This window comes from Cyprinus carpio, unplaced genomic scaffold, assembly GCF_018340385.1.
Source record: "Cyprinus carpio isolate SPL01 unplaced genomic scaffold, ASM1834038v1 S000006762, whole genome shotgun sequence".
Lineage (NCBI taxonomy): Eukaryota > Metazoa > Chordata > Actinopteri > Cypriniformes > Cyprinidae > Cyprinus > Cyprinus carpio.
In genome coordinates, this window is record NW_024879359.1 from 257,747 (window position 1) to 329,835 (window position 72,089).

The following is a 72,089-nucleotide window of genomic DNA, read 5'->3' on the forward strand; positions in this document are numbered from 1 at the left end:
TTTTTTTTTTTTTATGTTATTATGTATTTTGGCCAGAAGCGGCGTTTTAAGTTAAAACACCTTAATGATGGATTTGTTTATTTCAAACACAAAGCTTTTCACTTCACAAGAAGTTATCTGATGGATTGAAGTCATGTTGTGGATTATTGTGATGTTTTTACCAGCTGTTTGAACTCTCATTCTGTCACCAACCAACCACATAAGATCAACCATTAAACAACATATGAACTAATAATGAATAACTCCAAAAAATCTTTTATGAAGAAAAAAAAAACTCATTTCATATATATAAAAACAATATATATATATATTTATCTGTAAATTAATTAAAAGCTTTTTTGTTTTTATTGAGTAAATTAACAAAATATGCAAAAGAACATAAGGGTTAAATGAAACAGGCGCACTTTAAAAACTGGCATAAAATCACAAACAAATTTGAACACTAGCAGGCAGACACGTCGTCAGTATAGAGACTGACAAAATGTTAACAGCATATCATTACTTATCTAAATGTTAGAGCAGTCACTATCTAAACCTCTCTAAGCCACATCACTGAAAACCAATCCTGCTCTCTACCCACCGTCGCCCCTCTCGCAACGGAGCGCCCCAGAGGAATGGAGGGCTGGATCACGTGATTGCCGGTGAACTTGCCACTCCAGCCTCTGAAAGAAAAGTGTAATTTGAAGAAAAGAGAACAAAGAAATCAGAGAGTATAAAATCCCTCGGCTAGTCTGTACTTGGTCAGTGTAAAGCTCGACAGACAGGGGCGCGCTCTCTCCCCGCCTTCCCTCGCGCTCGTATAGTAAAGTGGCCCGCGCGCAGGTGGTGCGTACCGCTCTGAATCCGATCAGGATGATGCGATCTGCACAGCTTCTCGCTGCAGTCTTGTACTGCTTCGTGTGCATTCATTCTCTACCGGTACCAGACGGAAACAGCCACAAGTACAAACCTGAAGCGGTAAGTGAATTTAAAAATATTTTAAGCAAGTAGAAAATAACAAAAGTTACTATAACTTGAAATAAAGATTTTAAATATATTAGACTCGTTTTGTTAAGCAAATGCATACACAAATAATGTATACTAATTTTAAAAAACACAATTTCAATATGAATTATATGCAAGCAAATACTATATAAGACTCCACAGAAGGACTATAAAATATAAAAACATTAGAAGGTGATGAATTTCAAATTTGCATGCAACTTGCATGATTTAGTGCTACCAATTCTTTGCCATTCACCTGTTACTAGAATAAACAAAACTTATGTATATGAAGAAGGCAATACCTGCAGAGGGCTCATTTACATATTTGCATCAGTGAAATGTGTGGCACAGATTTATAACACAGACATCATATTATCTAAAATATTTGCTTTGAAAGAACAAAAATGCTTCATGTTCAATATGTTTGCAGTTGTTTAAGGGGTGGGACCCACTGTAGAAAGTTGGATTTTTTTTTTTTTTTTTTTTTTTTCAGGTATGTGTTTGGGTCAGTGAGTCATTAGCGGTCTCTGAAAAGGCATGTTGCGTTGTTGCCTAGTAAGTGAATGGCAGCATTTTGTGTATGATGGTGTCGAAACTGTTTCAAACAGGCTTGCAAAAATATAGTAACATACTTTCTAATGGTCTAAAACAAACTCTATAGTCAACTTTAGTGATGACCAAGCAAATGTTAATGCATATTTTTGTATAAAAAATGGAATAACAGTTGAGAAAAAATATAGAACATTAAAATTGAAATGTATAAATTATCTTTCTCATAATTGAATCTCCAACACAGCTCTTTATGTTGAATTGGTTTCAGAAAAAATTGTGATGTAGTCTTTATGGTTTAAACTTACTGCTGATCTTCGAAGAACTAAAATCTGACTGTAAGAACTTTGTTCTGCACAAAGAAAGAGAGGGCTTGTAAGGCTAAGTTAGAGGAAGTGGACAAAGAAGAACTACAGATGGCTGTTGTAACCCAGTTGGCAAAGATCCATACAGAGATTTTGCCAGGGAAAATATCAGGCTAAAAACACATATCTGTGAATAAAAGAGCTGAAATGAGTAGTTGTAACAGGGTAGAGAACAATTGAACACTGTCTTTGTCTACCCTTTAGAATGCTGAATAGCCACAGGCACACAAAAGCATTACCAGAAAATGACAATAAAACATTGCATGCCGTCAAAGCGTCTGGCTATAAAGAGCAGCCTAATTTTATTGCATGTTTGCCTTGACCCACTTTGCCAATCAAACAGGAATGGCACCTGAAATCAAGCAGTTACAGACCTTTAAAAGACAAACTGTGTACATGTTTGAATGTAGAGAGGCAGCTCTTATGCAGTGTTTTTGCTGTCAATTTGTCCTTGAATGTTGACAAAGCCAGAGCAGGAGATTATGCAGGCAGGGGCAAGTCATCTGGCACTCTGAGCAGAATAACAAACCCTGTGTTTGCTGACATTGGGGAAAATGGAAGGATCCAGATTATTACCACTGCATTTGTTGACCCCCCCTGAGAAAAGAAAAGCTGATGTCCTTCTTTAAGGCATTGCTCATGCATCATAAGCTCCATGAAGACTTGCCAAAACATTATACAACTCAGTCAACACCAACTAAATATGACTAATGTGCAATCCACAGGGTTGGGCAAAATTTTTAAAATCTACGTATCTATCAATCTATCTATCTATCTATCTATCTATCTATATATCCATCCACCTATCTATCTATCTATCTATCTATCTATCTATCTATCTATCTATCTATCTATCTATCTGTCTGTCTGTCTGTCTGCCTGTCTGTGTGTCTGTCTGTCTGTCTGTCTGGCTATATGTATTACCATATGCGTCTATCTTTCATCCATTTTCTTACCCATTTTAGTCATCCTTGTTGATCAGAACAAATTATTCAGTTTGGGTTATCCTTATGACCCAATCTCAACATATGAAAGAAAGGTCATACAAGCTTAGAGTGGAGAGTATAGGTCAAGGTCAGTTGCGACACACATGTGGAGCCATTTGGTTTAGGTTTCTTGCCCATAGGCACAATCAAGAGCATGACTGAGACCAGAAACCCTGACGTACCTGGTTCTGATCCAAACCATCGTTTTCCAGTCACCTGACCTTTAGATATAGAACCTCTCGATAGCTGTTTCCTATCTCTACAGAAATTACAATACAAGAGAACTTTGAAATGCTCTTGAAATACCTTTATTTGAAGTTCATTGTTGTTCCTGGCAATGCATCAAATGTTACAGTGCAGTTGACTTTCACATTGATATTAGCTTGTTGTCATCTCTTTCCCTTTCTGGCGGAACAAATAGGAACTATTAAAAGATTCAAAAGCAGTATTTTGCCTCCCTAGACTTAGATCTAGACACTAATGGTCTACCTTGGATGCACTACACTTTTGTCTACGTGAATATCTTCCATCAACATAATTTTCCACTAAACAAATTTCTTTTCAGTGTAATAACTTGTGTATACAACCACAAAGCATGCAGATCTTTGGAGGTTTTTGCGGGTAAATATTTACACTAGTCCGGTTTTCTCTGGCATGTTCATTCATTATCTCTAGTTGTGGCCTACTTTAATGTGCCAGAAAATGTCCTTGTAACAGATTGGAATTTCTTGTTGGTAATTGCTTCAGAGAGACATTGAGACCCATTCAGCCAAGATGTTTGGATTGTAGTTGCACTGGAAATAAAAAGCCAAGCCAGAAAAGCAGGATGGTAGGAAGTGCTCTCGGCTGTATTTCTATAGAGATATAGTAGAAACAGTCATCCAAATGTGGAAAGTCATTTTGGTGTATTTTGGAAACGCATGATACTTCGCTCTTGATGCCAGCTGTGCTGATTAATGTAAGGGATCTGACATCATCCGGATGCCCCAGAGAGAAAGATTTGGCTTGGAACAAAGAGGTTATCCTCAGAAACCCTATGGAGATGGCATGATGCCAGGTAACTCTCTCTCCAAACCATCTTCTTGCACTGACATGTCAGCTCTTTTCTTTTGGATTTCCCCCAAAGGCTTCTCGCTGGCTCAGGGTCACTGTGTTTTTTTTTCCTGATTAACATACTGTATCATGTTTTTACCCACTGACCTATTGACCTACAGATACACATGCTGTGAAAATAGTATGTTTTTTGTTTATGGTGTTTCTTCCATTCGCATTTCTTCCTTTTATATTCCCAAATGTTGGATATTCGATATTATAAATGTAGACGTTAAAACTAATAGTTCGTCTGTATTGTTTAGAACATGGCAGATCTTCCCACAAGCACAAATGCCTGATGTTTGAATGCATGAGACTTCTGCCTAAGGTAAAATAATTCCCTTTTTTTTTTGTTTCTCAGCTGATGAGAGGCAGATATCTGTCAGGAAGTTATCATAAAAATGTCAAAAATTTGCACAACGTGATGAGGTTTGGAAAGAGACACCTGTATTTTATATGGAACACGTGTGGCTACAGAGGTAATCCTGAAGACGTTCCAATGGGTCTCTGAATGGACTTCCATTTTCACATGTTTCACTACATGCAGGTGGATGCTGTTAAATACGCCAAGGCATGAGGAATGTCTGGTTAAGAAAAGGTTCTTTGATTTGGCCTTTTGTTAAAATGAGATGCGTGTGTGGATGTATTACACGCAAAGATTTCTTAGCACAGTCCTTCAATAGTGCAGTCACATTTGATCTTTTTTTTGAATTGGTCTTAAAGGAACAGTTCACCCAATATTTTTCCCCCATCAAAACTCTTCTTATGTGTCTTCTTAAATCAGCAGCCTGTGCCGTCTTGTTTGTACTTAGCACCTCCGCCTCTTATAAAATACTGACTGCATATGGTTACAAAAGTGGGTCATGAGTTCATAGTATTTCTATGATTTTCTTTTTTTATGTACAATTTGTCAAAATTTTGGGGTCAGTAAGTTTTTTTAAAGGACACATTAAATGTATTAAAAGTGACAGAAAAGATGTCTATAATGCTAATGAGCTTTCTATTCATCAAAGAATCCTGAAAAAAGAATCACTGTTTCCACAAAAATATTAAGCAGTTCATCTGTTTTCTCAACTTTAATAATAATAAGGAATGTTTCTTGAGCACCAAATTAACATATTATAATGATTTCTGAAAGATCACGTGACACTGAAGACTGGAGTAATGATGCTCAAAATTCAGCCATCACATTAAAATATTAAAAAAGAGTAATATAATATTTCAGAATATTCCTGTTTTTACTGTGTTTTTGATTAAATAAATGTAGCCTTCGTGAGCATAAGAGACTTCTTTCAAAAACGTAAAAAAATTAAACAAACCCAAGACTTTAGATTGATTTGTGAAGGATTTGTTTGTTGGTTATACAGAATTGATCTATTAAATGTTTTTAGAAGGGGAAAAAACAAAGGCTGTCTGCTGAGTTTTGGTATGAAATTGGGATATGTGTGTGTTTACTTTGGCCCAAGGGGTCTGTTTTGTTGATTTAGGCTTTAACCTTTCACCCTTGACTCCTGTTGAACCTGAGACACCCGGGTGTTTTTCTTCCACCTCCGTCACCCCCTAAGTACACTCAAAGTCAGTTTGTCATCACTAAGAGGTTCCACTGCTCTACAATAAACAATCTTGACTGTTGTTCAAAAACTTGCCTGTCTCCAGGTTGAGACTGCTTAAATTACATGCTTTCAACATGTATGACCATTTAATGATGGTCCAGCCCATGGAAAGTCCATGCACAATCAGCAAATTTTGAGAAACAAACTGAGAACAGATAAAGCACAGTGAATTCTTCACTTCTATCTGTGGAATTTGTGCGGTTCTTCATTGCCGGGGGTGTGGGGTCATGTTTTAGCAATGCTATCAAATTCACATGTCAGTGGATTTTTACTAAGGTTCTATGTTTCAACTTGCCCACAAATATTTGGTTGTTTTTCCATTTATTTGTTAGAATTTGTCTTGAGTTGTACTGTCTTCTAACCAGATGCTATGCAACAAATTTCCAGCAATAAGCAATCTGTTTGTCTGCACTGAATGTGAAACTGTTTGTTTGAAGCCCGTCAGATGATGTTTGATGCGTTATAGAGTGCTGCAGGGATGACATATTTTCGTAAGCCAAAACCTGGAAACAAGTTAGCATTTAAGCACTTAGCCTACATTTAGCTTTTTACTTCTGGCAACTGTATTTATCATGATATGCAAAACATATAAGAATCATATACTTTTGTTGGTCACAGAGTTTATTTCAGCAGTAATCCAAAAGCCACTGGAAAAATCGTATTGGGTTTTTGTCAAGGGAACCAGGGTGATGCTAACTTCCAGGTAAGCCTACAAAAAACATCATCACTGCAGCACTATATTTGGAGCTTGATTTTGAACCAATGAGATTTTAAAGTGGAGAGATTGACAAAATGTCATGTCACTCATCCTTTGTTGTGGTCACAAGAATTGCTATTTGTCTAAAAAAAAGTCCAAAACCTCAAGAAAATGGCCACTCATTTTTAATCACTCTAAAGCCACTTGCTTTATTCTGTTATACATCTTCATCATAGTTGGTCCTACCTGCTTTCAATGATAATGTAAAACTTAAACAAGTGACTTTTTCTTTTCAGACTTCCTGCTTTATATTTCTAAGAGTTTTATGGTTGTCTAAATATAGCGTGTGCTTCAATGACAGCTTTTAAAAGACTCCCAATGGATACGAGTGGCGGAAGGATTTTTAAAAGCATTTAAAAGAAATAGTTCACCCCATACCACCCCTGGCCTCTTAACCAAGCACAAATTAGAGAGAAAGAAGGGGGTATAAGGAAGGAAAGAGAGCGAGAAAGAGGTTTCTAAACCTGCACAGCTGGAGTACAGAATTGGTTTGGGGAAGGAGAGAAATTGGGACAGACTGACTTTTCTCTCCAGGCAGCCAACCTCTCAGCCCATTAACAGAACAATTTCCTTGAAATTTGGGTGAGGAAATTGACCAAAGACCAACTGTTGCACAACTATAATTTCACAAATTTTGCTCCCAGCAAGGCCTTATTTGCATCTTCACCTTACTCTTTGTCCAGCCAGAACACCCTAGCAACCACCTAGCATTGCCCTAGAAACCATATAGAATCCAGTGTTATTTAAGCATTAGTTATATACTTTTATATCATTTATTAATATTTCAAATGAGCTTTTATTGTTTATATTTTAAATTTTTAGTTTATACTTTTTAAGTTTGTATTTAGTTACATTTTCATTTAAGTTTACGATTTTTAATTTTGTTTAATTCTTATATTTTTGTAATATTTCTGTTTAACTTTCATTAATGTTTAATCCAGTTTTTTTAGTACTTTAACCTAAACGTATTTTATATCTTTTAGTTGCCAGGCAACATTTCTAATTTTCATTTAAATTTATGTTTTCATATAAATTTTATATTTTATATCAATAAATGAAACAATTTTTGTAATAATTTTTGTAATAGAATTTGTAATAGTTTTAGTTAACAATAAAAAAACACTGCTAGCATTGCATTATAAACCCTAGCACCCTGTGTTATTTTAATATTATTTATATACTATTTTAGCATTTATTAATTTTGAATTAGCTATTATTTTTGTATTTTAGTTCAAGTTTATATTTTTCCGTTTACATTTTAATTTTTTAGTTTATATTTTAGTAAAATTTTCATTTTAGTTTAAGTTTTAGTAATTGTGTTTTGTAATTTTGACATTTAATTTGTTTTTTAGATTTCTATTTAGCTTTTATTTTATTTTATGATTTTTTGTAATTTACTTTAAGTTTATTTCACTAAGTTTAGTTGCAGTTAGTTGCCAAGGCAACGTTCCAAATTTTTGTTTGTTTATAAAAAAATGTTTTTCATCTATTTACATTTTATTATATATTTAATTTTATTCTATATAACATTCATATGTTCATTTTGATATTTAATTACATTTTATTTTAAATAGTTTTGGTTTTAATAAACAATAACAACACTGCTATCATTACCTTAGAAACCACCCAGAACATCTTAGCAATGACCTAGCAACACCCTGGGAAACAGCCAGAATACCCTTGCAACAAAATAACAATACACTGAAACACATCAACACCTTAGCCACCAAACAAACCCATTTTAATGTGTAGCATCTATAAATGAAGGTCAAATATACATTTGATTGACAGCTTATGTGTGTGTTGACAGGACTGGCCTCAAAAGACCCATCACCATGGGCTGAAGAAGAGAGGCCGATTTCATCATGTTCAGGATACACTGAGTGAAGACTCTGGCAATAAAAGAGTGCATCCACACTCAACACTTCCCAAGAATGATACAGAGTTCTGGAACAGACCTCGCTGTGGAGTCCCAGACTACCCCTCACAGAAGGAAGGGAGCATCCTTAATTACTTAACCCACAAAGGAGGCTTACTTGGGGGCCGTAATCGCCAAAAACGCTTTGATTTGTTTGGAGGACGCTGGGACAAAACAGACCTCACATACAAGTAAGACTTGCATAGATAGCGGTTGCGGTTGTATCTGGTTGCTGTGTTTCGGAATGACAGACATAAAATTAATTAAACATAAAAGTGTAAATGGGAGAAAATGACTTTGATGTATTGCCAAGGTAATATTTTGAGCCTTACACACACAAAAAAAGGCCACACTAAGTCAATGATATAGCTTATTTTTGGTATCCTAGCTCCTAGTCAACACACATTTGACTAAATCTATACATTAAGGTTTTTTTTTTTTATTAAAGACTGTGCCTAAATGAAATATGTGCAGTTCCTCTTCCTCCTTTTACCTCTGAAATACACTATTCCCCAGACCACACAGGAAATACTAGTTTCTAATGTTAAATTCTTTATCTTCTCAAATTTCTTAAAGCTGTTATCGGTTCTAAGGAAGACCACCCACTCTTTCCGCTATTACACCCACTTAATTAGAAGCAGTAAACTGTCTCAGACCCGGGACTACAGGGCTCCAAAACACAGACAAAAATATGTATCAAACCCCCTTTGATTTAAAACAGTAAATCATTTTCTTGAACACACACAGTCGCTACTTCAAGTCAACCTGAATTTCATTGGTTTGTAAAGGGATAGTTCACCCAAAATGAAATTATGCCTTAATATACCTACCCCTGTCGTATTAGGCAGAAAAGAACATATTTTGAAAATGTCGCAGGGTTTGTTTTTTTAAACACACAATGAATATCAGTTGACTTCTTTCAATTGACCTCAATTACTTTTTCCAAAAAAAGGTGAAAGTGAGTAAATGATGACAGAATTTTCTTTTTTGGATGAAATATCCTTTTAAGAAGCCTTTTGCTTGACATTTTGGCCTTACTATTGTTGTTGTCTGGTCACCACTTCATGTTTTGACTGATTTGCCTCATGCATCTTTGTCAAAGACAGTTCCCACCGGACATAGGACTCTCTGTAATCTGAAGTCAGTGAGGTCACGACCCGACCAGGAGATGTCACATTTCAGAGCGCTCATGTGTGTTATGGGCGCGGAACCCAAATGGTTCTAGTTTTCTCTTCAGTGCTCAGCAGGGGGTGAGATGAGGATACAGACAAAGAAAACCAGCCGTACAACCACTGATTAAAACTATGCCTTAATTTATGGCCCTTCCCATAAAATATCACAGCCTATAAATCTCCCATGGTTCTCCAAGCCACATTGCTTCCCATCATGGGAAGTTTAAGGGGATCCGAACCCTTTATATCCCCATAAAATATTATTTTTATATATAAATGATATATCGTCCCCTTGGAAGTATAAGGTTCTATCTGACATTTTTGTCAAAATTGAGTTATTCACATATTCTTATTCTGTGACAAATTATTTACATTATGTGATAGATTTTTTTAATGTTGTGTACATTTTGGGACTTTGGTACTGTAAATTTACGAATAACAAAAATTTATAGCAAGACTTTTTTTAGTCTCAGGTGACGACAGGTAACTGTACAAACCTCATCAGGTTGCACCCTGAAAATTACCATTATGATTCCTTTAAAAAATTCACCCTTGTGAGATCATTGTACAATTTGTATACTAAGTGCTACCTCATCAGAATCTGATGTCAAGACAGCAACACATGCACATACTTTATCCCCAGCAAACCACAGTCAGCAGCATTCTAATGCTGTGCCACTGTGAGCTGTCATGACTCATGTCTCTGAAGGATATAGCAGCTCGCTGTCCTCTGTAATTTGTCCCCTCACTTAATGATAATGACTGTACATGTGCAAAATGAACTCAAAAACCCCCATCCTACCCCTACTGTACTGTCAATTTAGTTACTTGAGTAAATCTATCCAGAGTGTGTTTTTTGTCACATGTTTGCAGTGGATTGAGGTCTGAAGTCATTTTGCATTCTTAAAGTCAAGTGTGAGCGCATCTTCAGTGAAACATGATGAATGGCACTCAAGTTCATCCATTAAAACTCACCGCTGGACCAGATAGTTAAAAGTTACTGCTGAAAAACAAAAACAACAACAACAACAAAAAACATTTAAATAAAAGAAGCCACTTGCTAGGACCCCCAAGTATATTTACATTTTTAATTTCAAAAGTTTGTGGTTGTAAAGGTTTTTGATTGTTTGAAAGAGGCCTCTCATGCTCACCAAGGCTGCATTTAATTAATCAAAAATACAGTAAAAACAGCAATACTGTGAAATAATAAAATTAGTTAGTTGTAATTTAAAATAACTGTTTCCAATTTGAATATTTATTCCTGTGTCGGCAAAGCTGATTTTTTAGCCATTACTGCAGTCTTCCATGTCACATGATCCTTCAGAAATAATTTCTTAAATTCTGATTTGGTGCTTAATATTTTTGTGGAAATGGTGATCCATTTTTTTCATGATTCTTTGAGAAACAAAGTTCAAAATGACAGTATTTGAAATAGTCTTTTATAACATTACAAATGTCTTTACTGTCACTTTTGATCAATTTGATGCATTCTTGCTAAACAAAAGTATTAATTTCTTTAAAAAAAACACACATTTGTATTGGGTGCAAACCTTTAAACTGTAGTGTATATTATCATGTATAAAGGCTTTTAGTGTTTTAAGAAAAAGTGTGATACTGTAAAGATATGTTGTTTGCGAAATTAAATAAATAGCAAATTATTAGATGATTTTATTTTTGCCATTTTTAAAGCATTTTAAATAATGTTTTTTTTTTTTTTTTTTTTTTTAATTCTAATTTTTCCACAAACCCCAAATATGCCTCTTGTGGTCCCCTGGGAGTCCCTAGAGCCTAGTTTGGAAACCCCTGACCTATAAGTGTCTAAAACCGTTTTGGGGCTGCTGTATTAGAACTTTAAAAGGCACTTACCTAAACCTGGTTTACGTTTGATCTATTCTTTTGTGGTAGTAGCCATAGTCCTAGATCAGCAAATAGGGAGGAATTCTCTAATTGGAGCAGCGAATAAGGACAGTGTTTAAAGACACAGACTACCACACTGGGCTATCCTGCTGTCATAGCTCCTGTCTGGGCTTGCAGACTGCAGAGGCCCCACAATCTCAGATGGTTTGTGGCTCCAACATTCAGCCCCAAAGCAATCCCCATCCCACAGAGCCAATAATGACCAAAGCATGAAGGTGTTCAAGCATGAAAACAACACAGATGTACCAGTCACTACAGCTGCATGTTGGGAGCTTTAAGTGCTTTACATTTTATTAGTATTTTTTTTTTTTCGTGGAACATGATACAGATTTGTGGTCCACCGGTTTAAATGTGCTTGGTGGGGATTCTGCTTGTGAAAATAAGCATGCATGCCTTCATCACTCAGCAAGCTTTATAATGTAGCTCATCTTTCATCTGAGAAAAGTTAAAACCTGTGGCCTCATTCAATGAGTAGCATTTTAATTTATAAACAGCATTCAAAATGGATAAACAGCTGATGTAGAATAGAAAGAGCAGTTGGAGTTTCCTTATGGTTAGTTTTTGGGAGGAATCAAAGGTGGTGTGACCAGAAAAGATCTAATTCAAGAAACATTCAACCTAAGAAGAATGCCATCAAATGGATAGTCCACCTAAAAATAATTTACTCAAAGGAGGATATTTTGAATAAGAGTTCATACAATGGAATAATAGTTGATACAATACAATTCAATGGAAACAAAAACTTTCAAAATATTTTCTTTTGTGTTTCATGGAAGAATGAAAGTCATACAGATTTGAAATGACATGATGGCAGAGCTTTCATTTTTGGATGGACTATCCCTTTAAGCTTCTAAAATGGTCACTACTGCAGTGTATTTTGAATTGTTTTGGATTAAGATCATGCTAAATGACAAGTAACAAAAGAGTCTTGAAATATGATGCTATGCATTTCTATAAGGCTTATATGCACTTAAAGGAACCCAGATAGGGGTGCCATCACTGTCACAATATCAAGTATCACATGTTCAGTTATTATAGTCAGAAAGCATAGCAGTGTTGAGTACCGTACCTAATCCACAATTAGGCAAACATTCAGACTTTGCTTGTCTTTTCACAACAGTCAGATTCTGATCCAATCCCTTGGTTCACCACCAAGAAGGGTAACAGACATGTTCAAATAAAGGGGATTATTGGGGTAGTGCACTAGAGATCAAATGAAAATCACATGGGTGGTCTGTAATGAGTGTTTTATGAGTGTTTGTGCTTGTGTTACAGGATCTTGCGGAGCCCTTGGCAGATGAATTTAGAGAAAGTCAGACATGTGCTGAAAGAGGCACTGCAGGTCTGGAGCGACGTCACCCCTCTCACCTTTACTGAGGTCACCAGTGGCCGGGCGGATATCATGATTGACTTTAACAGGTAAAAAGATATTTTCACTGTTTGCTGTGTCAGAATCCATGATGACCTTTCAGTGTTTATGTCTGAAAGGGGTCATAACATACATTTTATAATTCAATCATGACCATTTATCACCCCATTTGATGATTTTTCTATTGAACCTTTAGGACAATATAAATGTACTCTGTGACATCATAAACACAACGATTTATGAATGAGCTGGGGATTGGCTAACATCTTTGTAATGACTTTTGCAGATCTTATACATAAACACAACGATTTATGAATGAGCTGTATTTGCAAATTAATTTCAATAATAGTCTTAGCCTATATGATCTTTTTTGACTTGGAAGAAAACAGTTCTAAAAGTTACAGTATGTTTTATAGGTTTTTGACTGGTCTTTTATATTCTGTTTATTATCGATGAAATACTTTTTTCTCTTCTCTCATTTGACTGAGTTTGTAACACCATATTGTCAGTTGAGAGATGTGTGTTCATTGACACAAAGAGGAAAAGTTTCCACTTCACTAGTCAAATACAGATGCTTTTCAGAAGCTGGAGATTAGAGAGGGTGTCAGTTAAGGATTATAGGTCGAAAATTTACACTGCACGTCCATTCATGCACGTGTGTTACTTCTTAAATTCCCATAGTAACAAAAGTCATAACTCAGAACACTTGAGTGGTTTAGGACATATGGACATGCAACACTGCAGCTCAAAATCCCTTTCTTTTTGAAAAACAAAAATCTTAATGTTGAAAAGCATGACTTTTATCGTAGCACATTATTATACAGCATTTAGCAGACACTTTTATCCAAAGCGACTTACAGTGCATTCAGGCTAAAATTTTTTACCTAACATGTGTTTCCTGGGAATTGAACCCACAACCTTTTGCACTGTTAACACAATGCTCTACCACTGAGCCACAGGAACACTTTATTACTACCAGCCATTGTCTGAGTTTTTTTCTGCCACTAAACATGTGACGCGCTCTATCATTTTGCATTATTGTTTGTGGAGGAAAAATATTTAAAATGTTTTAAAATGTTTAGAGGCTGTTTTCTCAAAAACTGATGAAGCAGGTCCTCTAAATGTCTTCATGGAGAAAAGTGCATGATATACAGTACGTGTCACACTAGACCCGGTCTCTTTCAACAGAAAATTTTGCTCAAACCAGTGTTTTTTTCCTCTTGATTTTCTGTTTGAAAATGTAAGGCCTTCTGAAAACTTGGCTTCCTGTTAAAGCGCTAATGTACAGTTACTGTGTTTTTGAGATATGCATGTAGCTCTAATGAGGGATACGCTTTTCTTCAAAGCAGAGGGAAATATCTAGATCCATCTGGCATAAAAGGAAACATCTGGGGGTCAGTTCAGTGAAGTGTGGGGCTCTAGGCATGTCAATTTCATTTATTCTGACTCAGTCCGAGATTCCATCAATGGGATAGCAGTGGAACAGACATTTATGGGTTTGATTTAGCCAGAATAGTGGCCGCCTTTGACCCTCAGGTCTGCCAGGCTTAAAGATCTATAATCCTTAGGGCTTTGTGTGTAATTTAACCTCTCAACATTTCACAATGGAAAATTTGGGGTTCAGTTTATTCAGTGCCATTCAGCCAGGCTGGAGTTTGGCATTCCATTAAAGACAAGAGAATCAGGAAAGTTACTGAGGTGTGACAGTTACAGTAGGCAATAATGCTTTACGGTTGCAGTAACAGTAATGTCTCTGTTTAGATCATTATTCTCACCCTCGTTTAATCATTCTGTGTAATGAAGTGTGCTTATGAAAATCTTTCCATGATCAGCTCATCAGGCATGTTGATGAAATAAGAGAATGGGAATCATTGGTTTTGTGCTGTCGTCTGAAAGACTGTTTCACATACAGGTACTGGCATGGAGACAATCTTCCTTTTGACGGCCCTGGAGGAATTCTGGCTCATGCCTTCTTTCCCCGAACTTACCGGGAGGGAGACATTCACTTTGACTACGATGAATCTTGGACAGTGGGCAACAGTATGGGTGAGTGAGGACCTGGTTCATTTAGTGTGACTTTTTTAGGTACCATTTAGATTTTTTTTTTTTTTTTTTCACAATTGCAAGTTTATATCTCACAGTTTTTCTCAGAATTACAAGTTTATATCCTGCAGTTGCAAGTAACTGTGAGTTTACATCTCACAATTCTGACTTTTTTTTCTCAAGAAATCTCATGATTTGATGAGTTTATCATACCTCACAGTTGCAAGAAAAAGCGATATAATAATAGATATAAGCAATATAAATTGCTACTAAAATAGTTGGTCAAAATTTAGTTAAACTAGTACTTATAAATAAGCAATATCACACAAACGCTGTTGTTCAGATTATGTTTATATTCACACACATCTGCAAGTAATATACAGCATTGCTATATACGAGTGTTCAACAAAAGGAAGGCCGAATAACTTTAGCTTTTTAAATATTATTATTTCGCATTTTAATTATCGTCAGTTACTTTGTCCATTTTTGCTGTGCCAACTAAAATACTTACAAATGAAGTTAAAGCAAAATCAGCATTTGTAAATCTCCAAGCAACATACAACAGTGGTCTTTTGTCCCTGAATGGATCTTTTTTTTAATGAATTGTTTGTTTGAATTATTCAAAACTCAAACATAAAGCCAGTCCCTTGTTTTGTACCTGAATGAATCCGTGTTTTAATGAATTGGTTGAGAGAATGGTTGGTGTAAATTTGCAACTTACAGAACGTTTTTTTGTTGTTGTTGTTGTTTATTGTTTTATTATGTACAAATGGATTTCCAAATAAATATACGATGCATGGACTGCATACCACACTATTAGGTTTTATATTTAATTTTAAAACCCCTTTGTTTAATTCTCTTGCTTTCTACTAGGTACTGACCTCCTCCAGGTGGCAGCTCATGAGATCGGTCATGTTTTAGGATTGCAGCACTCCATGGCAACAGGCGCAGTGATGTCGCCTTTCTACACTTTCTCCTACCCGCTCAAACTGAGTGAAGATGACAAGCGAGGCATACAGTCTTTGTATGGCTCCAAACACACTGATGATAAAGTAAAGACGGAGGAGAGAACTCCCAAAATCCCAGAAACCAATGAGATAGAAACCACAGTGGTGAGATACATGGCTGATGCTATCTGATCTTGTGAATCTGATTCTTCTTTATCCGTCTTATTCTCTTTTTTTCTGCTTATTTCCCATCTTTCCAGCCTGATGCTTGCCGAACTGACTTTGATGCTGTATCTATGATCCGAGGTGAGCTGTTTTTCTTTAAGTCGGGTTATGTGTGGCGGATCCGTGATGGTAAACTCCAGACTGGATATCCTGCATTGGCATCCAGGCATTGGAGAGGAATCCCAGGAGACATTGATGCTGCGTTTGAGGACAAATCTGGAAATATCTGGTTCTTCCAAGGTAAACTGTCCCAAAATAATTAAGACATACACTACTGTTCAAATGATTTGGGTCTGCAAGATTTGTACTATTTTAACTGTTTTTCACAGTATATGTCTTTATTGTCGTTTTTTGATAAAATGAATGTCCTTGCTGTATAAGACTATAAGAGTATTCTTTATAATATATATATATATATATATAGTATTATATATATATATATATTATATATATAAATAAAACACACACACATACACACACACACACACACACACACACACACAAATATATACAGGTCCTTCTCAAAAAATTAGCATATTGTGATAAAAGTTCATTATTTTCCATAATGTAATGATAAAAATTAAACTTTCATATATTTTAGATACATTGCACACCAAACTGAAATATTTCAGGTCTTTTATTGTTTTAATACTGATGATTTTGGCATACAGCTCATGAAAAACCCAAAATTCCTATCTCAAAAAATTAGCATATTTCATCCGACCAATAAAAGAAAAGTGGTTTTTAATATACAAAAAAGTCAACCTTCAAATAATTATGTTCAGTTATGCACTCAATACTTGGTCGGGAAATCCTTTTGCAGAAATGACTGCTTCAATGCGGCATGGCATGGAGGCAATCAGCCTGTGGCACTGCTGAGGTGTTATGGAGGCCCAGGATGCTTCGATAGCGGCCTTAAGCTCATCCAGAGTGTTGGTTCTTGCGTCTCTCAACTTTCTCTTCAACAATATCCCACAGATTCTCTATGGGGTTCAGTCAGGAGAGTTGGCAGGCCAATTGAGCACAGTAATACCATGGTCAGTAAACCATTTACCAGTGGTTTTGGGCACTGTGAGCAGGTGCCAGGTCGTGCTGAAAAACGGAATCTTCATCTCCATAAAGCTTTTCAGCAGATGGAAGCATGAAGTGCTCCAAAATCTCCTGATAGCTAGCTGCATTGACCCTGCCCTTGATAAAACACAGTGGACCAACACCAGCAGCTGACATGGGCACCCCAGACCATCACTGACTGTGGGTACTTGACACTGGACTTCAGGCATTTTGGCATTTTATTCTCCCCAGTCTTCCTCCAGACTCTGGCACCTTGATTTTCCGAATGACATGCAAAAATTTGCTTTCATCCGAAAAAAGTATTTGGACAACTGAGCAAACAGTCCAGTGCTGCTTCCTCTGTAGCCCAGGTCAGGCGCTTCTGCCGCTGTTTTCTGGTTCAAAAGCACACGCCTGTGCACGGTGGCTCTGGATGTTACTACTCCAGACTCAGTCCACTGCTTCCGCAGGTCCCCCAAGGTCTGGAATCTGTCCTTCTCCACAATCTCCTCAGGGTCCGGTCACCTCTTCTCGTTGTGCAGCGTTTTTTGCCCACACTTTTTCCTTCCCACAGACTTCCCACTGAGGTGCCTTTATACAGCACTCTGGGAACAGCCTATTCGTTCAGAAATTTCTTTCTGTGTCTACCCTCCCCGCTTGAGGGTGTCAATGATGGCCTTCTGGACAGCAGTCAGGTCGGCAGTCTTACCCATGATTGCGGTTTTGAGTAATGAACCCAGGCTGGGAGTTTTTAAAAGCCTCAGAAATCTTTTGCAGGTGTTTAGAGTTAATTAGTTGATTCAGATGATTAGGTTAATAGCTCGTTTAGAGAACCTTTTCATGATATGCTAATTTTTTCGAGAATTTTGGGTTTTCATGAGCTGTATGCCAAAATCATCAGTATTAAAACAATAAAACACCTGAAATATTTCAGTTGGTCTGCAATGAATCTAAATATATGAAAGTTTAATTTTTTTTTCATTACATTATGGAAAATAATGAACTTTTATCACAATATGCAAATTTTTTGAGAAGGACCTGTACACATACATACTTATTTTTTACATTATTATAGCTTATTTGTTATATCATAGATGCTGTCATGTACCCATAACATTTCTTTAATGTTCCTTAAATATCCTAAATATAGAAATCCTGCAATTCCAAAAGCACATTTCAACTATCATTAGAAAGTGTATATATTTAGAATCCAGATGTCTCTTGGTGGCCTAATTATCCAGTAAACTGAATAACCCTAGACTAGTAAACTAAAACAGGAGTTCATGATGAATGGCAAATTCATAAACCGTGATCTAATAGTACCTCTCACCCACCATAGGCCAGAGTTACTGGGTTTTTGATGCAGAGCGGCAGATCACAGGGCCAGACTCTGTACAGCGACTGGGTCTAACAGTGAATGACATTCAGGCAGCCCTCATGTGGGGAGAAGACAAGGCCCAGAAGATCTACTTCTTCAAAAAAGGAAGCTACTGGCAATTTAACCTGAAGGAAAACCGCGTAGACTCAGTCCATCCTCGGAACATGAGGGACTGGAGGGGCATACCGGATGACATTGACGCTGCTTTCCTGGACCAATTCGGTACAGTTGTCACTGAGACATTATTTCTTGCATGTTTTTGAAACTACAAAGGTTATTCTTGATGGAGTTTACAAGGTCATTGAATGTTTCTTTCTATCTTTCTTTATTTCTATACAGGCTTCGCTCATTTCTTGAGAGGGAAGCAGTACTGGAAGTTCGACCCAGTGGAAGTGAGGGTGCTGGAGGGATACCCACGATATATTGGCATGGATTTCTTTGATTGTTCTGCAGCCCTGTATCGATGAGTCATGGGTACAACTAGACGTAATTTTTTCCAAATGTATTGCTGATCTTTGTCCCACACCTAGTGCAACTAGTAGTCCCACAGGCAGTTTCCACATGTTTAACTCTGAACCAGTCTAGTTCTAGTATTTTTGTTTATATCAGGTAAAGTGTCAGATGTACAGTCTCTGTAGGTTTCAAGTAGATACTGTTTATCTACTCAGTGACTCAAGATGCTACATCTGTGCCACTTAACCATATAATGAATAACTGTTGCTGGATCTTCTCATCCGCAAAACAATGACTCTCATTTTCTCAGGAAAAGCAGGAAATTCTGGCCTTAAAATATTTTGTGTATTTGATTATTTATTATTTGTATATTTTTTTGGCAGTATTGATAGTGTTAGGAAAACATAACAGCCATTCTTTTTGAGAAACACCATATTAGGCTATGCTGTTGAATACCACAGAAGATCATTTTGTCCTTAAACACACGCAAAAATTGCATTAACCATAATGCACTTACAGTGGAAGTCTATGAGGCAAGTAATTAAAAGCAAAATTTTTTTTTTTTTTTTTGAAGATCACATTAATACAATAGTAATTCTTCCATAAAAATGTGCTATGTGAGTCGTAAAGTTTGTTCTTTTAGAAGTGTGAATACTGTTCTAGCTGAAAGAACTGGTATTTGACAGTGTTCCCAAAAATATTGAAAGCCTATATTTCAAAATAAAAGTGCTCAAATCTACTTACATGAGCAGTTCTAGTTCAGAGGCAATTTTGGTACAAATATAGATGACAAAAACTTGAGGTATACATTTAGATCAAATATTAAAGCATCTTAGAAACAAACAACAATTCGTTCTCAGAGCAAGATTAACTTACCTATTTTTTACTGAACTTTGTAGCGATAGCTGAACATTTTTAATTTTGTTTGAAGCTTTAAAGGGCCTGAACTATAAAGTGTAGAACCATGATGCTGTACTTTCAGCATTTAGGGCTGTTCACACTGACTTTGATTCATTGTAAATAAGAAATCGCAATTTGACTCGACACAATTGACCTTTGGCAATGGTTGTCGGTGTGAACATCCACTTAGGCTTAACTTAAGTCTGTAAAGGACTTATAAAGACCTGTTTTTCAATAGTGATAATGTATATTTTACAGTGCAGGTCACTGATGCTGTTCACGTGCTGTCTAATTAAACTTTTTTCATATTGTGGCTACTTTGGAATATAATCCTCATAGCATGATAATCATGACTTTTAATAAGAGGAAACGGTACACTTTTCATTCACTGTTATTATTATGTTTGTCATGTAATCAATTCTTTCTCTTGTTATTGTTTTTAATGATCAATTTACCATGTAAATATTTTGTAAAAAGAATTGTATTATATTTTCATCTCCAATAAAAGCCTTTGTTTATTGTGTTCTGTCTAATTATCTAATTATCTATCTAAAGTACTACAGCTGGTTGGTAGTATTTGTTTGTGTGTTTCTTTAACTTCAGCCACTTTTATGTCTGAAAAGGTGATTTTTATGAAAACTAATAAGACTTTATTTTTATTTTTATTTCTTTCTCTCTCTTTTTTTATATGAGGATCACAATAAAGCTGTAATGGATATTATTTACCATGGCTCCATAAGGATTTTTTTTTTTTTTATCTTTGTCCTTATTTAAATAACATTTAATTGGAAAATTATATTTCATTTTTTTTTTTTCAAAAAAAAAAATATATATATATATTACACAAATTATGACTCCCACAGTTAGTATACTTGCTCACCAAGGACACAACAATATCAGTGAAGAACCTGAGATGAAATAAACAAAAAAATCAAGATAAATATCATTGTGTGTGTGTGTGTGTGTGTGTTCACTGCTGTGTGTGTGCACTTTGGATGGGTTAAAAGCAGAGCACGAATTCCGAGTATGGGTTACCATACTTGGCTGTATGTCACGTCACTCACTTACTTAATTACGAATAATTCCAAATAAAACTCTAATTTCTTTTTTAAATATGGAAAAGTGTGGAAATATGATTTATTTCTGTGTATTTAAGATTGACACAATGCTAGTTATGAAATTAGCCTTAGTGAGACAGTGCACTCCATGGAGTTGGTCATTTTATTAAAAAAACATATTTTAGATGTCATTTCCACCCCAGAATGTTATTATGAGATGTGATGGAAATGACATTAGTTGAAGAAATACTCTCATACGAGAGAGGTGTGCACAGCCCATCCTTAACCAGTCTGGTTCTAATATGTTCTATCAAAGGTTTCGGGGTGGGAATGCAAGACAGGCCCCCCTGCCGAGACAATTCCAGAGTCCTGCTGTCTTGGCTTGTTTACAGACTGTAATTCCCCTCTTCTTCCCCGCTTCTATCACATGGAGCAAATTTGTAACACAATGACATTGTAACATGATGTCATCATCATTTCAGTTCCATTTTATGTGAAGCATCTGTTGGCACCATCCTTCGCCAACACATTTTGTAGGGTTTCGCTTTAGTAACTACAGATGTCGAGCTGCTTTGGAAGAAGCACAAACTCCGATCCTTTTGTCATCAGGATTCGAAACAGAAACATAATCACCTGCTTACTGAATAGGTTTACCAGGGATATAAGAGCTTTGTGTGTGTGTTTGCAACTGTAGAAAGCAACTTCTTTGACCTTTTACAGAACGTTTTACTCTAAAACTGATTAGCAGGCTCTCTGAGAGTCAAAACATTTCTAAACATCTCAGTAGCATTTTTGTGGTTTTCAAGGTTTTCTAAGTTTACAAAGTTTGGAACTGAATTGCAGGTCCTTACTTTTCCTGTTACAAATGTCCTTAAATAATGGAGCAGATGTAATCACATAACAACCACCCAAAATACTCCAGAAACCGCTTAGCAATACCCTAGCAACCACATAGCAATCTCAACCAAATTGGCAACCACCTAGATAGAATACTCAGAAAGCTCAGAAATACCAAACAAAACACCTTAAAAACCACACAGAATACACTGGCAACTGCTTAGCAACCCCTTACAATACCTTAGTAACCACATTTGCTGAGTTATTGATTTTTGCACAGGCCAACACCACTCACATTTTCACATTTGTCAAGTTTTCTTGTTCGGTAGCCACTGATGGCAGATGCTCTATCAGACGTCTTAAAGTGCTGTTGTTACGCATACACGTGTACCACTTCTAAAAGTATGTTGTAAAACACATGTCTATATTTCGAACTTGAAGAAGGACATTTGCCTTCAGGGTAATGCAAGTCTGCACTGGTTTAACCACAAGCATGCGCACACAGCTGACCCCATCGACCCCCCACAATATTTCTCTCATTAAATTATAAAGCAGATTGTTTGTGTGTGTTGACATATTTCCTATAAATCACAGAGAACTGTACAACTAAAAACATATGGCTTCTAACGGTTGAGCAGAATAAAACCTGTCATTCTTCAAAATCATGACTGATCCTGATCAGTTTGAATCATGATATGATTACCGGTAAAAGTCATGTAAGGGAGTCAGACTTCCAGTTTGTTATTCAAGCACTGACAGTAACGTCCCTTAGGCTGATAGCTGATCTTCATAAGACTGGAATGTTCAAATTGTTTGTCCAAGCAGTGGTAAACAAACGATTAAAAAGATCGGACACTATAATTTCATGTTTCTTTGAAAAACTATTAAAAGGTAAATCAGATTTCATATGTCAAACATCATTTGGGCCCTGACGAAAGTGCTTCAGCTGTGGTAGAAGAGTTTGTTTTTCCCTTGTACAAAGCCATACATACATTTGCAGTGCTGCAGATTTAAAACTAGATCACAGGTATGTTCAAAAGCTAGATTTCTGACACTTTCTGGGCAAATTCCATTTGAAGTGAACACCACTGTGCCCTACTCACTTCGAAGTGCACTTGACGTGAAGTGTGCAGTGAATTACTGTCTCACATGTGTTTAATATGAATCTTATCTTAATGACGTAACAGCAGAAACATACATAACACACAAAAAAAAAATCAGCTGTTAAGATATAAGAAAATATAAAAATCAAGCCAATTAGAGATTCTTTTTGTCATGTGGTAATATGTAAATGATATTGCATGGTCAGATTGTATTATATTCACATTAAGATACTAGGTAACTCCTCAGAATAATTACCTCAGGGTTTTACGATTTTTATTAGTTTGTTTACTGACAGAACTTTCAGTGAACTGTCATTAAGTGTGACTAATGCAGAAATGCTGAGTAATCCTTTTCATTGTGGTTTCCACTAGTAAGTTACTTCAGCATCATATTACAATAATGTTTCCTTTAAATACTTTAAGCACACATAAAATTCTGTCAGAAGGATTCTTGTACTTTGGTTTTAGTGGTCAAGAACAAGAAAAGGTAGACAAAGAAAACTTACCTTAGCATTCTATTCAATATATGTTTGAAATGTATTGGAGTCCCCGGATGTCCTTTTAGCGAACAATTGAATGTCAGTACATCAAACGTCAAGGGGGTTGGAACTCTACTGTATTTCCATTACTTTTTATAGAACCACCAATTGCATGTGCTGTGATAGATTGGCACAGGATTATGAAAACACAAAATATAACACACACACCACCAATGAGGGCTGCTTTCTAGGTTTTGACTGAACTCCTTCCAGTTTCCATACACATTAAAGACACATCATCTAAAATTTCAAAAGAATGCTTTGGAAACTGAAGCAAGTGGTCCACTGTGCATGACGTATGTGGTTAGAAGAACAGATTTTAGGCAGCAGCTGATGCTCTCTAAGCACAGAACGAGACCACAAAATGCAGACATAAATGACTTATGAAACATATTAAAAACATTGTTATTTTTGTGCATACAAGTATAAACCAATTTCTATTTATAGTTCTCACAGCTTTTAAGCAAGGAACCGCCAAGACTCAAAGTGCAATATCTTCGTGCTGGGAAGAAAAAATATCAGAGAACCACAGGCATACAATTTACCATTGTCTTTATTTTAAAAAAGCAAGTCAAGTTCATAGTTCGCATTAGCACCTTTAACGAAAAACACAATACTCAATCAAACTTTCTCAACATCCTGTTCTTACAACAAGATTATAAAGATGTCTCTATAACTGGAGACCAACGGCAATGACAGGCATTCTAATAAGACGTCTGAGCAGTCCCTGTGAGCACTGTAAAGCCTGGCTGATGCCAGATAAGAGTTTAAAGGCCTGATATAAAGAAAGTGTGTAATGCTGTGTGGGTTGAGGAGGTCAAAAGGCTGGAGGAATTTTATCTAAGAGCTGTGTGGGATCTGTGCAAAGCTTCCAGCAACCCTGAGGCCCATAATGAGACTGTGAGCTTATTGAGTGGCAGCATCAACAACATCCTGTTTTTACCAGGCAGGGGCAGTGTTGGCAAGTCGTCGCATACGCCTGCGGGAAAAAAGGCGATGTTACTTATGTGTAATACTAATAGTAATACATATTATTTATAAATATTATGTATGGCAAGCAAAGGGGAATAAAATATAATATGTACCAATTGCAAAAAATAAATTAAAATAAAATATAGAATAAAAATATATCAAATCTTATAGGTGAGGCCTAATTTGAGCATCTTTCTTACCTTGTGTTTCTGTCCTGATCTCTGATTTTCTTCTCCATCTCTGCATCTGTCAGGGTCTCCAGCAGAGGGCACCACTGGTCAGCATCACCTGAGTTCCGAATTGCAATCTCCACAGTTGGTAATGGGTTCTCACTACAGGAAATGAGCCATATGGAGTCAGAAGTGGACAGCATAAATTAAACATCATGGAATCCCAATGATGCTTCACTGATAGAGGTGATGCATAGAGGTGATAAATGATTTCTAGAAATATCTTTGAAACTTTTGTTAAAAAATTTCAACAAATTCATACAATTTACTTCTAACTATCAAAAAAACCTTAAAAAAAGCCATGCTGTGGCAGCACATGCAGGGATCAAACAGAACAGTCACCAAACCACTGTCTGTTCTGATATCACTACGTTCATGCTATTTCTGTCATTTCTAGAAAAAAAAAACCCTGCATTATGCATTCGCAACATGTCCATATACAAGTGCTGCAAAGATATAAAAAATAAAAAGAGTTGAAAGTACTCAGCCTGCCAGGGAATGAAACGTGGGGGGTAAGAGGGAGAGAAAGATCAAGAAATTTTGAAGTATATTGACCTGAAATCAGACCTATTGGACAGTGGGAGAAGCAAACAATTAGGAGGAAGTGTTATAGCAAAGCAAAAACAAGAAGCAATGAAGTTAATCACAAAGAATGAAACTTGATCTTGTAACATTTTAACTGTTCTAACTAAGCCACAAAGCAAATAATGTGCCATTTTCACCTATGATCTACTGACATTGTACTGCTAACTGGTTATGCCCCACATATCCTGACCCAAAAAAGTAGGGTTGCAAGCCATGCAAGAGAAAAGCAACTGAATTACAAAAACATTATGAAAAAAAAAAAAAAAAAATCAATGTGGTCTGTACTGCAGGGAGAAAAATAACTGTACAGAGTTATTTTATAACCAACTGAGGAAGAAAGACACACATAAAACTACTTCAAGGCACAATAAAGAGAAGTCACAATGCTTGAACGGTTGTCTAATTGCTGTTGGACAAATAAATTAGATTGTAATGAACCAGTGTATGGGCCAAACCGCATTAAATATGGCCTCAATTTAGTGGCATAAACAAGACATGCTGTGTGTGTTTGTGTGTATATATGACCACATAATAAAGAGTAATGGAAATCCCACTTGATATGACCTTAGAACACATTAAATCATTCATTTAAATGGAATCAGGCCACTGACATCTCAACAGACACACAGGATATAGATACAGGACAAACAAAACAAGTACAGCACAAATAAACAGATATCAACATAATTATCACATGCATGAACACTAACATATACATATGAGACACACAACACAAAGGGTATGTATAGCGATATATATATATATATATATATATATGTATATATATATAGACAAATTAGGTATATAGTATATATCATATATATATATGTATATATATATATATATATATATATGTATATATATATATATATTCATAAGTCTCAGAAACGCAGTAAAGTCTTTCGCATGCTTAAATGTACATTAACCTAAATCTAAAATGTAACTGAAATCGATCATTATTATTATTAATAATAATAATTATTGTTACTATTATTACTGCTATTATGGGTTTTATCATAGTAGTTCCTAGCTTGACAGTGATTAAAAATCCATCCTCAATACATAACCCATAAGCATCTTTCTCACTGGTCAGAAAGTTTTTGTGGTAAGCGAAAAAAATTCAGCCTTCATTTAAAGTAGTTGGATCACTTTAACAATATTTATAGTTTTATATTGTTTTTCAGTCTGTTTACAAACTACCTACTGATTATTGGGTAAATTCCAAGGCAATATTACAGGCCAGGGAGATAATTCATTTTCTGGCTTATGACAGTGAGGTGGTGTATCAATAAATACTAAAGAACAAATCATGTTTCAACAGTAAGCCACAGAGAGACAAACCACAGCGAGTCTTCCTTCACGCCCACTGTACTGTTTACAAATGAGTCTGGAGATCAAGTCAGCAAGTATAAATCATGGCAAACAGTGCTTTCAAAAACACGCAACTGTCCTAAAATGACTCTACAGGGAATCCAGTGTTTTCGGAGGGGATTGTGCATCAAATACCAAGCAACTACCTCATTTATGGACTACCACATTAAAATAGACCATCAGCATCCTTAAAGTTAAAGCCTAAGGCACATGGATTTTCTAGCAATAGTTTTGCCTTACAGCACACACTGTGAACAAGAATAAACATTGTGTGCTTATGTATACGAGAAAGCAAAAGTGAGAAACTTGAAATTGAACTCAAAGTGATGTTTGAGCATTAACCCACTGGTTATTATTGGAAGTGCATGCATGTTGCCCACCTGAAGGCGTACGTCCTCTGATGCCAGCTGAGCTGTCCGCGGATGCTGTAGGCAATGGTGGTGACAAACTCTCCTCCGAGTCCCAGCTCAGAGCAGAGCTTCAAAGCAAACGTTTCTGGCGAGTTCTCCTTCTCTGACATATCCCATTCGAATTGGTCCACTAGAGAGATGTTCCCCACGTGAATGTTTAGCTGAAAGCACAATGCAGGTTGGCAATGGAATTAACTACATGCATTATGATTGGTCAGTGTTTAACGCAACAAGACCATTTTACAGACACACATTAATCAGGCCTTGACAGTTTAACTAATTAAGCCCAAATTATCCTCTCTTTGTATTTGGATGCCATTGTAAAGCATACCTTAATGATGACCCTCTGGTCCGTCTGCTCATCCAGAATGCTGTCGGTAGGATAGGACTCGATCTGCTGTCTAATGGCTGAGGCGATAGCAGGGACAAAGGTAAGAGGATTCAAGTCCAGGTCATCACACAGGATCTCAGCAAACATCTCTGGCGTCATAAGTTTCTCTGGAGATGCAAAAGCAGACAGAGTTAAACTTCTGTGCTTAAATGTGTTTAGCACAAATTGATCTTGTATGTCTTTGCTTTTCTTATGCATTACTGTTGAAAAGCAATGCATATCAAAAGTTAAGTAAAGCAACAAATTTTCTTTTTTTTTTCACCTTACCATTCATGTTCCAGGTGAAGGCATCTCTGAGCTTTTGCCCATCAATCTCCATGTCCAGGCGGATAGGCACCAGGACCTCTGCCTGAGAAGCATTTTCGTGAATGACTGCAGGGTCGTGGTCATCGAAACTATGCATTGAAGAAAAACAGAGACCCATAAACACACTCAATCGTTAAATAGCATCATGTGCGCAACATGTGCTGTTAAACTCCATGTTTTGAACAACAGCCTACATTTTTCCTTCATGTCCTGCCCTCTTACAAAACAAAAAACCAACAATAAACAACAGCCTACATATGTGATTAAGTGAGGGATTTAAAACGCTGGTCTTGTAAGTAATCACAGCAGAATAAAGTTGTTTTGAACACACTGGAGCAATGCTTGAAACCAACAGCTGGTTGGCTGCATTCCAGTCTGAACTGTCTCACTAAAGCAAACAAAACACATATACAAAAACCCTAAGAAGAAATCCACTTGGCACTTTTTGTTTGTCAAAAAAATGGGGACTTACTGAGCATTTGGACCATCATCAGGTTAGATGATGTAGGGTAATTGAGGACCTAAAACCATAAAAAAGCAATCTTACCATTTGTTTGTCAAAAAAATGGGGACTTACTGAGCATTTGGACCATCATCAGGTTATCTTCTCATGTGGAAGGTCAACATGTCCATAGAAAAATTTGCCTATCAAGAGTATTTGCTTTTCATAACTTAACCAGATTCTGTCAGTGATAAACAACGTACTTGGAAGAAAAAAAATCTTAGCAAAAACAAGCCAGTGTTTTGGCGTATTGCTTCATCTGCTGACCCAAAAGAACCCAGTCATGGGAAGAATGTAGTGGAAATGTGATTTTGTTCCTTAGTAAACATCCTCTAGTTTAATATTGCCCTGATAACAATCAACCATAGAAATCAACCGTGGCTAAAAGGGGTCATATGACGTTTCTTTGGTGTAATGCAATGAGTTTATGTGGTTTAAGGTTAAAAAAACACATTATTTACCACATAATGTACATTATTGTTGCTCCTCTATGCCCCGCCTTTCTGAAACGCGTAAATTTTTACAAAGCTCATCATTCTAAAAAGCAAGGTGTATGCTGATTGGCCAGCTATCCAGTGCATTGTGATTAGCCAAATACCTCAAGTGTGTGATGGAAATGTTACACCCCTTAACATACTGTGATGCTGAGTCCAGGCACGACGAGACAATACCAATGAAACATAATTACTGATTATAATGACTAATATTGTCTTTTTACGCGTTGCGTATCGTGCCACGTAAACATAAAACCATGTCTGCTACTCTACACTGCTCAAAACTCACATTTGTATCGTCAATGGCAAATTCTTTAAATATGAAAACAAACTTACAGGCTGTGAGTCAGAAGCGCCAGACTGTCCTTGCAAAGTTGGAATTGCCTTACTTTATAGAAACAACCTTTGTGCACAGCCAGGGCATTGTAGGCTACTCTCCCAGTTTTATGAAACAGTCCTCCATAAATTTTTACATTTTAAATAATACTTTTAGATTTTAATATATTTTAAAATTTTAGTTATGATTTGGTGCTCAATAAAAAAAAAAATCTCACCAGCCATTATTCCAGTATTCAGAGTCAGATGATTCTTCAGAAATCATTCTAATATGCTGATTTGGTGCTCAAGAAACATTTCTTATTACTATCAATTTTGAAAACTGTTGTGTGGCTTAATATTAATATACAGCAACACAATTTGAAATACAGATTTTGATCAATTTGATGTGGCCTCGCCTTGAATAAAAGTATAAAAATAAAAATTTCTTAAAAAAAAAAAAAAAAAAAAAAAGAAATAAAAAATAAAAACTCTTACTCACTCAAACTTTTGAATGGTAGTTTTTGTTTTTAAAGCTAATAGCCCTGGATGAAAATCCATAAAACAGAGGGAGAACTTGTCAAACTCTCATTATTTATCTCACCATAATGGAAAGGTCCTTTTCTTGTCACGTCCCATTCTGTTTCTGTTGATAGTGGTGGAACAAGGCACTGCGTCCAGGTGGTGGGAGCTGTTGGGCAGGGTGGGCACCCACTGACTGCTCCTCTTCGCTTTTTGCTCCCTAAGTTCAGACACAGAATTACAACAACATAAACTCCAAAAGAACAAATACTGGCAAATCCAAAAAGAAAAAAGAAAAAGAAAAAAAGCTAGAAAAAAATAGTCCTTGAATTAAATGAAAAAATTTAATTAACTAAAAAATATTTCAAACCAAGATATTATCTTTATCTAAATAATTTATATAGAATACATAGATCAAGAGATTATATAGAATACATCACTCAAAAATGTAGATTTAAAATTGCAATTTTCCATTCACTAAATTCCCCTGAAGTGTCCATATATGTAATAAAAACAACCCCAGTCTTGCATTTATTTTATTTTTTTTCCTTCTTCATTGTTTTGCATTTAGACCTGTATGTCACATAAACTGAGACCCCCGGTCTCCTTACCTGAGATATGCCGGAGGCTCTGTGCTGATGGACACAGCCTTGTACTTCTCATCATTCCCCTCGAAGATCTCCTCACATTCAGACGCCTTCAGCAGGGTCACACTGGTGGCTAAATTTGTGTAACCATGATCTAACACAAAAAGAACACTACACAAACTGCTGTCCAGAAGCAGGACTTGGAGACTATGAGGTAGGTGCTGCTTACAGGTGCTTTCTGGACTTAATACCATTTAAAGGGAAAGGAATCACTTACCATGTGATGATGCTACAATTTTCTTCCTCTCCTCCACGGATGCGAGACGTCTCCATAGTGATGGGTACCGCTTATACAGAGAGCCTCGGAACATACGCAGGTAGTTTCCTACCTAAAGAGCGAGATTAAGCCAAAAAAAAAAAAAAAACTTAAGGCAAGAAAAAAAAAAACTAAGGCAAGATAAACCATTTTCTTCTTCTTCTTCTTTCTCATGCATTGGACACTTTTGAGACTTTGGGCTTTTTTTTTTTTTCTCCATAACATCTTTTTGTCAGACCAGTGGAAAGAAAACATTCAAAATACACATTCAGGTTTTTATTTTATTACACTTTGTGTATTTTAATCTATCTATCTGCATCAATTTCAACATCTATCTATAAAAGAAGTTTTACAATTTGTTTACCCAGTTAACCTGTGGTGCCTTAAAAGGAAGTGACAGTGTATATTGTTTAAGTTAAAAGAGTTTTTTTTTTCTTTTTCGTGTTTTTCCAAACTAGTATGACTTTTCTTCTTTTTTTTTTTTCTGTGGAACACAAAAGGAGATGTTAGGCATAATGTTCTCGGTCACCATTCACTTTCACTGTGAAACCAGCTGTAATGAAAGTGGATGGAGACTGAAACTGTCAGTCCCCGGCATTGTTCTTTAACATCTCCTTTTGTGCTCCAATGGAGAAAAAAAAGGAAAAAATAAATAAATAAAAATAAAACAAGAATATCATAACGGTTTGGAACAACACGAGAACGGGTAAATAATGACAGAAACGTGATTTTCTGTGTGAACTGTCCATTTAACATGTTTATGGTGCATTTAAATGACAAACTGCTATATTTATAACGTTATCTGCCAACTTGTTTGGCCTAAATAAAAATCGCAAAAAAAAATAAAATAAATCTGACTTTAAAAGATCGGACAAGTGGTTCACCTTATACAGGAACGGGCATGATTGCAAGCTCTATTTATCATTTTATCATTCATCCATTACGTCGATATGGAGATAACAGCATCTTGGCCACAACCAACAAAGCAAAGTCGAAGATGATTTTTTTAGTGTTAATATCAGGTGTAAACATACGCATAATTATCTGTAACACAGACGTACCTCGGAACCTATCATGTAAAAATCCCCATCTTGCTCGAGTTGAAATTTTATCGGTTTTTGTCCGAACGTTTTACTCAACGCCATCTTTTGCGAACACAATGAGCGAGTGAGCGACAGCGCGCATGCGCATGAAGGAAGCGGCGAAGTGGGAAGGCTCCTGCACTGGGCCGCCGTGCTGCAAGCGTGCAGTAATGCCCTCTGTTGGAGGGCGTGGGCGTCTGACTTGATATGTTACAATATACGCAAGGAATCCGATTAAAAAGCAGCTGTAGAATAACTTTAGAATAACTGGTCTAGTATATTTGCTGTATCTTTTATGTACAATTTACATTTAGCTTAGTCATCATTTGTTTGCCGTTACTAGCGCCATACGCTCTAACATAATATATTTTACTCTCTCTCTCTCTCTCTCTCTCTCTCTCTCTCTCTCTATGTATCAATTTAAACTTTTATCCAGTCATGGCCTATCACTCAAGTTGTGTGACCCTTTACTATACAGCTGATCCAGTTCAATCATAATACACGTATGGACATAAATAAAAAAATAATTTTGATCCAAGATTCGGAGATGGGAGAAGTTTCTTGGAACAATAAGAACTAGCTACATTTATGTGGGAAACACGCAACAAATTTACTAAAACTTTAACTAAAATTAAAATGAAAACAGAAAATATAAAAATAAAAACTGATTCAAAATATAAATAAAAACTATAATTTCAATGATAAAACAACACTGGTCTCAGTCTAACCATGATATGTTAAACATTACCTTGATGAGTTTGAGTTCCATACACTGAGTTAGACCTTACAATGATCTTGTTACATAAGGGACACTATACTGCTATAATTGCTGTGAAGTGAAACAAGCCCCAAGTGTTATGTGACCCCATTTCATAGTCAATCTGTAAAGTCAATTAATAAAGGAAATCATAATTTTCAAGAGTGCTCCTCTTAAATAGTTTCACTTTAGAGATTTAACACATAGTGGATGATAATAGAAAAGACAGAACTAAGCCTCAGAGGAACAGAAAACCTCAATCTCATTATATGCGTTTCTTTACTCAGCCGGTCTTTGGAATTGCAAGCAATTTGCCCTGATACTGGTCTGTAATCCTAATGAAATGATGGGATAATCCCACAGATCTAAAGCATTTTTTACACTTCATTGCCTGTTTGAATAGCAGGTACCTTTATCCGCAGTGGCTTAGTCATAGCTGATGAATGATACATCTTTGCTTTTCTATATTTAGGGGTGTTAAACACTAACCAGCAAAATGCAAATGAGACTTTGTTAATAAGCTTCATTAGAATCTTTATCTTGTCCGGTTGCTGCCGTCTATTTCCTTCTATGAACACTAGATGGCAATCTTACATAAATGTTCCTCAACCCAAACTCGTGTACTTGCTATCATAACAATGAGATGGCTTCAGTGAGACTGTGCTGGAGTCTGTAAGTTAATCATTTTCACTGGACCATAAGCCCTTAAGCCTGCAAAAGCTCTCAAAGCCAACAGAGAACTGCAAAATAAGCAATGAAATAAAATGCAGGCACATTACATGTTTCTTACATACAGATGACCTTATGTTGTTACTATTGTAATAATGTTGTTTTGCTGCATTTTTAAAGTGCATTTTGCATGATAATGTTCTATATTTATACTTTTTGTTTCTAAGTGCATATTCATCTGAAGGAATTATTATTATTATTTTTTTAAATTTTCAGTGTCTGGTAATAATTCAGCACTTGCACAGGCCATAAACTTAACAATGAATGCAGGACTTCCAATTCCTTCAATATTGCAGACATAAAAAACCTGTCTTCCCGAAAGGAATTATCATGATGGATTCCTGGACATAATAATTTAGTGTACACATGGACATATGGTACTTGCACCAGGCTCCAGGCACACTGGAAGAATTGTTTCTGACCCTACAGAAAGCTTTTATTCTTTAGTAGAGAGATTCATTAGAGTGTGGGCAAGCACTTAAAAACAACGATAATAATAATAAAATAAAAAAATAAAAGGAAAAAAGACCAGGATCAAGAATCTTCCATATACAGTGGGACCTGTATAAAATATAAAATAAAATAAAATAAACCTGAGGGAAAACATAAAGTTTAAAGAAATGAAAACAAATAAACATTATGACAAGAGATATTTCAGATTCTGCTCTATTTTGAGGTAATCAAATAAGCACGTATATACTATATGTATGTATGAATTTAAGTATTCAGACTGTTAGCATTCTTGTTATGTCTTCTTCTTTGAATCAGTAAAATTATGTTTGTGGAACTGCTTGGAGAAAAAACAAAAACAAAAAAAAAAAACACTTGATTGTGGTACAGTACCATAATTACTCCTTTGATACCATAGTTTGAAATAGCCTGCATTTTAATCTTGTGACTAATTAGTGGTCAGTTCCATTCTCTTCATCAACATGACTGTCCCTCATGACTGTTGTTCGCTAATTGAACATCAAGGTAGAGTTATATTCAAAGTTCAATTATAACAGTGACATTTTGCTTTTTTGGCATATGCATGGAAGTTATTAAAGCTAAAATTATTCATGCAAGGCTGTTTAAACTTTTCCTGAAATGTCAGTTGCTTTTCTATGAAAGAGATTACAGCTTTAGTGTAGTTTAGAGTAGGTGCAAACATCAAATCCCATAAACTTCCATGAAGAGAAAAATCAATAATGCTTCTGCCCCCTTCCCATGATATCATCTGTGAATATTTCCAAAGTCTGATCTTGCTGACACTCTGAAAATGGACCTGGAAAACCGCCAGAAGGCTTCACTCCTCTTTCCTCTGTTTCTTTCTTTTCGAGTTCCATTTTTGTCAATGTTTTGGCCCCGTACTACACTGTTCACTTTCTCAGCTCGACCCTTTAGTATTTTAGACAGCTGTGAGCTGCTATCCTTTTCATGCTGATTTCCAGTAATCGACTTTCTTTGCTACAGTTTGTGTTTTTTTATTGGATATCCGAGTGGATGAGAACTGTGTAAGCAGAATTTTTTCTATTTAGAATAAATGAACTGGCTAATTATTAATAAAACAGATTTAATTTAGGTATAGTTTTTTTCTATACTGTATATATCCCAGAATTGGAATGTTTGGGTTAGATTTGAACATCCCCAATGTACTGCTACTCAGGAACCCATCCAGGAGATTATATAATTATGTTTTTAATTACAACTCGCCAGTGATTGATGCATTGTGTTGTGAGTGCAGCTAAGCATACAAGGCATGAATTTTAAGAGAGAGCGAGAGCGTGACAATAACTAAGAGAAGCGAGAGATGTAGGCATTTTAATAAGTCGTTTGGGATGGTTCAAATTCAAGTGACTCTTTAGTAGTAAAAAATGAATCCCTGAATTATCCTGATATGATGCCGCTATGGACTTTCAAATCCTATTGTAATTCCACCGAAGATGTGTTCAAACCTGCCACTGATGAGAATGATACAAAAATTTGCATGAGCTGTTAGACCTTAAGAGGATAGATATCCCCCCCTATTAATGGTATAGTTCACTTAAAATGAAAATGTTCTTATTTATTCAATCTCACAACTGTTCCGAGCATGTTTGACTTTCTTTCTCCAATGGTGCACATAAGAAAATGCCTTGCAGAATGCTCACTCTGTTCTTTTTCACATATATTAAAGTAAATGGTGAGGTATTTATTTATTTACTTAGTGGCCCATGGACAAAAAGTTAAATGTGTTTGGAACAATGTGACAGTGCGTAAACCAAAACCAAAATGTAATTTTGGGGAAAATATATTATGAGCATGTGTGCATTGAAACAAATATGTTCCATGCTGAGTCTAGAACTGTTTACAAATATGAAAGCAATAAACCAACCAACTGCTCGTGGCAATGGAGAGTTTCATGCTAATTACTTCAAGCATGGTTGAAAAATAACTTTTCCATTGTTTATTTAGTAGCATGCAAAATAATCATGTTGAACCATGCTGTTTTTTTCTTTATCATTAATCTATTTATGCAATTACTATCAGATAATGATTTTATTCATAGGCTGGATAGTTGCGCTGAGGTTTCACATGAAAAAAGCACAGCTGATGCCCTCCAGATATTGTGTAATGCTGCTAGATCCAGTTGAATGCATTTGCATTTTTCATGTTTTTCTTTTTTTTTTTCTCCTCAGATCAATCACACACATGCTGCTTGCAGATACCATATCATACAAATGCACAAGACTATGCAGTACTTGTTGTATTTAGGTATCATAATTGTATGCTAAATCTTCAGACTATACATTAGTTATCAGCACACACAGGCTTGACAAATCCACTCGCACTGCTGTCATGTTTCTTACCAATACTGTCTTTCTCCACTGCTTTACTGAGCACAATCCACAGGATGAGGACAGGATTTTCATGAAATGTTTCCGTCTAATTTAAATAGACAAGAGTGTGCTCAATGGTCTGATCCTTCCATACATTCAAATCACAACTTTTAAACGCTTCAATTCAATTTCAAGCATAAATGTCCCTGAGAGGGAAAAAAGGGGATTTAAACCATTCGATCTCTCTGAGGAGTGAAGCTAAGAATCAAATGCAAAACAAAATGAGCTTTGCAGTTAGAAGTCATCAGGAAAAATAGCTGCACCATCATGTTTGCTCTCGTTCTTACGTGTATGGTTGATGTTTGGATGAACAACAAGAGTAAAGGTTGCACAGAGCTTTGCCAAAAGCATCTAAAATGCACGCATTTAGTGAAATGTCAGCTTGGGACAGGAAACTAATTAAAAATGAATTCACAACTTGCCCAGTACCGCTCCACACAGGCCTGACTCTGCTCAAAGGTTTTTAATACTTACATTTACATGTGGGAGACACTTTTATCCAAAGAAACTTACATTGCATTCAAGGTACACATTTACACACTGAACAGTTCTTGCTTTTACGGGGAATGGAACCCATGACCTTCATGTACTAGAGTCATTCTCTACTGAAAATATCTACTTTAAGATAGTAATGCAATAAATTATGTTGCATGGGAAAATGTATTTTATCAGAATACACTGATAAAAATTGTGAATTTGCTATATGTATTGTGAAATGCATAATGGTGCAATTCTGGAATGTACCTGCAGTGGGCGCTGATGTTAACCAGCTGAACATTGACCTAGTGACCTTTTCACTGGATGACCTTATCAGCTGCTTCTAAAATTTTTTAATTAATTAATTAATTTAAATTTGCAGAATCTCTGGGCTTCTGCCTTATAACCCACACCTTTCATTTTTTGGGAATAAATCCTGAAAGGGGAATGATGGGGGTCTTACATAGCACGTGGGAGGCTGTCAGTGGTGGGCTCCATCTTGACTATTTTGCTGACCCTTAGTATACTTCCAATGTATTACACTCTGGTGAGATAAAATCTGCCTGAGGGTTTGAACAGCGAGTGGGTCTGTTTACCTGAATTGATTGGCACCCATGAAAATGAAATGTTAATCTAGGCAGCTCGCGTCAGCCTGCCGTGTCTAAAAAGCATGAAGCCATGCCAGAGTTCGCACCGACTCCGCTGTGGACTTGGAAACCATTAGCATGATTACTTTGGAAAAAAATCCTTCATTTCCCCAAAGAACCTCTGCCAAATGGCATGAAACTCGATGAAACTACAATGAACAAAAGATACTAGAGGGCTTGTGTAAATTTTCCAAATTTAAATGTACCTATAGATAAAATTCACACAGATGATGATTACAATGGCAGAAAACTCATTATTAAAGATTTATTTTCACACAGCTACTTGCACAATACTATTATGACCTTAAAACACTTTTACGATATAGTGCAATTAATACATGTTTACATCACATATCAGGTTCCATGAGTATGCATTTTCAGACATAGCACACTTGCTCAGTAACCAAGCAGCTGATGCTAGCCATTGATACTAAAAAGACATAATTTTAATTTTTAGGTGAACTATCTCTTTAACTTTGAAGATGCTGCAAAATGTTAAAGAACAAATGTATCAGTTTATTGAAATATCAACACAGCCATGTTTTTCCTTAAAAAAAATAAATAAAATAAAATAAAAAACCTGCTTGACTTTCATGGGTATCCTCAAAAACAACCTATTTACAGCTATGATGGCACCCGGTTCAGTCAGATTGATGCTGTTTTTTCCTGCCATCTCCTCCCAGAATGCAATGCATGCTACTTCATGCCATCTCACTCTTTCACCTGCAATCCTCCATCGTTGAACCAGAGTGCTATACCCACCATTTCCAATGGAAATTTTACCTCTGATTCATGGTGCAGCTGTGACGGTTGCCCTACTTTGAAAAAATGTTGAGAGCAAAGGGGCTCTTGCTGAAAAAAAAAACAAAACAAGCAAAAACAAAACATTTTCCCTTTACACCTGGGCTTTGGCAATCCCAATGACCCTCTGAAGATTCAGTTCGGTCATGCACTGTTCTTTAAATGAGCCTCTTCGACTCAATACTTCATACAGTTTATCACATAGCTTAGGCTTGTGTATTCTGCCAAACTCATTCTTATTGGGGTCGAGAGGTTTTGACAATAATGCTGATTAGTATGGGTCCCAGACAATAGTATAGCACTTTTATTAAATAACCAGTTTCCTGATAAGCTAATGAGGCTTCTAAAAGGTAAAAGAGGGCCGATATTTCTGCAAAGGGGCTAATGCTGGACAGCATTTGGCTCATTAGGAGCAGATTAAAAACAGACACAGCTGTGGTCAGCTTGTCTTACTTTCATTTCACACATAGCAAGGTGGCTTGGTTATTATTACAAGCCCTCGTGGGTAATATATAAGAAAAAAATCCATAATAATTTTTATGGATGCTGATGGTCCCTTTTTATTCTTTAGGTTTAGTCTGGGTCATATTACACTGTAAATCATATGCTCTGCATATCGTATGCAAGTGTCACGCTCCAGGCTGTTGTTTATAGTAATATGAGATAATGTGGACCACTGACTTGTCAGTGATGAAAATTTCCTTAGAGGCGTGAGATTTATGTCTTGTAGTTTTATTTTTTTCACTTCATATCAGTAAGCAAAATGAACGAGAATGAAAAGTGAAGCAGATATGCGATAGAATTGTTTTTTTTTTCCCCCCTTTCATTGCTTTTGTATGCATGAGACACTCAGAGGATGACATAAACAATCTATGCGTTCCCATTTCAGGCTTTCAGAGATGTTCTGTGTAGGACTTGTTTCACACATTTAAAGTGCAACATGCTGTAATTTACTGTGAAATGTGAAAAGCAGCTAGAGCGGACAAGGGCACTCTGTTCAGAAAGTGTGTGTAGTAGGCAGGTGAGATGCATGGATAATACACGGTGCAAAGGTTTTCGAAAGCCAGATCATGTGTTAACCCCCACCCCCCCCAAAAAATAGGGCTGCCGTGTTCCATATGTCACTTTGATCAAGACTAGCAGGCCCTTTAAACATGCGGCGTGTCGTGGAAACTGATTGTAACTGACAAGACAATTAAACATAACGTGAAGAGAAGTGTGTGTGTGTTTGTACTTGTGCCAGAGCTGGTTATTGAGATGATTGGTTTGGATGGAAAACACCACTAGGCTTAACTTAACCAGTCAGGTAACAGGATGAGTCTCTCTCCCTTGGAAGACATTTACCAGACGACAGATTACGTGCAGGAATCCAGTCATATCCTGAAGGACAAAACAACCTGCAGTTTAAGATGGTTCATTTAGCTAGACAAAGTAGCTCAGGGTATAGGCTTGTAAATAACCTGCAGGCTTATAAAGAATACGGATGCGTTTAGACATCAACCAACACACACGTTCACAGTCAAGCTGGTCACACCTTTCAGCATTATAATCCCTAGGTATGTTTTCTTTTTAAAATTGGCAGCTCTAGCAATACAAAAGTATTGATTCTGATGAATGAACCACTAATCATAAAGAAATGACATGACTCCATTTAAATAATAAAACAATTAAAAGTATAAGTATAATTTAAAAAATTAAATAAAAATAATAAAATGGAATAAAATAAAAATAAAATTAACTATCAACCTAACACTATTGTGTCATTCCAGTGATATGATTCTGGCTTTCAATAAAAAAAGGTAGGGGGTTCAAAACCTATTTTTCATTTCAGGCATTATATTCAAAAAGACATGAGATTTCCCTTTAAATCGTTATTAGCTCATTACGTCTTGAGACACTGTATACAAAACCTACATCTAATTTCTTTCTAACACCTTTCACAGACCTTTGATAGTTGGACATTTATGCAGAAATTAGTGTTAAAGAAATGAATGTGGTCTGAAATTTCCCCTGCACATTGTATAATAGTATAATTGCATAAATGGCCTTTTGCCTACTCCTTTACTCAGCCCTGGATGTATTTTGCCTTTGGCATTGAATAACCTTGTTTATCTCAAAGATAAGCACAGCCACCTTCATGTTTCACCTTGCACCCATACTCATTCACAGCTGCTTTTTCTTTTTCCCGAGTCACATCAGTCCACTACATGCTAATTGGATTTCTGATTAAATCTTTACATTGCTTGACTCCTGACCCCTGAGCTGACAGGGAAAATCAGATGTGCTCAAAGCATCCTAATGTGCAGTTTTTCCTCATAATTCTGTGCCGAAATGTGAAAGCACAAGCTTCATTCACATGGCTCCCTGTGTGAAAAAATAACAGCATGCTGCCATGAGCCATTACAGTAATTACTGGCATACAGTACACTGGTACACGGTGTCATGCTATGCACTGAATCTGTGCTCAAACCGTGATGTTGCCACTTATCATGCTGTGGAATGTACCTGCTCTTTCAAAATGACTGGTCTCATGATGAAGGAAAGGGGAGCAGCAATTGCATCTACATCCAACAGTTTTCCAGTGATGTATGACAGAATGGAAGAGTCAAGACTGTTGTTCCAATCTGCTCCACCTCTTTTATACTAATACTGGACATAAATCTACTACAGTTTCTTTTTTTTCTTTTTTTTTTTTCTTTTTTTTGAAAATAGTTTGTTCCAGCAGGATAAAGCAGGAGTAGTTAGGCTGTGCCCATCAAGTATGACATTCAGTCTAAGTTATAAACTTTTTTTATGTACCCAAAAGCAACATTATTTGAAACTACCCATAATCTTTAAAGAAATTTTGAAGAGAAAGGAGCAGGGAGGGGGAGAAAGAGGTAGGAAGTGAGGTAAGATGAAATGAGGAGAGATGGGTAGGCAGATGGTTAGAGACAGATCCTATCTGATACAAGTGATGTTGTTTACAGCAAACAGAATGCAGATTATTTACAGCTCAGACTTTCATACTTGTATTGCTTCATCAATGGTGGGGATTTACTTTTACTCTCTGAAGGATAAAATTAACTACTGTTTAAAGACAAATGACAAAATCTGTTGAAGTGAATGCCTGGCTTCATCTACAGTAAGTATTCAATCAAATAAAATTAAGAAAGAAAAGTAAGCACCAAGCATCAAGTTTAACTGTGAATCTAAAACTAGAATTAAAGTAATTGACAGTGTAGTTACAACAATTAATGTAATTAATCAAGGTAATTCTTACATTAAATAAGCTGATCTGCTGTATAAGTAAATTGCCATGATTACAAGAAATAATTTCCAACTTGGTATGCAAACAGTTTAGGAACTTTTTGGTTACGCAAACGGAGACCCAATATATGGGTTGGATCAGGTGGAAATTGCTCCTTAAGGAAACCACTGCATAGTTTGCTTCTTACAGTGTATATATATATATATATATATATATATATATATATATATATATTACTTTTGAGGGTCAAGATGAAAAAAGTCTCTCATATTAGGCATAATTATAAACATGGGGGGAAAGCGCTAAAGCAACTTGCTGGGGTGAATCATTATACAGCTCTGAGCTCTATAAACACAGAGATCCATCAAAAAGAATATGTAACAACTTCCAGGGTGCTCTGAAACGTAGCCATCGGCAATTTACAAAACTTTGCAGCCTTTAAAATGCATAACCTGTTTTCGAGGTTTCACCAGTCCTAGTCCTCTTGTTGCTTCTGTGTCTGATCTCTTATGCAGCCCAATCATGGGAATCTAAGAGTTACTCTTCATTTAAGGCTCTGTGATAATATACGTTTCTAAACCACTCTGGTGAACAGTACGTAAGTCCTTACATTGTCCTTGAATTATTCCTGGTTACCTGATTATCAGTCATGCAATACTTGCACTTTCAGACTGCACCTTAAAAGGTCAGGAGATAGTTTGTGGAAGAAAGGATCTAATAAGATGTATAAGATGAAATCAAATTGTTTAATTTAAACAAGTAATTCACCCCAAAAATGAACATCTGAATAATTATTTATCCTCACACTGTTCCAAATCCATATGACTGACTTACTTCTGGGAAAACAAAAAAGGAAAGATTTAGTACAAGTTCACGCTGCTCTTTTCTACACAAAGAAGTGAATTGTGACCAAGGGCTGTCAAAAACAGTACCAGTCTACACAAGCATTATTTTAGTTTTATGAATTATAGTATTTATAAATATTTTTATTAATTTGAGTTTTATTATAATAAACTCATAGTTTTGAATTTTCAATTTCCTTTTAATTTTAGCTAATGTTTTAGCCATTTTTTTTGTTGTGTGAATTTTTTGTTGGTTTTATTAGTTTATGTTTTTATTAATTATGTGTGTATTTATTTTTTCTCTTTTTTAGTTTTAGTAATTTAAGTACTCAAAGTTTAAAATAAAACAAAACTAGAAAGTTGCCTCTGCAACTATCTGAATTATTTACTTAAAATTGAATTTACTGAATTTTTATTTTTTTTTTTTATTTCATTGATTTCAATTAACATAACATTTTATAGTTTTTAATTTTAGTTAATGATAATAACACTGGTCCATACAAACTGTTTCTCTATATTCTAATCATATAACACTTGATTGTTGTTTGATATTATTGCCTTTAAGTTTACTGAAAACAATCTGAACAAATAATTACAATGGTATATTTCTGTCTTCTCTCATTCAAACAAAATGGAATGTATTTTTTAAAATAGCTGGCTGAAGGTGTTTCCCATGATGGCCACCGTGTGAAGTGAATTACTGTGTAGCTATCCAGTTCTTACCTCATTTTTTAAATGCTCAACAAGGCCAAATACACAATAACTTAATACTGAGGCCCATAAAACTGGAAATACAAACTGTTCATGTCTGGATTTTGGCCAACTGCAATACCGGTTCATGTGCAATAAATCAAAGCAATACAACCCACACACTGCATTGCCTAAAAAAAAAAAAAAAAAAAAAACAAAAACTAAATCTGCTTGTGATGAATGGTTCTGCCCTATGCAAACTCAAAAATGTCACCCTATAACACTCTATTATTAGTAATACAGATCATGCGGATGAGCATCTTGAGAAAATGTTGTCCCACACTGTACATTTTGAGAATTCATTTCATGTTCTTGGGGAAATAAAACCATAAGAAGAATCAGATACAAATAAAATAGCTGAGAATCAAGCTGAATAAATTACAAACAATATTTTTGATCTGTGAGTAATTTACTTACAACCTGTGTGAACTAATAATCATATAATGATGATGAGGGTATATTCGATGACTGTTAATATGCATACTGAACTGTTTGGATTGATCATAATTGTTGCAATCACCGTGAAGTTGCAGTGGGATTTACCCAGGGGAAACTTGGTGTGTGGAACACACAAACATATATACACACCACACACACACACCACACACACACTTGATTGCCCTCCATGAAGAGTTGGGTCTCTTATATGGTACACAATAAGCCTACTGGATCTTAGGATAAAGCCCTGCATGCTTTAGAAAGTGAGGGGTACAGTACAGACCACCCCACATCAATACAATAAGCACACAGATAAATTAAATTTCCCCCACCTCATGCGACCTTCAATCTATTGTGCTGGCTTTCTATATATCATATTAGCCAGACACACAAGGGGGTGCAGTTATGTTATATTACACCCAAATGAGTCATCATGAAGGCTTATGAATTTCACACTGACGTCTGATTAAGACTCATTTGCAACACAACTGGTGGTGCCTTAATAACTGAACCTGGGGCAGAATTGTCGCAAGAAGAACAGTGACCCTCCATTAATACAAATGGCAAATTAATTACCAACCACAAAGTCTACCAAACAACGAGAACATTTAAAAACAATGATTTAATCCATAATTAAGCCATAGACCAGCAGTGTCCCCCGGTTGCTTTCCTTCCGCCCTAGCTGTGTTTGTCCCTGAGCTAAACTACTAAGAAAGCTGGTTTAGTAGCTCTTAAAATTCAGACTCAGTTCTCACAGCTCCAGCTAATACTGTGGCATACAAAATAGAATTCTCTTGAAGTGAACATGAAACTAGACAGGGAGAAACACAAGAGATTCCTGCTAATGTTAGAAGTAAGCGTTGGCTGTCAAGTGGGCAGTCCTGGAGCTTCGCTATTACCTCCTCGGCCGCCGGTTTGTGAGCTGGGAGACAAAAGGACATCCGGAAAGTAATCGTCAGTATTCAAGGAGGGTGACGGGAGGCAACAAGGTGCGAAAACCTCCATTTATTCTAGGGGGGGCGCTGGAAATGGAAAGTGCAAAGCTCATTCCAATGGCTCCCTGTGTGAAGAAAAATAACAGCATGCTGCCATGACCCATTACAGTAATTACTGCTCACATCCACCTACACTTGTACACGGGGTCCAGTCTATGCATTTGAAGCTGGGCTCAAACCCTTGATGGACCATGCCTACTTTCATTCTGTGGAATGTACCGTCGCTCCTTTCAATAATTGACTGGGATCAATGAGACCAGTAAAGGGGATCAATTTGCATCTACATCCAACAGTTCGTTGTCCAGGTGACATGTTCGACAACTGAAGAGGTCCAAGCTGTTGTTTCCGAATCTGCTCCACCTCTTTTAAATACAACATACTGGAAATAAATCTACTACTGTTCTTTTTTTTATTTTTTTTTTTTATTTGTTTTGAAAATAGGTTGCTCCGCAGGAAAGCAAGGAGTAGTTTCGTCTGTGCCCCTCAAGTATGACATTCAGGTCTAATTCTAAACTCGTTTTTAGGGCCCCAAAGCAACGCTTGATTTTTGTAAACGGTGGACCGGGCCCTAAGCTTGAAAGAAGATGTGTAGGAAAGGAGCAGGGAGAGAGGGGAAGTGAGGGAATGTTCCAGGAAAGAGAAGATGGGTAGGAGATGGGGAGAGACAGAGCCGATGGATACAAGGGATGTTGTTTACAAGGCAAACAGAAGGCAGATTATGTACAGCTCAGACTTGTCATTCCGTTCTTGTTTCGCAAATGGGGGGATTTCCGTGTACTCGCTGAAGGATACAATTACGACTGTTAAAGACAAATGACAAATCGGTTGAAGTGAATGCCTGGCGTCCAGCTACCAGTAAGTATTGCATCAAATAAGAGTAGAAAGAACAAGTAAGCACCCAAGCATCAAGTTTAACTGTTGAATCTCAAACCTAGAAATTAAGTAATGGATGTGATAGGTACAACAGATTAATGTAATAAATTAAGGTAATTAGTTACATTAAATACTATGCTGCTGTATAGGAGGGAAATGTCCATGATTACAAGAAGAATGGGGGTCACAACATTGTATGCAAACAGTTTAGGAACTTTTTGGTTGCACAGAGAGACCCAATTTGGTTTGGATTTCAGGTGGAAATGCTCCTTCATGAACCACTGCATAGTTTTGCTTCTTACTAGTGTAATATATATTATATAATATACTTTTTGAGGGGCAAGATGAAAAAAATTCTGGCTCATATTAGGATAATTATAAACATGGGGAGCGCAAGCAACGGCTGGGTGAATCATTTATCCCGCTCTTAGCTCTATAAACACCAGAGATTCCATCAAAAAGAATATGTAACATGTCCCAGGGTGCTCCTGAAACCCGTAGCCATCGGCATTTAACAAACTTTGCAAGCCTTTAAATGCATACCGGTTTTCGAGGTTTCAACCAGTCCTAGTCCTTGTTGCTTCGGTGTCCTGATCATCTTAGGCAGCCCAATTATGGGAATCTAAGAGTTACTCTCCATTTAAGGCTCTGTCATATATAGCTTTTCTAATACCACTCTGGGGAACAAACAGTACGTAGTCCTGACAGTGTCCTTGAATTATTCCTGGTTACCGTGGAATTATCAGTCATGCAATACTTGCACTTTCAGACTGCACCTTAAAAGGTGCAGGAGATAGTTTGTGGAAGAAAGGATCTAATAAGATGTATAAGATGAAAATCAAATTGTTTAATTTTTGAAACAAGTAATTCACCCCAAAACTGAACATTCTGAATAATTATTTATCCTCACACTGTTCCAAATCCATATGACTGCTTACTTCTGAAAAACAAAAAAGGAAAGATTTAGTACAATGGTTCACGCTGCTCTTTTCTACACAAAGAAGGTGAATTGTGACCAAGGGCTGTCAAAACAGTACCAGTCTACACAAGCATTATTTTAGTATATGTATTATAGTATTATAAAATATTTTATTAATTTGCGTTTTTATTATAATAAATCATATTTTTGTATTTGCAATTTTCCTTTTAATTTCTAGCTAATGTTTTTAGCATTTCTTTGTTGTGTGTGTGAGTTTTGTTGGTTTTATTAGTTTTTATGTTTTTTATTAATTATGTGTGTATTTATTTTTTCCTCTTTTAGTTTTAGTAATTTAAAGTACTCAAAGTTTAAAATAAAACAAAACTAGAAAGTTGCCTCTGCAACTATTCTGAATTATTTTGTGTCGTGTAAAGTGAATTTACTGAATTTTAATTTTTTTTTATTCATTGATTTCAATTAACATAAACATTTTATAGTTTTTACAAAATTTTAGTTAATGATAATTAACACTGGTCCATACAAACTGTTCTCTATTTCATCATAGAAACACTTGATTGTTGTTTGATATTATTGCATTTAAGTTACTGAAACAATCTTAACGCAAATAATTGACACAATGTCTATTTCTGTTCTTCTTCTCATTCAAACAAAATGGAAATGTAATTTTTTAAAATAGCTGGCTGAAGGGTGTTCTCCATGATGGCCACCGTGTGAAGTGAATTACTGTGTAGCTAGCCAGTTCTTACCCATCATTTTTAAATGCTCAACAAGCTCCAAATACACAATAAAACGTAATACTGAGGCCCATAAACTGGAAATACAAAACTGTTTCATGTCTGGATTTTGGCCAACTGCAATACCCGGTTTTCATGTGCAATAAATCAAAAGCAATACAACCCACACACTGCATTGCCTAAAAAAAAAAAAAAAAAAAAAAACCTAAACTTTGCTTGTGATTGAATGGTTCTGCCCTATGCAAACTCAAAAAAAAAAAAAAAAAAAAATGTCACCCATAACACTCTATATATTAGTAATACAGATCATGCTGCGAATGAGCATCTTGAGAAATGTTGTTCCACACTGTACATTTTGAGAATTCATTTCATGTTCTTGGGGAAATAAACCATAAGAGAATCAGATACAAATAATAGCTGAGATCAAGCTGAATAAATTACAAACATATTTTTGTGATCTGTGAGTACTTACTATACAAAACCTTTGTGAACCTAATAATCAATATATGAGGATGAGGGTATTTCGATGACTGTTAATATGCATCCTGAACTGTTTGGATTGTATCATAACTTGTTCGCAATCACCGTGAAGGCGTGAAGTGGGATTTACCAAGGGCGACTTGGTGTGTGGAACACACGCACATATACACACCACACACACCACACACACCCACTGATTGCCTCCATGAGAGTTGGTCTCTTATGTTGTACAAATAGCGCTACTGGATCGTAGATAAAGCACCTGCATGCTTAGAAAGTGAGTACAGTACAGACACCCAACATCAATACAATACGCACACAGAAATAAATTAATTTCCCCACCTCATGCGACCTTCACTCTATGGTGCTGGCTTTCTATAATCATATTAGCCAGACACACCAAGGGGGTGCAGTTGCATGTTATATTACACAAATGAGTCATGAAGGCTTATGAATTTCACACTGACGTCTGATTAAGACTCCATTTGCAACACAACTGTGGTGCCTTAATAACTGAACCTGGGGCAGATTGTAGCAAGAAGAACAGTGACCTCCATTAATACAAAATGGGCAAATTAATTACCAACCACAAAGTCTAAAACAACGAGAAACATTTTAAACAATGATTTAATCCATAATAAGCATAGACCAGCATTGTCTCTTTGCTTTCACCCCTATCTGTGTTTGCCCTGACGCTAAACTACTAAGAAAGCTGGTTTAGTAGCTCTTAAATTCCGACTCATTACTCACTCCAGCTAACTGTGCATAAAATAGAACTATTGTAAGTGAAGTGAGAACTAGACAGGGAGAAACACAAACAGAGAGATTCCTGCTAATGTTAGTAGCAGGCCAAAACTATTACAGGTAAACAGAGAATTGGATTTATCTCTCACAACTACAACTTCATACAAACTTCAATATCAATTTTTATATGTCATAATATGATTTATATCTTTATATTGCAACTTTATATCTCACAGTATGAATTCCTATCTAACAATACAGTACATCTCACAATATGACTCGAACTGTAGCTCGAAATTGCCAAACTTTATAGTTCGCAATACATTCATTTTATTTCGCACACAATATTTTTCTTATCTCATAATGCAAATTCATATCTGCCAGTATGATCTTATATCTCATAATTCCAACTTCATACAGTAATGTGACAATATAACTGCATCTCACAATATGACTTTATATTTCAAAATGGCAATTGTATATCACCAAAATATGCCACCATATGGAACAATATGACTTGATATCTCACAACTAGAGAATTATATCTCACAATAGCAACTTCATACCTCTCAAAACAACTCTCACAATATGACCTTATACTTTCTCACAGCTGCACAGTTTACAGCTCACAATAATATTTGTATCTCACAGTTCCTTCTTTATACCTCACAATATCTCACAATATTTATCACAATTCTAACTTCACATGTGACAATACTACACCTTATATCTCAACTGCAACTTCATGGGTGACAATATGACCTTATGTCATAGTAGTAACTCAAGTGTATATCTTAAAATCTGAAATTTATAAACTTTTACAATCTATATGTGTGAATATAAAGTCTCAATTGAAAGATCGGAAATAATTACTGTGAAATATATTTATAATAATAATAATAATAATCAGAGAGTAGATTATGAGACCATAAGATCCACGAAGTAGATTGTGTGCTATAGAATAAAAAGTCATATTGTGAGACAAAGAAAAAAAAAACAACAAAAAATCAATTATGAGCTAGCTCTCACAATACAACATTGCACTGTAGCTCACATCACAACTTTATAACGTAGCTCACAATAAATCATTTTTATTTTCACAGTATTATTTCTCATTTTAAAAAGTGGTGCTAGAACACCTCATTGGGTACTTGACAGTGCATTTGAGCATGGTTTGTTGTAAATCCATTATTTGATAGCAAATTTCATTGAAGTTGAACGGCATTTATATTTATTATGGGGGTTTTCGGAAAAAGTGTGCTTCCAGCCCCCACTGAATATAGCTGGAGGACATGTACAGTTACTTACCAGGGCTTGCCACAATTCTCAATATAATATTGAACTGTTCAGTATGAATTCCACAGTTCCATATGCACTTGAATTGCATTTTTTTTCTTCCAGTGTTGTGTTTAAAATAACTTCTGTGTGTTTTATTTCTCTCTGAATTTGGCTCAGTTTGTGCCCATGAGTCTACGCACGAAGATGAGGCAAATGCCGTCCCTGCTTATAATGTGCATTTGAAAAATTCAACACACGCCAAACATCTTCCCTTGTAATGACTTGTAATGACCCTGCGGTCAAACAAAAGAGGAAAAACAACTTTAATAGTAACATATTCCAACAACATCAGTCTAAGGGTTAAAAGTACGCTTGATTTTGTGATGCTGATGTAGCTTCTTATCTGAAAAATGAGACAGAAAATATACATAAATAACGGAGGAAATTATATATCTGTACTGAAAGGCCTAGTTTGCATCTTAGCACTGGGCTATTGTATAATATACTTTATTGTTGACAACACCTTGGCTTGAAGTACACATAGATAAACTCTATATGTGCAGCAGAGTTGTTATTGTCTTCCGTTCTGAGTTATCAAAAAACATTTTCTCTCTTCTTTTTAGTTTTCCGTTTACACGTGATAGCTGCTTTTTGATGCCTTTGGTCCATATTAGGCATTGCTGGAACGGTCATCTACTGTGCTTGGTTATTATTTTATGCGAATAAGGGTGTAACATTAAAATATATAATTAAAGGGCATCATAAACACACAACAAAACTGCGAAGAAAATTACTGAGGGAGGGATGGTAGCAGACACAATCACAGGCACGTTGCGGTCCACATAGAATTGACGCACTGTTAGATTTTTGGAGAGGTGCGGCTCAGCCTAGCGCGTAGGCTACGCGTGTTACGCACACACTATGATGTAGTCTACGGCATAGGTCGGACGAAGAAGTAATGAACTGTCATTTAGGCCTTCTCGCTCCCCCGGAGCTCCTTCCACTTGTTTTTTTTCAGCGAATTGTAGAGTCCCTTCTTTGGCCGCCTTGGAGTCTACCTCGTACTTAGGTAGTTAAGCCTCCTCGCATTTTTGATAGTCAGCTTATTGAGGTCTCCATTCTTTCCTCGGAGCAAAATTTTGGAAACGGTTGTATAGCACTAGTGGTTGTTGCACTCTACATTGTGAGCACATATAGGGCAGTGGTTTCTTCAATTACTGTCCTCACGTGTAGCCCCCGGCTGTCTGCCAGCATTTTGTAGGTCTTCTCTTAGTGCTTCAATAAGTGCCCTGCGACAGTTTGACCCCACAGGATATTCGCCAATGATTCCAGTTCGGGGAGTAGGGAGACAATGAACACATGTCTCTAGTGGACAACGGTCAGATGGGAACCAACCGTTCATGCGCGGAGGCTCACATTCTATGTGAACTGTGTTAGTCTGAATCCGGTTGTTTAACAAAGATGAGACGTCCTCAAAAAGAAGGGTGTCCCGCGACGGGAATTGAGAAACGCGCTGTCTCTCGGCGAGTTAGAGTTGGGCATAGCCCCCTAGTTTATTTTTATTGTCAGGTTGCTATAGGGTCTTCAAGGCCTCACTGACAGGTGTTGATTGTAATTGGGGTCTCTCTCAATTTAGAGAGTCGTGATGCTTTTACCTTCACTCTTGGTGCTTGGCCAGTGCAGTTAAGTTGTTAGGCTCTCTGTGAGCCTCCTTAGCTACTGTGAGCATTGTGTGGTTTTCTCTTGCTAGACAAATATATTTTTTGAGGCATCTTCTCTCAGTCTAGGGTGGGCGTGAATTTCCCCCCCCACCATTTCACCAAGTACAACATTGTTCCTGGATCAACATCCTTGTTTTGGATGCCTGGAACAACATTCCCCCTGATTCCAACCAATCTGAACTGAGATATAACTTTTCATAAACACTATCTGTTTTTTTTAGGCTTACAATCAGGGTTAGGGTGCTTCTACACCCTTGTTAATAAGCTATCATTTCCCTCTGATTTTAGGAAATAAATTTATGGGTATGGGTTAGGTGTTAGGGGTAGGGCATTGGGGGTTACGTCTATATTTTGGGGACAAGTAACTGTTGATTCCGGACGATGCAGCAAAAGATGTTGATCCAGGAATACATGTCGTGGGCCAAAATCACGGTGACCACTCCTCTAGAGCACTCCCACTAGGATATCAATTGCAAGTTGTAGAGGCCCTCTGTGGATCCTGCTTGTGAAGGATAGTCCTTTGGTTCCATTGGGAAATTGTTAGGAGGGTCTCCCTTCTCTATTTAGAGAGTTATTGTTGGTGCATGCGGAGACCAACATTCCGCTCCTAGGATTCTTGGTTTGATATGTTTGCTGAGGCTCTCTTGTTGAGCCCTCCTTGCCTATACCTGAGGTGTGGGGTATTGTATGTTCCTTCGTTTCCTTTTTTTTGTGTTTTCTCCCATTTTATTTACTTTTATTAGGTCTTTCATACTGGTGCCATGCCCTCCAGCCCCAGAAGCTCAGCTAGCAAGCCACGCGCAGCTTCATCGTCTCATTAGAGGCGATTATCTTGTATTGATCGGTATATCGGTTTTTTGTTAGATTTTCCCCCCCGCTAGGACAACGGGTTTGCATGTTGTAAGCTCTCTGTGGAGCCACCACCTTGGCATGGTTTCCTTGTGCGTCGGTACCTAGTTAGGCCCCCTCCCCCCCTTCATTATATAGAGTTTATCATATTGGTGGGCTCCTAGAGCTCGGCTATCTACTGAGAGTGTCATCACCATAGGCCCATCTCTTGCTTCAGAGATTTATTGTTTATTGAGACCTTTGACGCCAAAGCTTGTTAAAGCACATCAAAGCTGCAGGCTCTAGTGAGCCCTCATTCCGTTGCAGGCCACTACAATTCCCTTGGGGCGTAGTTGGGCTTAGTTAGGCCTCCTCCTCATTCTAGAGAGTTGTCATGCTGAGGCCTCCACTCCCAGAGCTCAGCTATGCTGAGTTGCTAGGCCCCTGCTCCTTCTGTGAACTTGACTTTAGCTACTGCAAAAAACATTGTCAGGCCTCCTCTCACTATAGAGAGGTATCTTTATTGAGGCCTCCACTTGCCAGAGCTCCTCTAGGACATCATGCTGCAGGCTCTATGTGAGCCTCCTTGCACGGTATCCTATATGTGGGGCGGGGGCCGTAGTTTAAGGACTCCTCCTCTTGTTTTAGGAGGAGTCGTCACTACATGTGGCCTCCACTCCTAGAGCATGGGTATCTACTGTGAGTGTCGTCAGGCCTCCTATCGCTATAGAGAGTTATCTTTATTGAGGCCTCTAGATCCGCTCTCTTGAGCTTAGAGGCTGAGGTCTACCTAAGTTGGTAGGCTCTCTGTGAGCCCCCTTGACTCTACTGCAAGCATTGTTAGGCCTCCCTATCCTCTCCGCCTAGAGAGAGTTATATTTATTGAAGTTTCTGCATGCTCCTTTGAGCTTTGCTTGGATCAGCGATTGTGAGCCTTTGTAGACTCTCTGTGAGCCTCCTTGGGTAAGCTGTCCTCAGCATGTAACCATAATTCTATTCTCTTCTCGTCATTTTGGAGAGCCATCATACTGAGGCTCTCTGCTCTCAGAGCTTGGCTAGGTGGTAAGATAGTATGCTGGGAGCCTCCGCCTGTCTACAAACCCTATGTGTGGAAGTGTGTTTGCTAGGCCTCCTCTCATTTTGAGAGTCATTGTATTGAGGCCTCCACTTTGGTGGAGTTTTTTCAAGGAGCCAGTATTTTTTAAGAAAGCTTTAGTTTGTTTTTTTTTTTTTTAGCTTTCTCTGTATATCACCTGCCTTAGAGTGTTACAGGCCTCCCTGTTTTGAGGGTCTACACTCTTTACAGTGGGTCCTACCACAAAGTTCCTGAGTGTTTAGGCTGTCTGTAAGCCTCCTTGGACATTGGCCTGAATATGAATGTAGTTGGGCTTCCTCTCTCTAGACTCTTTCCTGTTGAGACCTTTGTTCTTGAGAAGCTCCGGGCTGTGATTGTTGCTGGTGAAAACACCTTAAGATTAAGGACTTCGTTTGAGTCCTTTGACTTAGCTTAGCCAATAGGGCACTCATCCCTGCAACATGGCAGAGTGGATATCCAGATTTCCCCATAGCGCCCTCTAGGGGATGCAGCACGAGTTCCCTTTCGGAAGGGAAACATTCCTCATTTTTGCATGTAACCATAGTTTTCCCAGAGAATAGGATTGAGATGTGTCCCTTTGCCATGATACAGGCATTCCTGACAAGTGTCTCCTTCAGACAAGAAGTGGATGACGTTTTTCACAGGTGCCTTTTTATACTCATGGTTGCACTGGTGATGACATCACAGGCTGCCATCTGCCAATATCAAGTTCATTGTCATGTTTAAACTCAAGCTTAAGACACCGGTCCCAATGCTGGAGGCATTCCCCATAGTGACCCCAGAGGGGATTGCAGCGCGAGGAAGCCATGCGTCTCACACTTGGGCTCGGGTACCATGGTTACATGCATAACTGAGACGTTTCTACCGGGAGGGACGCCCTCCTGCTTTCAGTATGAATGAAACGGACATTACCTGTTTTTATTGCGCTTATAATGCCCATCCTGAATCCTATTTTGAGTAAAAATAGGAAAAATAATACTTCAATTTTTTTTTTAATTGCATTTTAAAATCTTAAATCGCAGGCTAACTGTATTGTTGCATCCCTAGAACTTCATCTATGAAACAAATTCAAAACTTTCCTTTATTCAGGGGAATATAAGTTGTTCCTTTATGCGGACAGATTTTTTTTTTCTTTTTTTTTTCTTTTTCTAATTCAGTCCATTCTGTCTGATAAAAATAGTTGTCAGACTTCATCATTCCTCTTGTATTGGTATTTCAAACTCGCTTTCAAAAGCATTTAGGTCCTACGGGGTAATGCCAGATACATCACTTCTGAAACTTTTCCAAGGATATAAAGTTAAAACATGGTTACAGTAATCTGTACAAAAGATTTTGAAGCACCAGACACTCCACCAAGGACATTAGATTCAGTTAAGTTCATGCTATCTTCAATTCTAAGAAAGTTCTGTCTAAAAACTGTGTGGCTCATTAGCAATAAGAGATTTGGGACGCACGTTCAAAGTTCCATATGCTGTTATGAGATGGAATTAATGGAATTCACTGAGCTATGGTGCTAATGAGAAAGTTACCCAGTTCTTACAGAGTTATCATTTGAGCTAATTAGTTTAACAACATTCAAGAAAATCAACAGTAGCCTGAGCCTCAATTAATAAGTTTTATGTGGGAAGCTAGGACTAATTGAGATAATAATCATATTAAATAGATTCATCACACAGAACTAATTTTTCCCAAATGTAATTTTAAAACATTTCATATTCTGCTTGAGCAATTAAATAGGCCCAAGCTTACAAAATAAAGCACATATAATGTCTATGCTATTGTCTGACTCTATTTTACATCATAAATAAAAGCCTTAAAATGTAATTACATAACTTCAAATAATACAAAGCAGGCATATGTGAGTCATGCTTGAATGTCCCTTCCTTTGTGCTAAGGCTGATCAAGCTGACAGTCTTGTTTTAACAAAAGAAGACTGTTTGTCTCTGTCAGTAAATACAAAGCCAATAGAGACTGTTGTATCTTCTTTTCTGTCTCTTAGGAGCAAAGACAGACACTGTGATTCAGAAATGTTCTGTGAATGTGTCTCTGCTTTAGCAACGAGCCAACATTGAGCTTTCATCCCAAAAACTCCTCCACAGCTATGCAGCAGTTGCATGAATTAAAGAGATGAAATGCTTGTATTCTGCACCGCATACCCATTGCCTTTTGAAGTTTTCCTCACAAACACACAGTTGGACTTCTGACTGTATCTCCTGTCTGTGAAGCATCTCTGTGAGCAGTGGAATAGGCTGCTTTGTGCTTGGCACACAGTGTGAGATCCTTTCCACTCCTGCTCTTCCATTTCTATTTTTCAGGTTTATCAGAACTGGCGGCACATAACAGTTTGCCATTTCACATTCACAAGAATTGAATGTATGTAAAATGTTCTATTTGCACATTCTATCAGATTCAGCTGTTTATGTATGTATGATTTTCATCTCAGGGTTTCGATATTGCAGAATAACAGTCAGGAGATATCTGTTGACTTAAAAATGATTCATTGATTTATTGATTTTGTAAATCAGAGCATTATCATCATAGAATAAGGTAAAATTCCCATAGTAAAGCAAAAATAAATATCTCCTATTAATATTAATAATAAAGATAGTATTTAGAATGTTATTCAAAAAGCAAATGATGGAAAATTAAAGATAAATTCCCATAGAAAAACTAAATTAATTAAAATTTAATTAAAAATAGAATTTAGAATGTAATTTAAAAACAATGGAAGATTACAAATGAAATTCCAATAGTAACTAAATCTAAAGATAAATCAAATTAAAGAATTAAATGAAATTAAATGCAATGCAATTAAAATTTAAATAGTATAGTATTTAGTATTTTAAAATAGTATTTAGAATGTTATTCAAAAAGAAAATGGAAAAACAAAGAAAAAATAAAATAAAATAAAATTAAATTAACATTGGGTTTAGAATGTTATTCAAAAAGATTGGACAATGAAAGAAAAAGTCCTCTAGTGTTAGAATAAAGATAAATTAATTTTTACAAAAAAAGTACTCAGTTACAACGTAACCTCGGTTCCCTGAGATACGGGAACGAGTAATGTGTCGCTAAAATACTATGGGGAAAACTCCTTTTTCTCCGATGACTGAAGTCTTTTTTAATAACGCAGTGTAACTGCACAGCCATTGGTTTGTGGAGTGATATAAAAATCAAACCAATGGGAGGCAAAAGGGCTAAACTCGCAGAGGTCAGCCTAGCCATGAGTAATCATTCCAAGAAGATTCTTACAGCCTTGGCACTCTGTCAGGGCTAAGAGGGTAAGAAGGTTAGGCAAAGCTTAAGCACTGGTATTGCCCTAAGGCCCCACTCTGGAGAAAAGGAAAAAAGGAGGAAACACGGCCCTGGAGAAAAGCGGTTTAAAGGAGGAGGTTGGGCCAGTTGTAGGCCAACGCGTTCATGTGGTCCTTCGAGAAATAAGTTGGGCAATGAGAGTTGTCTTTTGAGGCAAAGAGAAAGAACGGAGCATCCAATCTTTCGAGGAGACATTGCTCCGAGACAGCATGTCCGCTACTTGGTTCAACCTGCCCAGCACACTGCAGTGTCAGTGACAGCATTCCATTCTGATCGCCTAGAAGGATTGAGCCGCTTGGTGTAGTGAGGGGCCGCTGATCCTCATGTGTAACGCACACGGGCAGATCAAATTGAGGCATGCGGCATGTGTGCCGGTGTAAAATCACTCAAGCCTGGTCGCTCAACTGTGAATTTGCTGTTTCTTCCATGTCCAAGGTCAGATTGAGGCTTTCGAATGAAATCAGCCTGTCTAAGTGCAGCCTCAGCGCCGCACACACAATGTGAAGCTGTCAGCGGATAGAGAGGTGACAGTGTTTTGCTCCGATCCGGCTAGGAAGAAAGAGCCACTCGATGTAGCGAGGGGCGCTGATTCTCACGTGTAAAACACACCAGCGTATCAAAGTGCAGTGGGGAGAGCAGGCACACGGGCTCTGTGCCGGCGTGTGGCTGCTCAAACCCGGTTGCTTAGCCTCGTGGCTCTGCTGTTTCTCTCCTCCAAACTTGCTGAGAGAGGAGAAATGAGAGAGCGGGGGAATGCCTTCATTGAAGAAGGCGGGGCACGAGTTGAAGAAGGGCCGGGACTCATGCTCTTAGTAAGAGCATTCCATCTTAGTGTGCCGTGCAGTCTCTGTGTGGCGGCTGCCCAGACATGCGACACACACCATCACTACTCCTCTGCATCGTGCAGGGTCCTGCACCCTTTTTTTCTGAGCCACACTCGCCAGAGCGACATTTGCAACAAAGTCGCTAGAAAATTTGCTCTTTAAGAACTTACCTCCTTAGAAATAAGCTCTTTTAGGATTGCTGGGATGGGTGCAGGGAATCAGCTGGGACCTCTGCTGATGCTGGCTAGCGATGCTGAAGGCGGTCAGGATTGCTCCATCGCCATATTGGGAATTCTGCAGCTCGGATCTCCAAGCCATGGTGTTCAATTTTAGGCTATCACTGTCAGCGAAGCCATGGCTAGTTGCATATCACTCCTGCACACTGGCAGTGCAGTTCAATATTAAAAAAGGCTTCAGTCATCGGAGAAAAAACAAAAACAAGAATATCCTAACTGGTAAAATCAAATTAAATTAAATAAAATTAAATAAATGTTTTTTGAGTGGGTTTTATGTGCACTTTTAAAAGCTGGTCATGCTGTGCAGCTAAACCAGATAAACACTAGCTTACCCAGGGAAAGTCCTGTGCCAGCTGAGAACTGTGATTTAGATGAAAAACAATAATAACAGGTAGCTTTCTCCAGTTAATGTAGACCTCCTTAAATCTAATTCAATCGAATCAATCAATTCATGTCAAGATATTGTTGATTATTGGCTTTAAATTTTTCAAGCTTTTCTCTAAAAAAAAAAATAAATAAAAAAAAGCACTCTATATAGGCTCATTGCTCAACAATGAACATTATCTAGCATCAAACATTCTTCATGCTCTAGTTGAGCTCAGCCAGCAGGCAAAGACGTGTCGTTGAATGGATAGCTAACACATACCTTCCTGCTAACAGACCCGGGCTTGTTTGGAAACCATGGGGTTCCTCTCAAATAACACCAGTGTGACATATAGCTTGCCTGAAGGGACGCACTTCAAGCTGAAAATCTTCATTGCGTGATTCAGCCATAAGGTCTGGCACAGAATCTGCAAAGCTGAAGGCCCTACGGGTGCTCCATTCGTATAGTCTCTATCGCATCCAACATGATCTTATTACTATCTCTTTAATAAGCGTCTCTGTCTTCCGTTGGCCTGCCACAGAGAAGGTAGATTATGGAGGAAACAAAGCACAATTTTATTTCAAATTTAGTTTTGAAAGCTCTTGTAAAAATTATTTGAAGAACTGTTTATAGTTTCTTCTAGCTCTTTCTCCCCATTTTCTACTTTTATTTATTTTGCTATTTTACAGACACATTATATTGTATTGCTGGATACACAACGGCTGTTCTTAAAACATGGCTCCTCCGCTCTTACATCACAGCTGTCTTTGTCTTTGTCTGCTTGCTGCCATATAATTTTGTAAGGTATTGACTACAACTTTGCCTTTAGAAATTCTTTAGAATTTACCAGCCAGCATATCCTTGATTCAAAAATGCTACATTGTTGCCTTTTATTATTATCTTTTTATTTGCAATTTAATATATACTATTTTTCATGGGAAAAAGTATAATCATGTCAACCATTTCTCTCCTGAAGAAGGAAGAAAAGCATTTTATGCAGCAGCAAGCAAAACAAAAGTAACTGGCAGTGGCAAAACAAACTGCACATTGATGACAGTTGCATTAACACAACCTACTTATAAAAAAATTAAAATAACAACAACCTTCCATACAATCCTAAGGGAAGCAGAACACGCCCAACAAAGACAAGCAAACATCAAGTAAATTTGAAAAACAGAAGAACATACCATTAAGTGCCAGAGTTCATTTCATCTGGTTTGCTTTAAAAACATTAGCCTCTCGATAGTGCTCTCCAAACTGATCTATTCTAAATGAATATGTAAGGATTCATTTACGCAGGGCTTTGGCCAAGAAACTGATTCGGGTCTGTGGGATTTTCAAAACGAAAATGATTTGCTTTGGTTGTGTACACAGGGGGTCAGTTGAACCAAAAGTTTGTGCTTATATGAACAAAGCAAAGCCCAGTGCCCTCATTGTTGACTGTAAATCAGATTTGAGGTTGATTTGAGTTATGCAAATTAAATCTATAAATCGTCATATAATTGTGATTTGTTTTCAACTAGAGTGTCCAAAAACCAATTAGATTTGGCATAGGAGTGTCAAAAATTAAAAATGACAAAAAAAAAAAAGAAAGAAATATAACTATAATATATATATATATATTATATATATATATATATAATATATATATATATATTATATATATATATAATATATATATATATATATATATATATTATTAATAAAAATAAAATGATACAAAATTGAAATAAAAAGATATTACAGTGTAAAAAAAAAAAAAAGTACAATGTAATATGGTATAGCATCTCAGTAAAATATATACTTACATGTATTATGGTACAATATTACAGGCCAGGGTCCTACTCCATCTCTCCACCCCATCAAGGGGCTCCTTGGCCTGAAAATTTTTTGAAGGTCTGAGTTACACCAAATTCATCAAATAGTACCTAAGATGTACAATCAGAATCCGTTTTAGTCACATAACATTCCACCCCTTACATCTCTCAGGAAGGGAAGAGCTGTTTTTATCCCCCTGGAGAACAAAAATGTGTCTCGATCTCGATAAGCTTACAATCAAAAAGACTGAGGCCAAAACCATATAATTTACTTTATTTTACAGAGGATTGCAATTTATAGGCCCAATCAATGTACTGTTTGTGAAGATCAGTAAGCACTGACATCCCTGTCGTAAGCTTCTTTTTGGAAAGCTTTCACAGCTTGACCTTACATGGCAGCAGCTATGATTCTTCAAAATCCTCTCCTGAAAAACAAAGTTATTATTATTATTTTTTTCTCCAGATTGAGTATTCATGGTTTTAGTTTAGGCAGTGCCAAAAGCTGATGAAAAAAAGATAACAAGAGTAAATGTTATAGGTTTTTACTTTACAGTTTGTACTGGGAAATAAACAGCTTGACTACACATGGGCTAGATAAAAACCAGCTGACTGGTACTTCAACATTAGATGGTGACTGTGTCTTCAACATTTTGTGACAGGTACCTGTGCTTTAGGAAAAAACAGATGCTGAAAACGACCCCATTGTTAAAAAAAAAAAAATAAGTAAATAAATAATGCAAAATGGTAGAGACACAGCTTAGTGGGTAATAAACATGCTCACACAAACAACCACATGTATTCTCGCTGTCTTTGGGGGGGGTTGCAAAAATAAAAATACACAATACAGATTCCTGGCTGATAATAAATATTTATGGCAGTTACATTTTCTCAATTTTGGCAGGATGTAGCATAAAGTTTATTTAAACCCTGAATGACATAACCTGGCCTTTTCTCTACCTCTATCAACTGTGCTTATGAAATATTATTTGGATAGATAGACCTTTTTATTACCTGACTTACTCATTTTCTAAACTGCTGCATGGAATTTTTTTCAGTTTTAGATATAAATGACTAATTGAACGGAAAAGACAAATCACAACATCCAGTTAATTTCACTAATTACATCAGTGGGAAATGAGATGCGTTTCATTTGCACGGTTACGACCTAAGTCCTAATGTGAGCAGACAGGACTCTCTGCCTATTTAGTCAACAGGGATTCCCCCCACTTTGAATCATGTTCATATTTTCAGCTCACTATGGAGCTATAATTCTTTTACAAATCCTAAATTTTTTTTTTTTTTATCAATTTGCTCGTTATTACAGCTCAAATCATAAATCTAGTTTAAATCATTGTCTAGCCCCTCTGAGCTTTGCTAAAGTTTGCTCATTTGCGTCTTGCTGTCCACTGTGGCATGATGGGACAAATTAACTCATCAAACCCCTCTTTCTCTGAAAACACAACACAGCAAAAACACAGACTGCCACTCACTGGAATTAGTCCTGACAGCTGTGTCATAGGCTCTCTCATCTCTCCCAGGGTGCAAATAACGACTCCATATGAAGCCTACGATTTGGAAATAATTTGGAATTTTTTTTTTTTTAAAAAAGTTGAATGAAAACAGGGTATATAATTTGGAATCACACCACACTGCACTGCCTGAGGAAGAATCTGACAACCATTTTTATGTGATTCAGACGACAACACGAGAATAGAAAATATATAACAATGATTCCCAGTATAAAGGAAAATGCACTGATAAATGCAGTATTATATAGTGATGTTGTCATCCCCTGCAATAACTCTGAGCATAGTGGCTGTTGAAAACTAACCAAATAACCACATCAAAACATGTGTCACAAAGGCCATGTAACTGTGTGGTGTATGGCTGTGTCAAAAGCTTTAGAATCAGTATTATCGTCATATCTGATTAATCTTCAGGATATTATAAAAGTAGGGGGGTAACCTTGCAAATCAAACCTTTGAGTAAAATGGGAGGTCTCAAATGGTTGTGTCAGATAGTTTTTAAGCATTTAAAGTGAAATGAATGCACCGTTATTATCTAAGAGCAGTCAACTGCTTGTTACTTCTTGTGCAGTCATGAGTTTGCTTTACAGTTATACCACAGACCATAGCCCTTAATATAATTGTCAACTAATAAGCCAATCATATTTTGATAGCACTCTTAAAAATATATGCATCAGTATCTTTGCTGAAGTAAATTAGGTATTCCGTTGAGCAAGAAAAAAGACATTTATAGTTTTTGGGCACCGCTGGTTTTTTTAAGATTTTTTAAATCAAACGGCCTGTAATCGAGGAATAGAGGCTTATATTGAAAAAGCACACGTCACTTTTTCTTTGCCAGTTTGCAATCACTGAACTAATGTGAAGTATAATTGTTCCCTGGAAAATCAAGCTTAATTTCATGTAATTCAGAATGCAATGAGATTTGGATCCAGGTTTGTGAAGCCAACTGCAAAATACTGTTCAAAAAGAAAAACAGCAGTAAGCCGCCACCAGAGTTTAAGGGAAATGAAAGATAAAATAAAGAAGGGAAAAAAACACAAAATGATCAGTCAGGCATGCCACAGTACCATTAGCTTGTCCTGCTTACTCAAACAGCAGAAGCTCCCTGCTGAATAGCCCAGGCTAGATGAGCTGCCCTGGCCCATAATTCCTCAGGGCTTTGGACAGCGAGTGCAGCCCGTGAGCAGAATGTGTAGAAATATTTTACGGGTTAGTATGAAGGATGCTGACTTGTGACATGTGGCTCTTGAATGAGCAGATTGCAAATCAGCTCTTTGTCAATTAGCATGTTTAAAGGCCCCCAAAAAACTAAAAGTGTGACCGTGCCGTTAGATATACACTGAGATGAAGCTATTCTTCAAAAATACTGTGTGTGAGTTGGTTATGTCCTGCTCAGCCATCTCACCATGAGCATCTATTTCATGATGCAACATTATGCCAAACATTATATGGAAAACACAACTGACTATTGGGCCTAGTATGTATCAAGAACAAAAAGAACTAAACCCATTCAAAGCATATTTTGACGCAACACTTTAAACAATATAATAATCTTCTCATACATACCCAAATCAAAAGATATTAAGCTTATATAGTCCGTAATATCAGAGGCATTACTTAAAAAAAAAAAAAAAAAAAAAACCCTGAAGAACAAGCAGGCAAACTATTTAGCTGTCAAGTACAGGAGGCCACCCATAATCAAAGCAAATTATAAAAAAATATGTTCTGTGTTAGAATTGCTTTTATTTAAGCAAATTCATTTTATCCTGTTGGGTGTAAGAGAATAAACTTATTAGGGGCCATTAGGGGAAAATAGCTGCAGTTTCAAAGGCTCTAATTAGCACACATTCGCGCCCGAGCTCATATCAATTCAACTCTTAACACACTAACACAAATCAAAAAACTCAATCTACGGATTTTTGGGGGTCTATTGAAAAATTTGTACTATTCTAAAAGTAAAATGTGGCTGGAAATTATTAAATTGACATTTTCTATTTTATATGAAACAGTTAAAATTAAGTCTTCTGATGTAGAATTGTACAATGTGGATGTATTACTGATTTTAGTATCCAAAAGTACTTAAGCGTCTCCCCCTATTACTGCAGAACAAAACTTTCTTCATGCAGTCCATATTGCAAGAACTTTAGATTGTATACGCCAGCATCCTATGGCCATGTTTAGGAAAAGAAACCTACATCATTACAAAAAATCAAGAAGGATAAGAAAGTTGGATGACAACGTTACACTATACCAGCCCAAATTATTCTTAGCAGGGACCTAAACAGAGCATCAGCTAGCAGGCAGAAAAAAATAAACAGAGAGATTTGTGTTCAGTGAGTTCTGACTCTGAAGCAAACAATGCTCTGAAATAGACTTCAAAAGGAATTCACAAAACAAAGCTAAATTCTCCCAGGGATTCTTTCAACTTGAATGGCGACTTGCCTTTAAAGCGACAGCCCTCTCGGAAAACGTGACTAGCTAGTATGGGAAATGGAAGTGTGTTGGCCTCTGAAGTGCGCTGCATGTGGCAGGAGAAGATACATCAGTGCGTCAAGTATTTGTAACAAAGACTGCACTCTGTGCTTTCCCTAAAGACACAAGAAACATTTCAAAAATAAATAGTTTCAGAGACATTACTCAGGACACAAACTAAGAACAAAACTGCACCGTCAACGTAAATCTGAGACATTGCAGCACAATATACTTTGAAGATAGATAGATATAGAGACATAGAAAACAATTAACTGTTGAATTATACTAATTGCTAAAGCATTTTAATTAAATTATATACCCATCCATATAGACTATAGAGTCTCGGTATAGCCGTCAACTGAATGAAACAACAACATGCATATACAATGTTGTATATAGCAGGGAGGTGGTCTGAGCATGGTGTGCTTTGGGTTCTTTTGTGGTTCGATTCAATCTCCTTTTAAGTTTTACAGCTTACACTGTGAAAACCAAAGCATGAGGTCACTTGTGCAGCTGGTTCTCGGTAAATGAACTGCTTTTGGTTGCATTTAAGTATATATATGCGTGAAAATGACTACATGCAAAACAAATGATTGCAAGCCTTTGGTCAATGAGCCCAAGCAGCTTCGCCTAATGAGAAGGGATGCAGAAAAGATGAAGAAACCTATGGGGCCAAAACAAGCTACACTTGAAAATATCTTTGATCCGCTGTGAGCCTGTGACGACCCAAAATGCTTAGGAGAAAAAATATAAAATTATAAAAGATACAAGAAAAAAAAAAAAAATACTGAGTGAGATAAAATAATATGTGAATAAATAAAGATATTTTTACAGCATAACAGCTTCAGTGTATCAAGTTTATAACATTGATTCAGACTATATCTCAAATTAAGTTTTAATCACAAATCTAAGAAATTAGTGATGTTTATGCTTAAAACAAGCAAAAGAAAAAATTTCAATGGAAAAAAATAAACTTACTACATCAAATGCTCCCAAACTTTTTTTTTTTTAAGCCTTACAATCTAAATGACTGGTGATACACACAGAGACATGTAATTATATAAACCCAAACTCCTTCTTACAGAAAATATGTACTTTTTATTATGTGTAAAAGTATTGACTCGTAGCTTGTATCATATTATTATTTTTGTCACAAGTATACATTTGGGCATGTACATGTCACATTATCATGGGATATTAACATCTCTGTAAAAAAGATGGGAATGAGTCTAAAACAATAGATTATATATATAGCATATTTTTCATCCAGAAGATTTTAATTATGGGATATACACTATCGGTCTCTGCACCTTGCCAAAAGAAGCCTCTTTACCAAGTCATAAATTCTCCCCTTATCACAAGAATGGTTTATATTTATTTATGCCTATTTGATATTTTTCCTTGCAGCAAGAAGCAAGTGCTGAGCTGTTACAACTCATTAAAATAAAAATAGTAAACTTATTCAAAGCTCCTAATAGAAAAGAAAAATTTAATACAATAATGTGTTTAGTATTTCAAAGGAACAAAAGCTTTCTTTATATTTCCTCTGAAATTTTCTCAGATTTTTATCACACTGTGATTTTCTTCATCAGATATGTCGCTTGCCCATCACAATTATTTCATCTCACTATTTCATCGGGTTTTATTCCAATCCAATTATAGACTGTGTGGTTGTTTACAATTAAACTTTCCCAAAGCTGAGATGAATTGGGCTTTATACATTGATCACACTAATATTTTTTTGTAGGAACTATCCTTAACTGACTTGTTTTTTTTTTTACTAGCATGTACATACTCAAAAAAGATTGCATTGTTTTGAACACTGCAGACATAAACAAAACGAAACCATCGGACCAAAGAGAGAGAGCGAGAGATCAGAAGAGAAGACAAGCCAGAGAGAGGGAAAGGCGACAGTGTAACGACTAGCGAGGACATATTCAAACATGGACAACAGACAATGAGAAGCCAACTTCCAGAAGAGCATATCATGACCAGTTTTCACCCAGACTATAGAGCTTAACTTAGCGTTTGTTAAATAAAGCAAACTATACCTCACAAAAAAATAAAATACAATTACTGAAATTTTACTGTACACCACCAGTGGATTCCGTCGTAGTGAATGGGTGCTGTTCTACAACAGTTCTATTACCCAAACCACACAATAAATCCACTAAGTAATCCACAACAAACTCCGATTCCACCAATTAACATCGTGTGAAGTGGATACGCCTCCATGTCTGTAAACAAAACAAATCCTACATGAAGGCCTTTTAACTTTTAAACCATACGCTTCTGGCTACAAAATCCAAGTCCCATTAATCCATAACACATTCCTCCAGGGGAAAACAAGGCCATACCTTGTTGTACTTTCCACATCAAAAATCACAGAACTGCTTTTGGCACTTGTAAATAGGTTTCTTTATTTTTATGGTTGCAAATTAATTTGCAACTGGCTTTTGGCGTTTCTGTTGTCCTCGGTAGGGGTGTTTTTAGGTACATTAAACAATGGTTAGAAACTAGCACTCAATTGACAGATGTTTTAAATAGGTGTAAAATCCTACTCTGATTACCTGCCATTCAATCTCCAGTTTATGCCGCAGCAATACGAGTTGCATGCCCTAATATATAGGAACTTGCGATGAGCTAGAACGCCTCAAGGTTCATAAAGTCGTCCATCTTTCTTTTGTCTGCTCATTGACCCCTGCTTAGATCATGTCCATTTTTTTGGAATGGCTGATTTTTAGATCTTGCACAAAAATCAAACACGATCAAAAGCCCGATGATGAAAACCGAGAGAACGAAGGTTCATTACACTTAACCAATTGGATCTAGTACAATCACACCACAAACATCAGAACAACTGTCCTCTGGATCCAATATACATCAGACAGCCGGAGACCTATGTTTCAAAATGGTAATTTCATTGTCCTAACTAAGTATACCAAAGACTACAGGATACACAGAAGGAAGTAAAAAAGGAGTTACATAATATAACCTTCCCAGAAGCGACTTTTATGCTCTCTTAATAGTTTTAACAAGTGGTCCATTATATGGGTTTACTGTTTACATGTACAAAAAAAAACAAAAACAATAAACAAAAAGATGAGCTGCCTATACATAATACAAAAATTACAAAAGGTATTCTATGGTTATGCTGGACACCGCGCACCGCGTGCAGAACGTAAGTACTCTTAGTATTCAGTACAAAAGATCTCCAAATAGTCTCCTTTTTCCTTCCCCAGTCAAGTGAAAGTACCCCTCTTTACTTTGGTTTTTCAAATATTGATTGAAAAAAGAGATAAGTACGTGTTGCTTGGATATCATTATCTTTTAAAAATACAATCAAAAGATTATTAAGAACTGACTTTATTTATTATTTTTTTTAATCTTAGCAGTTTCTTTTACCAATACTTTTTAGAACAATTAATATTGGCCATTTCATCTTCCAAGACCAAAACAAACTAGGATTTTTTAACACAACTGAAAACTCATCATCAATATACCTAGTACACATGAAAAAACAAATTAAATAATAAAAAAACCCATGACTTGCAATGGACCTGATAATAATAACAAGGAAATAATCAAATGTGACCCTAATCTCCTGAACGCTTTATATCTCATCACAGGATCACAACGCTTTTCACTGTTTCTAAAAATGGCATTTGTCATTTGAAAAAGGAAAAGGTCTTTAAAGGGGTCATATATTAACGTTGCTAAAAATAACATTATGTTGTGTATTGGGGTTAATATGCAATGAGTTTACTGCATGTTTAGGTGAAAGAAAAAAAACACCATTATTTTCCACATAACCTATACATTATATTAGGTTCTCACTCCTATGCCCCGCCTTCTCTGAAAGCAGTCGCTCTTTCTTCTTTACAAAGCTCATCGATACTGAAAAGCGTGTGAGTTGTGCTCTGATTGGCCAACTATCCAGTGCATGTGATGGCTGAAATACCTCAAGTGTGTGATGGAAATGTTATGCCCTTAAGATTACTGTGATGTGACAGTGACGTGACATACAGCCAAGTATGGTGACCCATACTCAGAATTCGTGCTCCTGCATTTAACCCATCCAAAGTGCACACACACAGCAGTGGCATACACACACACACCATGAACACACACCCGGAGAGCAGTGGGCAGCCATTTATGACTGCGGCGCCCAGGGAGCAGTGAGGGGTTTCGATGCCTTGCTCAAGGGGAACCTCCAGTCGTGGTATTGCCTGGCCCGAGACATCGAACCCCACAACTTAGGGTTAGGAGTCAAACTCTTAACCATTAGGCCATGTGTCTACCGGCACGACGAGACAAAACTAATAAAACCTATTACAAACGAGGCATTTGTTGCATTCAGTGTCTGCATTTGTGATCGCAGAAATGACAAACAACAAGCGCTACTCTACACTAGCTCAAACACTTGAGCGTTTGAATCATCATTTGGGCGGTGGTGTGTAATGCAAAACTCTTCCCATACAGTGGACATAGACATGTGGGGGGGCATGTTTAAACAAGGCGTTTTTAGGGGTGGCATAGACAAGTTTTTAACTTTTAAAAAACAGAATATCTCTTTGGATTTGAGACTTTAGTCTTTGCAACGTTACAGATCTTCTTTATGCACTGCAAGCAAGACTTGAAACACTTCAAAGAGAAAGGAAAAACTGAAATTGCATCATATGTGTGTTAATCTGGTGTTATTTTGTAGCCCATCGTGGAAAAGTGCCTTGGACTTGTCAAGCCAAACCCATGTTTCCTAACTATGCAGAAGGATAACTAAGTGCCCTCAGTGAACAACAACAAAGACACTTTGAAGACCACAACATAGAACATGTGAACTACCCCATGAAGTGGAGAAGTACCCCCCCCCCCCTCAAAAAAAAAAAAGTCAGAGGAGCAGAAACACACAAGAACAAAATAAGGTCACCGCTTAAATATGTGCCCCTTTGTGCTTTGTGCCATGTCACGCCTCCATGGTAACAACTACAATAAATCAGAAAGAGACGAGCAAGGCCATAGAAGCCCACAAAAACAAAGAGAAATTCTGATGTTTTAACAATCTCAGGTTTCAAAACAAAAAGGAGATGCAGGAGAACAGACACTGACTGTGAGAGGATAAACATTAGATAACAATAACAAATATGAAGGAAGTAAAAACAGATATTTTTTAGAAAGTGAATTTTTTCATTACACTCTCAGTGGGAAGATGCCACCGAAGAAGAGTAAAGTAAATGGAATGATTTCAGCTCCCCTGAGATGGGCATGCAAACACGGGGAACTGGCAGGGGAGGAGATATTACCAAAGTATGCAGCTCTACGCTCATTTTCACACATCCATTGAACCGACAGTGATGTACTGCCTTCGTAAAGACAAATATTAGAATAAAGATTCCTGCTAATTGGCCACAGTTTGAATGAAGATCTGTGAAATCTATGGGAATTCAAACAGAGAAGTTTCTTTTTACAATGTGCTCATTCATTGTATGTGGGTTTCATACTCGCAACACATCCGCTCAAATAATAATTTACTACTCTTTTCTGCTGCTAGGCCACAGAAAGTGGAATGGATTTTTTAAAGTCAAGTCAAGTCAAGTCAAGTCTGCCTTATTGTCAGTTCTTCCACATGTACAACATACATACAGAGAATTGAAATTGCATTACTCTCAGCCCCTTGGTGCATAGAGATAACACTAACAGTAGAGCATAAAAAAACACAGATAGATTACAGAAATTTAGAACTTTTGATTCCATACAAACAGAGAACGATAGTAGCAGACGAAGGAAAAAGTACCTGGAGCCTGTCAACGTTTATTATGCCCTCAACTCTGAGAGAAAGTCACAACTGTCAGATTGAAAACTTCTGCAGTTAATTTCAAAACATACAAATAGCCTACCGACTTTGTTAATTAGAAATTTAATTTATTAATTATCTCTGCGGGTCTGCTGGGATGAAGCAGTGGGCTTATTATGTGAGTAATTTGCTCACAGTTTTAAGGTCTATTTCACAGCTGAGCAGGCTGCTTAACTGCAAAATGCAACATCTAGAAATTTTCGCTGTTTTTGGCAGAACTGCATATTGGGAGGGATTAGGCTAAAGGTCACCAGTGATGCTCATTATGGCAAACTAAACTGGCTGTGATGGATGATTAAAACACACACATCAACACAACTGACAAACCAGTGAAAATGAAGCAATTGTGCTTCAGCTTAGCACAGTATTTCGTGCACCCAGATGTTTTTTAAGTTTCTGTCAGGATGATCATTATGATGGTGCTCGTCCACCATCTTCCTGTCAGGTTTATTCTAGTAATGTGGGTTGTTAAAATGGCACATGACCTCTCAGAGAGACTGAGATTATCTACACTGTTACTTATACTATAAATGCTACTGCATCGCTTCATTATAACAGTTTCATTAAATAAGTCAACAACAAATCTTAAAACATGAATTAATGTACATTCAAAAAATGAATATATATGAACATAGCTTAATAAGAAGCAATTAACCGAATGCCCTAAAAATCTCAGATTCATGGGATGAGTAGTTCATGAGAAGAAGATTTTTGAAACTTTTACTATCAAAGATTTGTAGTGTAAGTTGAAAAAAATAATAAATAAAAATAAAATTATAATTAAATCTTGCACAATGTTTGGGTCCTTGAGGCAAATTGGTTCCCCATGAGGAGTGAGACCTTTTGTATGAAGTCTCATTTCAAAGTAGTGGGACGTTTTGAATATTGCAAATTTAACAGCTAGTTTGCTAGGCAAACCATCCATTCCAATCCCTTCCAAAATTACCATAAAAAGTTAACTAGCTGTAGACACTTCATGTATGCAAGTTTGGGAAGTTTCCAGCATATGGATAAAAAGTTATTGGAGTTCAAAATGAAAGTAATAATAAAAAGAGAAGAAAGAAGCAACATTAGTGGAACCCCAGCAAGCATATGAAGCTGTGATATATTCAAGATTTTTTTTTATATATCAGAATAAATATCCATAATTGAAAAATTCTACTCTCTACAATAAAAAGGTTATACACATAAAGCTCAAGTGCTTGGAGTTGACTTTAAATAAACAACATTGCAACATTGATTTTTAAATTTTGCAAAATCTGTAAAGGTCACATAAAAACGAAAAAGAACAGAGAAGAAAAAAAAGAAAATGTGATTTATTGAAGAAAAAAAATGTTCATTGGGGACATCTTGAGGCAAATTTGTTTTTTTTCCATTTGGAGACAATGCCATAAAAATCTTAAGTCAAATGGAAGATGACGTTTTAGGAATATCACAAATTTAAATGACTGCTATGATAGACATCCACACCACTTCTAATCCATCCAGAAGTAGACAAATTACATTAGCACAGATCATTCATGCACCACAAGTTTTTTATCATAAGGATAAAATGTACCTGTCTCAGACTAATAATAATAATAGGAATAAACATCTAAGCATTCAATATAATTTAGTTAATTCCCATTAAATGTATTATACATTTAGAAATATCTAATATGTTAGAAAAGCTACCATAAATTTCTGCTAACCTAAAGGCAGTGGCCAAGGATTCATATTGCTATGATTCAGTGTTTTCCATTGCAATTCAATGATGGCAGAGCTCTTGTGACAAGTCCAGACTGTCCCAAGTCCCTCGTGAACACTTTACAGCATACCAGCAGACACTCTTCACAATCCATCCACTGATGTTACACAAGAGTGTCATACATCACAATGACAGGCCAGATGGAAGAGAAAAACCTGTTTGGTTGAGAGCAAACAATGCTCACCTCCCACACCAGATGAATGGGGTGCTTGACTTCAAAAATAACACTGGCATAAGAGCAGAGCACCATCCACCCAAATGCTGCAAGGCTCCAAAGGCGAAAAAAATGCCTCTGGTTTAAAGAACATTGGTTGCTTGTCAGTCTCTCCAAGGATTTTTGCCGGCCTATTATTTTTTTTTCATATTTTTATTTATTTATTTATTTTTTTGCGATCAAAATTTGTGGTGGTAATTTCAGAAATTTGTGACAAATTTGCTAATTTTATTTTATTTTTACAATTGGAATATCACATTTACCATATTAGGTATTATGTTAGATGCACAATAGTCACAAATAACAAACAAAATGCATAAAGCAATTTTTTTTCACCCTGAACCTTTGTAAACATTAACAGCAGGTCTAGTAATATTCTCTACATACTGGGTGTAAACCATTCATACATTAGAGAAAAAAAAGTAAGTGACATTACAATTGTTACTGCTTGTAGAGACGAGCGCCTTCGGTCGGAAATACATTTATATATGCTGTTGCAAAGTTCTGCATCTGCAGAGTTGGAAACTGCAACTTGAAGGGGCAGGGCCAGTTTGCTCAGCAAAGGAAGCCTATCCTGTAGACCTACCCAAAAAGTTGTCAAGGGCTACAATCCCACTCACAGATGCTGTCGAAGTGTTTAAGGAGGACCCAGCTTGGCCATGTACTTCATCATCTCAGCTGCACTGAGGAGAAGCCAGGAATGTGCTTTGTACGCTGTTTTTGGGCTCTATCATCCTTGCAGCAAGGCATTGTGGCGCTCAAAAATTTGGGGGCCATTGTTGGTTTGGTACTGCCATTCAGTTTGCCAGGCAAGTAGGACAGGTATCTTCTCTTGCAACACCTGCCCATGTGAAACATCTGACTAAAGTATTTTTGGCTTGCATGTCATGTGTGGGGTTCCCGTAGTAGAGAGGGTCTGGTGGTAAAGGCACCCTCTAATCACATTCATAATGTTGTGCCCATGCAGGAATAGGATGGAATGATGAAAAAGAGGACTTCAGAGATTCTCGGTAGCTTTTCAGCATGTATGCACATTGTCTTGTATCTAAAGACAATGACATCTTCATTGCCAATGTCACTACTCTTGGGACTGTTTGACAAACAAACAAGCCCTTTAAAGATTCGAGTGACTTGCAATGCTCCA

General features: G+C 36.7%; 2 protein-coding genes across 4 annotated transcripts; one reads left to right on the plus strand and one right to left on the minus strand.

The window, feature by feature from the left end:
* Positions 1-446: 446 nt before the first annotated feature.
* LOC109053908 (stromelysin-3-like) lies at positions 447-20,241 on the plus strand. Its single transcript, XM_019071202.2, has 8 exons — positions 447-957; positions 8,157-8,455; positions 12,629-12,772; positions 14,635-14,768; positions 15,639-15,877; positions 15,973-16,177; positions 18,327-18,587; positions 18,705-20,241. Exons 1-8 carry the CDS (start codon positions 853-855, stop codon positions 18,830-18,832), a joined length of 1,515 nt encoding a protein of 504 aa, XP_018926747.1. The 5' UTR covers positions 447-852; the 3' UTR covers positions 18,833-20,241.
* Positions 20,242-23,790: 3,549 nt separating this feature from the next.
* Positions 23,791-31,434, minus strand: LOC109053907 (SWI/SNF-related matrix-associated actin-dependent regulator of chromatin subfamily B member 1-A-like). Of its 3 annotated transcripts, none has more exons than XM_042755973.1 (10): positions 31,318-31,434; positions 30,218-30,329; positions 29,965-30,073; positions 29,436-29,573; positions 27,482-27,609; positions 27,155-27,321; positions 26,794-26,984; positions 25,013-25,024; positions 24,428-24,559; positions 23,791-24,234 (listed from the first exon to the last, which is right to left on the minus strand). In XM_042755973.1, exons 1-10 carry the CDS (start codon positions 31,399-31,401, stop codon positions 24,195-24,197), a joined length of 1,113 nt encoding a protein of 370 aa, XP_042611907.1. In that variant the 5' UTR covers positions 31,402-31,434; the 3' UTR covers positions 23,791-24,194. The 3 variants fall into 3 exon arrangements, with proteins under 3 accessions (XP_042611907.1, XP_042611905.1, XP_042611906.1); XM_042755971.1 differs by having other exon boundaries at positions 29,965-30,094; positions 31,318-31,428; XM_042755972.1 differs by lacking the exon at positions 25,013-25,024 and having other exon boundaries at positions 29,965-30,094; positions 31,318-31,428.
* Positions 31,435-72,089: the final 40,655 nt, after the last annotated feature.

Bases quoted from the DNA above. Each gene is read 5' to 3' on its own strand.
- LOC109053908 (XM_019071202.2), top strand. From the start codon at position 853: ATGATGCGATCTGCACAGCTTCTCGCTGCAGTCTTGTACTGCTTCGTG. The intron at 958-8,156 runs GTAAGTGAATTT...GTGTGTTGACAG, and splicing joins ACAAGTACAAACCTGAAGCG to GACTGGCCTCAAAAGACCCA. The intron at 18,588-18,704 runs GTACAGTTGTCA...ATTTCTATACAG, and splicing joins TGCTTTCCTGGACCAATTCG to GCTTCGCTCATTTCTTGAGA.
- LOC109053907 (XM_042755971.1), bottom strand. From the start codon at position 31,401: ATGGCGTTGAGTAAAACGTTCGGACAAAAACCGATAAAATTTCAACTC. The intron at 29,574-29,964 runs GTAAGGAGACCG...GTCTGAACTTAG, and splicing joins GAGCCTCCGGCATATCTCAG to GGAGCAAAAAGCGAAGAGGA. The intron at 24,235-24,427 runs GTAAGAAAGATG...TTTTTCCCGCAG, and splicing joins GATCAGGACAGAAACACAAG to GCGTATGCGACGACTTGCCA.